The sequence below is a fragment of the Crinia signifera genome, chromosome 3 (assembly GCF_055691185.1).
Source record: "Crinia signifera chromosome 3, ASM5569118v1, whole genome shotgun sequence".
Lineage (NCBI taxonomy): Eukaryota > Metazoa > Chordata > Amphibia > Anura > Myobatrachidae > Crinia > Crinia signifera.
In genome coordinates, this window is record NC_139219.1 from 301,004,527 (window position 1) to 301,076,615 (window position 72,089).

The 72,089-nt window shown below is 45.6% G+C and overlaps 2 protein-coding genes across 3 annotated transcripts; one reads left to right on the top strand and one right to left on the bottom strand.

Annotated features, from left to right (window-relative positions):
* The first annotated feature begins 13,724 nt into the window (after positions 1–13,724).
* KLF11 (KLF transcription factor 11) lies at positions 13,725–26,930 on the top strand. Of its 2 annotated transcripts, none has more exons than XM_083178540.1 (4): positions 13,725–13,968; positions 17,447–17,707; positions 19,190–20,129; positions 22,524–26,930. In XM_083178540.1, the coding sequence occupies exons 1-4, from the start codon at positions 13,930–13,932 to the stop codon at positions 22,817–22,819; spliced, it is 1,536 nt and encodes a 511-aa protein (XP_083034666.1). In that variant the 5' UTR covers positions 13,725–13,929; the 3' UTR covers positions 22,820–26,930. The 2 variants fall into 2 exon arrangements, with proteins under 2 accessions (XP_083034666.1, XP_083034667.1); XM_083178541.1 differs by lacking the exon at positions 13,725–13,968 and adding an exon at positions 14,863–15,001.
* Positions 26,931–35,338: 8,408 nt separating this feature from the next.
* Positions 35,339–50,659, bottom strand: LOC146064720 (uncharacterized). Its single transcript, XM_083178542.1, has 3 exons — positions 49,899–50,659; positions 38,165–38,214; positions 35,339–36,868 (listed from the first exon to the last, which is right to left on the bottom strand). The coding sequence occupies exons 1-3, from the start codon at positions 50,367–50,369 to the stop codon at positions 36,727–36,729; spliced, it is 663 nt and encodes a 220-aa protein (XP_083034668.1). The 5' UTR covers positions 50,370–50,659; the 3' UTR covers positions 35,339–36,726.
* Between the last annotated feature and the right edge of the window lie 21,430 nt (positions 50,660–72,089).

Consider the following 72,089-nt stretch of genomic DNA (forward strand, 5'->3'; position numbering starts at 1 on the left):
TGCCCTACAAAATCTCCACTCTTTATATGTAGTAAAACAACAGTATACACCTGATAAATAACCCCCTTGACATATTAACAGGCTTGCAATGATACAAAAATAGATACTGTTTTCCTGTTTGAATCTTTTATTGAGAAGACTGAAATAATATTGATACAATTAAGTTTATTGACCGGTCTGGAGCATTTCCAGTCAAAACAAACAGGAATCACACAGTGTGCAAGGAAAGAGTGTCGAATAATATACAGTAAGAAATAAATAGGACATATACAGTATATTCAGTGTAGCAGATGGGCTGGGGGCATGGCCAACAGTTTACACAGTGCTGACCATGCCCCGTGGTGATGGAAAATGGCTTAGGCCACACCACTCTTTCACGGCTCCAACGCATAGGTGTCCGGATCTCCGGGACTTTCATGTTGGGAGGTTTCCCTCAGGGACTGTGGCGGGAGCAGAAAAGTGGCCCCAAAACCTGCATTATGACAGAGTGTATTATGCCGTGGGGATGGCGTATGTCAATGCAGGTTACAGGGCTTAGGGAAGGCTGTCTGTAGGGAACATGAATACAGGAATAATCTTAATATGTATTGCTAGCAGCTAGGTATAATATACACAGTGTGCGGAGCACGGCAACATGATGTCGCACAGAGTTGTTTCCTATTTTGAAAATACTCATTTTGCTCAGAGGGTTTAGGGCAATAGTCATCGGCAAACACAGGGGGGGTTTATGGTTGCTCAGAAACCCCTTCTCTTAGCAAGTGGCTCAAATTATGACAACAATAGCAATGCTATTGCAATGCTAGAGATGCCGCCACTTCATGCATTTGAAGTAAAATGGCATATTTGTGGCACATGCCCAGTGGTAGCAGCTTCTTATATCAAGTTTGCTGTGTGTGTGGTTATGTGTCCTCAATCAGTGCACAGGACCAGAGAGTAGCTGTCAGGAAGAAGAGACAGGAGCCTATGCCATATGGCACACTGGCGGAAACACAGAGAGCGGCTCCATCTGTAGCAACCAATTAGATTATATCTATTATCCTCTGGAAGGTGCTAAATAAATCAGAAGTAGAATCTGACTGGTTGCTAGGGGCAAAATCCCATCTTCAATAGAACTCCCATCTTAGTAAATTTGGTACTTGTGAATTATCCGGGCGCCCGATGTTGAAATTGTATTACAGTACATTAAGAATACGATGCGACGCGACACGATTTTCCTTGAAATTTCCTTGAAGACAAAATCACGTCGCATTGTATGCTATTGTATGGTATACAATGCGACGCGATTTTAACCCATCCCGCCCAATTGTAATCCCGCCCTCTTCCACATCTGGCAGAATTTCACTGTGAGGGAGTTTTGTCAGGAGATAACAACTGGTTTGCTGTGGTGCTGTGTATGAGACTTTTCCTGAGGTGATTTTTCAGGAATTTTCATTCAATTTCTTTGGATATTGGCCCATTTTGCCCCTTTCATCCTATTTGATAGTATGGCTTTGCCGGGCAGTATCTTCAGCCTCCCCAAGACGGAAGAGGATACTGTGAAGTTCATGCAGGACAATGGGCTTCTTCCAGCGACAGCTACCTGTCCAAACGGACACCCAATGCGCCTGTCCGTGAATGAGCGGAAATGGCGCTGCTATATAAAATGCTGGGGCAAAAAGCAAAGTCTGCGGGCCTCACTGTTTTACCCTGGATGCAGACTTCCATTCATGACAATCCTCAGGTTTATTTTCTGCTGGAGTGAGGAACAAACCATAGAGTTCTGTGACAAACATCTGAATATCTGCAATAAGACGGCTATCTTCTACAACGCCTTGATGCGGGAGGCGTGTCAATGCAACCTCATGTCCCAGCCTCAACACCGTATTGGTGGAGCAGGCAAAATTGTGGAGATAGATGAGTCGCTGTTTGCAAAGAGACAAGCGAATGTCGGCAGAGTTCTCCCACAGCAGTGGGTCTTTGGAAGAGTGTGTCATGAAACGGGAATGTTTCATGTTGCCTGTGGAAAAGATAGATGCGACAACCCTGATGACCGCAATTGCAGAGCATATCGAGGCTGGCACTACAATTGTAAGTGATTGCTGGCGTGCCTACAATACCGCAGAACTTGAGCGTGCTGGATAGAATCATTTGAGTGTGAATCATAAATATAACTTTGTTGACCCGGACACTGGAGCACATACACAAAACATCGAAAGACTATGGGGATGTGCAAAGTGGCGGAACAAACGCCAGCGGGGCACAGCCCGCCATCACCTTGACTCTTACATGCAAGAATTTGTCTGGCGAAAGTGCCTGGCGGGTGACAGCCCATTTACACGCATTCTACATGCTCTAAGTTTGTTGGTGAAGTAATTATGCCTATTAATGATTGTATGATATGTGTTCTTGTTGTTCTAATTTATTGCTGATATATGTTAATTTTGTTGTTTGCATTAATTACAGTTATTCCTTAAATTCTGTTGTCCTTAATGTGTCAGATATGAATGATATTGATGAATGATATTGGATGTTCACAACCAGGCCACTATCAACGCGAACCCGAAGCGTGGCGAGCGCAGCGAGCCCGCGAGGGGCGGCGGTACGCGTCCTCCGACCTTTTCATACCCCCACTATCCACGTTGGCGTGGAGTTGAGAATATAAAGTGTGGCGAGCGCAGCGAGCCACCGAGCCCGAAGCGTGGCAAGGGGACGCGGACACCTGTGAAGCCCGTGAGGGGACGCGGATAGCTGTGAAGGTTTCAGCATCGGCTCGCTGCGCTCGCCACGCTTCGGGCTTTATATTCTCAACTCCACGCCGACATGGATAGTGGGGGTATGAAAAGGTCGGAGGACGCGTACCGCTGCCCCTCGCGGGCTCGCTGCGCTCGCCACGCTTCGGGTTGGCGTCATTAGTGGGGTGGCGTTAACAATGGGGGTGGGAATTCACTTTTTGGGGGGTTTTGGGCATTTTTACATTGAAATAAATGTAAAATCGGGTCTCAGGGACCATTTTACATTGATTCCAATGTTAAAATCGGGTCCACTGCTAAAACCGGGTCCTTCTCTCGACGCGATTTTTCGGACCCGATCAAAATATCGGGCACCCGGATAATTCACAAGTACCGTAAATTTACCCCTTAGACTGGCGCAGATTGATCTGTGCTTGGATCTGTGAATACATCGCTATGTGCGATGTAGTCGGAATTTTGCAAGGGGTGCGTTTTCTTTCCGTCTGGGCGGCGAGTTATTGATCGCAGGCAACTGCTTTTCTCTAATTAGTGATCCATGACGAATTAGGCCCCTTGTCTGACCCTGCCCTTTTGCACTTGGATGAGCTCAATCCCGGCGCAATGCTAATTCAAATAGATACCCTCCACATACGAGCATACGTTCAGCTGTGAATCATCCCATCGTCTCTTTATGTATCGCAACAGTGTCTGGGCCATCCGACCCCCCTGCTCTCCATTCACATGCGATGTATTGCATGCAACCCCACACCCCGAAGCAGGTCCAACCTCCGGCTCACGTCCGATGTACACGGGCCGCGCATCATACCCGAGTGGGACATCAAACACATACGATTTTGGGACGATTTTGGGACGATTTCTTGGCCCGATTAGTTCGGGATAGGGTGATATCGGGCCAAAACGTACCAGTGTATGGGCATCTTTAAGAATATGCTGGCTCATGGCTTGTTTGTGTAAAGCGATGGCAAGGAGGTGTTCCTGGTGTCTGCGAGACATGTGAGCACTCGGCATCAAAACAAGTCTGACTCACCTCACTCCCAGGGATGACTGTCTAACCGAACTGCTGTGTTTATGCTGAATTCTTGGCTACAGTACAACTACAGCCTGCATAAGCAATGCAATTTACTAAGAATAAACTGTCTGCACCTTGCAGCTATTGTGTACTGGCTGCTATAAAAACAACAACTTGTATGGGCCCATTTAAGCCTTTCTAGTTAGAAAAAAGAAAGAAGAAGAAAAGAATGACAGGGTAGTAGAAATGGTGGCAATTACTCACACTGATGCTCTTGTTTTAGATTTGGCTTCTACTTTCGGTTTTACACACATCAGCACAATAACATGTCAGCAGAAAATAAAAGCAGTCATATATACATACAGGGCCACCCCAGGCAAATCCGCCGCCCGATGCCCCCCCCGCTTCGCCCGTGTCCAGGGGGGGGAACCCGCGTCACGGGTGGGATGGGGGAGGGTCAGCGTTGATTCACGGGCGGGATGGAGGGGGGGGGGGAGGGAAGCTCACTGTCTCACCTGCTCCCCGCTCCCTATGGTACCTCTCCTCGGTGGCTCACTACCGCCCTCCACTGGCCGGCGCCCTAGGCAAATGCCTAGACCTGCCTAGTGGTGGCGTCGGCCCTGTATACATAAAGTATACTGCAGAGAAGGCAGGGCCATCTTAACGCATGGGCTTAATGGGCAGCTGTCCAAGGGCCCACCAATTTTAGGGGCCTTCGAGAAGGGGCCGGTTGGGCTGTGAGCATCTGCTTCCTGACTATCTTGGGAGGCAGTAGAGAATGTCAGAGCGACCAGGCAGCATCTCTTCCTGCTTCCCAGCCTGCAACCAGACAGTGAATGGCTGTCACCATGTGTGTGATTGGTGGATGGCTGGCGCTATCTACCAATCAGAGTGCTGACAGCCATTCATTGTATGGAAGCTAGTAGCGAGATTTTACAAGACTGCAGGATGGCATGCTATTATTTGTTTTAAAAACAAAAATCCTGTAAATGGGTGGGTAGGGGCCCCAATGCATTGCTTTGCCCAGGGCCTACAATAGTGTTAAGTGTTAAGACAGCCATGAGAGAAGGTGGGCAAGTCCGGCGGTTTGTGCAGGATTTAACGGCCCTCAGGGGCTTCCCAGTGGAAGTTCCTGAAGGGAATAGTGCAACAGGTGGGAGTGTCTCCATTAACATGTCCCCACCCATTTCTCTGCAGAAGAGACTGAGATGGGGAAGGGTTGGTTGTGTTCCCGGGAGAGCTCTCCAAAATTCCTGAGCCCCCAGCAGCTACATTCCTAGCAGCAAGGAAAGTATGGTGCATGGCAAAGGAATCAATATAAATGAACTTGGAAATTGAAGCATGTCTGGAATGAGAATTTTGTGTAACGCTCCTCTCTTTGGGCCTTATTTTGGTTCATTCTTTCTGACAAAATCCTTCTTAGATGGACAAAACCATGTGCACTGCAGGTGGGGCAGATGTAACATGTGCAGAGAGAATTAGATTTGGGTGGGGTTTTACTTCAAAATGAGATCTATATTGCAGTGTAAAAATAAAGCAGTCAGTATTTTCCCTGCACAGAAACAAAATTACTCACCCAAATCTAATTCTCTCTGCACATATTACATCTGCCCCCCTGCAGTGCACATGGTTTTGTCCATCTAAGAAGGATTTTGTCAGAAAGAATGAACCAAAATAAGGCCCTATGTAACATTTACAACAAAAAAAAAAAAAAATAATAATTGTTGAATGTCTCCCAAAAACATCCATTTCCAGGGTACACCTAAAATTATTAAGAATTTTCTGAATGGATGTACAGGGAACTGCTGTATACAGTATATCCCATATTTGCTCCTGTTTTTGAGCTCCACAATGCGCAAAGCTCAAAATGCAATTTCATCCCAGAAGGATGCGGTCACAGACTGATGGCCTGCGGGAATGGTGATGCCATGTTGTATGTCATCACACGTAGCCGGGCTGCGAAGGCAGGTGGCTACCCTTACCGCTGCAGCCCTTTGCTGGGCGACCTCCAGCATGGAAGAGATATCATTTGCAATTTTGCTATTTTAGCAAAACTGCAACTTCTGCTGTATCGGACACTTTGGTTGCAAAAGCAGCACCCATAGGTTTCTGAACTGTGAAATTGATTAACCCTTTAGGTGCCAATGTTGCTGTGAGAGGTGTGCAAAATAACCACAAACATTTGACCAAAAAAAAAAAACTAAAGTGAATCGTATTCCTTAACTACGGCCCTGACAATTTTAGTGGATATGTTGCACATCTCTCACATCAATGTTGGCACTCAAAGCTCTGGAATGCATCGCCCAGGCCAAGAGCCGGCAGGGCAGTATACTCTGGGCACTAGGTGCACCAGAGTCTATGGCACATGGGCAAGTCTATGGAAAATGGGCAGTTGGAATGTTCCTGGCAATTTTCTTCTACTAATTCAACTTTTATATATTTTCAATTATCTCAAAATCTCTCCCAACCAACCTCTTCACTGCTCACAAGACCTACGTCTCTCATCCACGATCCTTATTTGCTCCCATTTACGGCTGCAGGACTTTCTTAGGGCGGGACCCACTCTGTGGAATCCCCTCCCATGCACAATAAGACCCTATTCTAGTCTCCAAACCCTCAAGCGTTCCCTGAAAACTCACCTCTTCAGGCAAGCTTACCAATATTTCACAACCAGCAACATAGCCTTCATAAGCCTTTCCCATCCAATTACACCCCCACTGTACAGTACAAACATATCCTCACAAACGTTCTTTTACTTCCGTTTCCCATCCTACTGACTCCAGGCCATTGGCCAACATAGCTGGGGGACCATCAGAGGCGTCACGGAGTGTGGTGACATCTGCTGTGCACTCTGCATTAACACCCCCGGCCTCAACTGCGCGAGAAGCAACACTGTCCAAAAATGGAGTGTCCTAATTGTAAGAGGGCATGGTCTCGTGGGGAACACATTTTCATCTTGGTTGTCTGCAGTGCTGGCTCTGTATGTGTGGCAGGAGTATTATACTGCAGCTTCTGCCACTGCGGAAGAGCCAGCATTTTGGTGTCACCCCACGAACCTGGCTAATGAACCAAATCATACATACAGTACCACCAAGAACCTTTGTAATATGGTGGACCATTATGCAATAGATAACACCTATCCTTGTCTATTGATGTTTATTTCCCTAAAGATCCTTTTAGAATGCGAGCAGGGCCCTCCTACCCCTAAGTCTGTCTGTTATTACATAGTTTTGTTTTATCACTATTGTTTCTAATTGTAAAGTGCAATGGAATTTTCTGGGTTACAGAACTGCTCAGAAATAAATAATAAATGCTTCAAATTTGCCAGGGAAATGGCTCAAAACACTAGGAACTTTCTTGGACAGCGCTGCTGCTAGTGATGCGGGACTCCAGGGAGGTCAGCGAATCGCTCGCACATCATTGGCTGCCCCCCTGGCTGTGCAGCCTAGCTGTGAAACCGGACGCAAGCCGGGCATGTTTCAGGTCGCAGTGACCCTTCTTCCAAGTGGTCTAGACATTCCTGCATTGTCCGGATTACTCCCAAAAACCGCTTGGTTGCCATCCTCCCGGTGGTCAGCCGCTACCCCATCACTACTTACACTGCAGTTTAAGTGCTTATACACTGGCACATGCCCACATGCGCAGATCTATGGAAATCACTGCTTAACTATTTTCAGAGAGCCGCAAGGCTTACTGAATTAGCCCCATTGGTTGCTGGTGCCATCCCCCCCCCCCCCCACACACACTGCATTCTAATATGTTAATGCGCATGCAGAAAGCATCAGAAAACGCACATTCGTTTTCATGCATTGTTATCCATTTTCCCAGCACATATGTGAACATGGCTGAATGTTCCCTTGGTTATTTAGGTGTTGGCCAATCCAGCAGCAGGCACACAGTTGGCAATTACCTTTACAGTCTACAGTCACACTAATAATAGCAGCACGTGTTATATTTTCCTGGAACATGGGCAAAGTCCTTGTATCTAAAGTCAAACAGAGCCAAGCCATAAAGAAATTAGTGCTTGAGCGATTAATATCAGCCTTTTCCTGCCATAGGGAACACCTTATCATCCCGATACCAACACCCAATACTATGAAACTCTGTGACTCTGTGTTTTATGACCTTCTTGTAAATGTATAGAGACTGTAAAACACGCGCTGCAGCGCAGAAATGTATTCAGACCAAAACTAAAACTCACGCTATTTCCAAGTCTTATTAAAGAGCAACCAAGTCAAAAACGTTATGATGCCAATCGTGCCATCATGTGGGCATGGCAACTTGTACGCACCTTTAGACTAAGCAGTCTTGTGCTTAGTCTAAAGGTGCGCACACACACTAGGCTGTGTTTGTTCGGAGACTGGCAAGCAGGTAACGCCACCAAGAACTCTTCTCATACAAACACTACAATCCATAGGTCTTCAGAACACAGCCCTTTCTTGGTTTTCTTCCTACTTATCTAATCGCTCTTTCATACCCCTTTTCCACTAGCAAATTCTACCCGGGTTTTTGCTCGTGGACGCGCACCGACACGGGTTTTTTGTCAGTGTGAACGTGTCCTTTTCACAAAACACGGGTAGAGAGACCAGGGAATTCTACCCTGGTATCTACCAGGGTAAAACACGGCAATGACACGGGTCTGTGCGCAGTGTAAACGCACATTACCCGTGTTTTAGATCCGGGTAACGCTCTGAGGCCGGTAATTGGTTCTTCAGGGGCACCAGAAGATGATGTCATCTGCTGAAGACGCGCTGGAAGACGCTGGGAGACGCTGACCACGAGGAGTCTTCCCAGCAGCAGCTCCTCCGGCGCTGGCCACAAGCAGCCATCGCAGCACATTGCCCACGCTGGGCACAAGCAGCCATCACAGCACATTGCCCACGCTGGGCACAAGTAGCCATTGCAGCACATTGCCTCCTACTCCAGCGCAGCAGTAGGTAGCAGAGTGTTATAAGCTGCATCAAGCTGTCCATGGCAGAATAGTACAGCAAAATACTGCAAAATGTCTGCAAGCCCAGCATAGACACAGCTACTCTCTCAGACTCCATTGCTGCAATGCTGTAAGAAGTCCCCACCCACCACCCCTCCCCGTTGTCCCCTTTGTGACTTCAAACTGGTTTGGACTGGAAAAAAGCTATGTCTTGTGGGCATTCTTGGGATTTTTCAAAGTTTACCCGGGTTTAGTGTAAAAGGCTCCGACACGGGTATAACACGGGTCTATGTGCAGTGTGAACAGTGTTTTTACCCGTGTCTTACACGGGTATGATCCGTGTTCAAAAACCCGTGTTTAACACGGGGTTCAGATGGAAAAGGGGTATTAGTGTTCGCTTCTATGATTCTACCTCCTCCTCACTACCTCTGTCCTTTGGAGTACCAGAAGGCTCAGTCTTAGGTCCTCTGCTTTTCTCAATCTATACCTCTTCACTTGGGAAACTAACAAACTCTTTTGGATTTCAGTATCACCTGTACGCTGATGACACTCAAATCTATCTATCCTCCCTTGGAATTGTCACCATCAGTATTGCTCCGTGTCTCTGATTGTCTTTCTGCCATTTCGTCTTGGATGTCCTCTCGCCACCTCAAACTCAACATTTCCAAAACAGAATTAATTATATTCCCACCAGCCAAGAGTAGTTACCAACCTGTGTATCTCTGTTGAGAACACAACAATTAATCCTACTCCACAAGCTCGCTGCCTAGGGGTCATCCTCGACTATGGGCAGTATTCAATGTGAAATTTTCTCCGTGCATGGCGAGAGATTTTTTCTCTCGCCATGCACTCTCCGTGTTCCGGAGCCTCCTGCTCCCCCTATTCAACGTGTTAAAGACTCGCCGCCACTCGCGGCGAGTCTTAACCCCTGCAGCGGACGAGCGTCCGCGGCAGGGAGCTGTCAGGGAGCCGGGGGACGTAGCAGCCAAGAGAGATTAAAGTCTCTCTTGGCTGCTGCAGGGGATATGGGGAGGGGAGCAGGGCTCCCCTGGACCCAGGCAGCACAGGCTGCCCCCCCTATAGCCAGCGGGGGACCCAGTATTCACTGTACCCGAACGTGCATCGGGTGCAGTGAATATATGAATATCTAATGAGCGGCTCGAGCGCTCCGGCCCCCTGCTGGCTGCACTGTGTAAAAAAAAAAAAAAAAAAAAATGTAAAAAAAATATTTTTTTTTTAAATTAAATATATATTCATGTGCTATAGGCACATGAATAAAAATAACATGGCCCTTCACAGAAAAAAAAAACCTGATTTTTTGACACCAAAATTAAAAAAAACACCCTTTTAGTTTAAAAGTTCACATTCCTGCTCTCCATCAAAAGATGGAGAATTTCTACACGGAGAGAGACGGCGAGAATCACTTAGAAAGACGGAGAATATTTCACATTGAATAGGGTGGCTCGCCTTTGGAGAAAAAAAACCTCTCTCCACCGCGTGAAAAGCACAAACTCTCCAGAAATCACAGCGAATTTTTCTCATTGAATACTGCCCAATGAACTGTCCTTCCACTCACAAAGCCATTACTCTGACTACACCGACTTATATCTCTTTGCTTATCTCAAAATATATCCCCACCCGACCTCACCGCTCTGCACAAGATCTGCGTCTCTCATCCACACTCATTACTCGCTCCCACTTACACTTGCAGGATTTTTGTTGGGCAGCACCCACCCTGTATAATGCCCTTCCATGCACACTACGACTCTCCTCCAGCCTCCAAACTTTCAAGCGTTCCCTGAAAACTCACCTCTTCAGGCTAGCTTATCATATTCAGGACCCCCGACACAACCTCCTCCTATATCTAATTGCATCTCATCAGGACTGTCCTGTAATCTGAGGGGACTGCCATGCTATGGAATCCTATCCTTATGTATCCCTCCTATTATCCCTATAGATTGTAAGCTTGTGAGCAGGGCCCTCCTACCTCAGGGTTGCCGACTTTCTTCTTCTCCTCTCCGGGAGAAGCCCGGAGAGGAGAGATTCAGTAGCCGCTCAGGGGGCGGGGCTTAAGCGTGACATCACTAAGCCCCGCCCCCATGCTGGTAAACCAGCTAATTCAGTGATCTCCGTGGAGGGGGCGGGGCTAAAATGACGCGATTGTGTCATTTTAGCTCCGCCCCCTCCTCTGAGACCCGAGGATTGCGGCATTTTAATGCCGCGATCCGGGGGGCAGCGGGGGTCCCCCCTGAATCCGGGAGGGTTGCCCACCCTTCCGGGGGGCCGGGAGGGAGCCCCGATTTTTGGGAGACTCCCGGAAATTCCGGGAGGGTCGGCAACCCTGTCCTACCTCCATGTCGGTTTGTATCTACCCAGTTTGTTTAATCACTGTTGTTTCCAATTGTAAAGCGCAAAGCAATATGCTGCGCTATATAAGAAACTATAAAGAAATAAACAAAATATCTGCCCAAAAACATAGTAAACATAGGCTTTTGCCCATGTTACTAGTGTGATTTCAAAGCTGGGAATTGGGCGTGCACCTTATGATAAATAGGTGCAAATCAGTGTAGGAATGTTGCTGGTTTTAATGTCCCTGTCCTATACGCCTTTCAGATCGCACCTAATTCCCAGGGTTCATGCCGGTTTGTTGCTGGTTTGACCCGGTAATAGGTGCATTCTGAAAGGGCTTACCGTGTTCAGCAACCCGGCATTATGAACCAGTAAAAAAGCAGGGTTCTTACTGGTTCGTTGCTGGGTTGCTGTACAATGTGAACGGATTAATCGGGTTGAGCGACTTGATTCCCATTCACACTGATGGAAGAGGCAGTGCTTGGAGCAGCGTCAGCTCCAAGCATTGCCTTCTTCCCCACCCCAATGGCGCTGAGCCCCGCATGACGTCAATGAGCCTGCAATATTGCTGGTTCACTGAAGGGGGCTAGAAAGAGCAAAATGCAGGGTTGCATTTTGTTCATAAGACTGCCCTTATTTCCCAAAACAACCCTCATAGTTCAAAATCTGTCACAGCGTTCTGCATACATACTAAGCATGAGTTAATGACCCCTCTGTCATCTGTATATGCAGCTCAATCATGACTATATGGTCAACGACTGTATGTCAGGGTTGCCTAACCTCCAGGAATGGCCGGGAGTCTCCCGAAAATCTAGTCCCCCTCCCGGCCCCCCTGGAAAGGTGTGCAAACCTCCTGGATACCGGTGGTCCCCCTTACATCTCCCCAGCGGCAGCATTAATTTCCCACGATTCAAGGCTTTTTGGGGGTGGGGCTAAAGATGCAAATTGCAACATTTAGTCCCGCTCCCTCCTCTTAGACCCACGAATTGCAGGATTTGCAGTACTGGGGGGCGGGGCTTGATGATGTCTACATCAGGCCCTGCCCTCCGAAGGGCTGCTGACAGTTTCCTCTCCGGGCTTCTCCCAGAGAGGAGACTTTAAAAGTAGGCAACCCTGCTGTATGTTCAGTTGGAGGGGTGGGTGACATCACTTAACGATATCTTTTACAATATTATTCGGGGCGGGGGGGACGACGACTATATATTTCAGGAGGAGTCCAGCGGGAAATCGGTTACACTATTGTTCGTAAACTATATCGTCTAGTGTGACTGGGGCTTAAACCATGCATTTTTCCCAGGTACATTCAATAGTGGGACATTAAAATCAGATCCCACACATACTGATGAAAACTGAACTATGAATTGCTGAATGCTGCTGTGCGAATTTGCAGATCAAGAGATTATCAAATTACTTTGCATGCAAACTGTATGCATTATACACATGCGACGGGAAACAGCGACAGAAATTGTGTACGCATCGTCATCGCAATCCCCTCGCAATATGACTGAAAGTCGCGGTTTTGGCTGGACATTTTCTGGGAGTGTCAGGAAATACTGCATGCATTTAGGAGAGGGTCTGTGACATCAGCGCCGGTCTCGATCAGCCTGTCTCTGTGGAAGGGCTGTGGAACTGTCAGGGTTGTGCACATTTGCACAGAGTGCAGAACCCATTCGATGGTGTGTGAATTGGGTATGGCTGTGCGACTGGATAGCATATCAGTGGTCGAAGTGGGGCGGTATACGGGGGTATGCCATACCGCCACTTTAATCTGAAGATAAAAAAAAAAAAAAATTTCCCCCTCAGGATGCTCTCTGATCACTCAGCAGCGCATATTGTGCTTTTGTAATACCCCTGTACAACGGGGCAGTCTGGCAGGGGACGTTGATGGACAGGGGGGTGTCCGAAGGTGCGCACTATATTCACTCTTTACTTTTCCATACCCCCACTTCAAAATTTCCATACCCCCACTTCAAAATTTCCACTTCGACCACTGTAGCATATAGCAATATTTTCACAATTGACGCGCAGATTTACACAGGGCGGGTAGTGGCTTACAACTAACTATGCACATGAGCAATCAGATCTGAATCAGACCCTATCTGTGGGTGATGCGTGAGATTAACAGCCGGAATGCTGGCAACATTTATCGCCACTACATAGCACCAAGTATGCATTTAATAAAGTGCAATTTCGTATATAGTTTTTTTTGCAAAGCCACCTTTGTGCAGTATTTGAGAAGTATTTGCATTGTAAAAGGTTATGAGCCCCCCTGTTGGAGGGGAGGAGGGGGTGTATGTACATAATGGCCGAGCTCAGCTATGCACTATTTCTGCATTTCGGTTTGCACAGCTTATGTACACAACAACACACACGTATCATGTGAGAACTACAACCACCTCACCTAGTATCTGGGCTTGTGTGAGTGTGTGTCTGTGTGCTCTGCTGTGGGAGTCCCCCGCCGGCTGACAGACAGGCATCCCGGCTCCTCCCCTCCCCGGGCCCCGCCCCCGCCGCGGCAGCCGCGCGACCTTTCCCCTACTTTCCAGCTCTCACACTACCCCAGCCCTGAGCGGCACGCCGCCTGCACGAGCTGATCACGCTCCCGGCTCGCCTGCCATTGGCTGGGCAGGGTCGGCGCCGCGCAGTGATTGGCTGTCACCGATCCCCGGCCTGTGCTGTGTGAGCGCTCTGTCCTCAGCTCGCCTTCCCCGCCCACTGTGTGTGTGTGCATGCACGCCGGGCCCGCCGGCCCTCCCTCTTCCCTCCTCCCATGCAGCAGCAGCATGACGCCGAGCGGTACAGCCCCGGTGCTTGTTATTGCTGCTGGTGGTGATCAGCGGCAGCAACCCTGGCTGAGGCAGGCGGCACCGGATACCTCCCCATCCTTTGTTACCTTATAGCAGCCGCTCATCATGTTGAACACTGCGGACAGGCAGCAGCTGCCCCCGGCTGTAAGTACAGCAGCCCTTACCGGCTGTCATCATCATCAATGGTGTGAGGGTACCTCTGACACAATGTATCACCATGGCTGGGCATTTAAAGGGTCAGTCTTGTCCTGGCATGCCTCAGCTATGGACCCCAGTATATACAGTGAGTGTGGATAGATAGATAGATCGATCTATTTAGTCATCCACGTTGCTGTGTCTTGCATTAATGATGAAGTTACAGTGGTCATTGTTCTAGCTGTGTGTGCTGGGGAGATGACTTGTATGGTAGCCTAGGCTTATATGTCTTATTGCCTTAACAACCACTTGTTTCTGAGCAGAGGGGATATGATGGAGAGAAGGCAGTGTAGCTGTCACTGTAGTAGCCAGCATGATCATTTTGTGTATCTATCTATCTATCTATCTATCTCTGTATTAGAATTGTCAGGTTTGTGATGGGGGGCAACGGCAACAATGTATCTACAGTATATAGAATTGTGTCTGTATTGGAATGATGGGGGTGTCTGAGCACTGGATACATCATACCCTTTTAGTCTCAGTCTTTAGTCATCATACCCTTTAGGCTCAGAAATGTCTGTGAGTGAGTGGGTTAATGATGGACAACTACCCTGCTTGTTTTTTTTAATTCTTTTGGATGGATTTGAACAGAACCCCAGCCCCTGCAACCTCTCTCCCCACCCACCCCATTTCCTGGTCCTCCTCCGCCCTGCCTACCTCACATGGCTATTTTAATGGGTGACGTATTAGAAAGCTATATTTGGCTTGCAGGGCCCCGCCCCCTTGTGAAGGCTGTGCTTGGAATTGGGGCAGGGGCTTAGTGTTTGTTGCCCACTTGTCTTGGGTGGGGCGAATCCGCTGAACTTCTTATTGTCCCCTGACTGCAGCTCTCCCACCCACCCCCCACCCTGAAACTGCAAAAACAACTGTATCAGCATTGGGAGTCTGGCTGGCAGGCAGCTGACCTGGCCTGGGATTGGCAGGGTGTGGTGTACTTGCACTTTCTCTCTGGCCAAAAGGCTCCCATTATAAGCAGTTGACTGTAAGCCTTTGGGGTTAGGGATGCCTCATGCAGTGCATTATGTTACTGGACTGCTTTGTTAGTATTCGACCTACTATAATTCACATTTTAATTAAGACCATGAGCTGGACTCTACCATTTGTATTTGCTTTTTCCTTATATAAACTGAATAACCCCCTGTGCTAAATCTCAAAGAGCCCTTTAATTGTAGTCCATAAGTTCATATGCTGCCTTTTAAATATTGTGTGTCTATATAGATAAGCTTGGTGTGCAAACAGCTGTTCGCCTTTCTAGTTGCATAAGACAGGTTATCTGTGAATAATACAGTCTGCCTCTAATGTGCTTTATCTGTTGCATAGTGACCTAGATTAAAGTCCACTTGCTTTTTAGAACGTGTATTGTGGTTTTATATATACACATGCACAATATATCTCTGTCCTTAATAAATAAGACTGAAATATGCCTCATCCATGCAAAACAGCTGACTTCAGGGCAAGTTAGGGCATGTTTATTACCCCCACCCCTCCTCCCCGACATGATGTAAGCATTTAAGGTCATCCGGCCTTTTAGATCTGTCTCAGTGGGGACAGCTCAGCACTTTAGAGCTGGGATCCTGATTAAAGCGCTTTACAGCTGCGTTCCTGATTAATCGCGCTATCTTTGCCCTATAGCCTTCTCTTGTGTAATATACTATCGATCGGGTGTATAAGGTTTAAAGGTGGCCGTTTTCTAGCATGGGACTCGAGTGATGGATACGATGACGTTATTCTAAACAATATGTACAAGGCAGAAAGTATTGTTCCCACGCGTCTTGAAAACCGTATGTGATTTACGAGTATATGTACTTATCCTTGGAGAGAGAAAGTACCAGTCAATTAGCTCCTAACTGGCATCTTATATATTGCGTTTGAAAAATGACAGCAGCTTGTTGACCGGTACTTGATCTCTACACAGCTTAGTATATAGACACGTTTTTCACCTATTCAATGCGGTTTAAGTCTGTTAACAAATGACATCACTATACTGTAGGTCTTTAACTGGTTATATGTTTCTTTTCTAGCTTAGATTATTCAGTTCATGGTGACATAAACAAATACACTGGTCCAGTGGTGTCAAACTTGTGGCCCTCCAGCTGTTGTGGAACTACACGTCCCAGCATGCCCTGCCACAGTTTTAGCAATCCATTATATAAAATCTGTGGCAGGGCATGCTGGGATGTGTAGTTTCACAACAGCTGGAGGGTCATGAGTTTGACACCACTGCACTAGTCTATTGTAGTCAATCACTGTATGATAAGGTGCTTCAGATGCCTTTTTCACTTAGGAAACTCGTGTTTGGCGTAGGTCATCTGAGGACACGCAGTGCTGCATGGATCCCAAGTAGTACACATTAGAGGAAGCAGTGGTTTTTTTTTTTGTTTCTTTTTTTTCTTTCTTTTTTACTTTCCATACAAAAAAAACTGCTGAATAATTTCCTGAATATAATTTGTTGCGGAGGAAAAAACCCCCGCTATTCCAGAATGACGTAATTTATTAGGTGACTTCACATCACGTTAAGAGGGTGTTGCTGGCATTAGTGTTGGTAATATTGGCTGGCCTCCTGCTCAAGAGGTGAGCAATTAAGAAACTGTCCTAAAATACCCCAATGGAACTAGGTGCGGAATGCATTAAAACCATCACGCAGACAGCTGGAGATTGTGAGCTATATATTAAATTTTAATAATGGCTTTTATGGGTGCTTTTATTTTTAATGTACTAATTAAATACTATTACAATTAGCTTGCACAAACAAGCTAATTTGTATGCAGATTTTAGCAGAGTCAGCAGCCAAAATGCTAGGTACTCTGTTTTACAGTATAGCATCCATACTTCAACAGAACAGCGCCCCTTAGTGGTCACACTAAGTGTTTGCATTTACAACTCATACGATACAGCCTTTGCGGCCCTTTTGCATACAAGGGCAACCATGCTGTTTTAAGCCCTAGCGTGGCGCAAACAGCATTGCCGCGGGGCACTTAATTTGGAAGATGCCGGTACTTGCGGCTAAACACCCACGAGTACCGGCATTCTCCAGGTTAGCAGCGCACTGATCACAATAGCTCAAGTACTGTTTGTATACATTTCAATCCAACAGAGTAATTAAGGCTTCGTGTTCATTCTAGCACCCGCCATATTTGAAAACCCATGCAGTTGCTCTTCCCTGCCTGGGGTGTCGCTGTCTGCTGTGGTGTTTCTAGCACAGGTCTGGTTTGCATATCAGTGCTGATATACAGACCACACTGCTAGAACCTCTACAGCAGACAGCGACACCCCAGGCAGGGAAGAGGAACTGCATGGGTTTCAAATATAGCGGGTGCTAGAATGAACACTAAGGTTTTTGGTGGATGGACTCGGTTATAGAAAGTAAAGTTTTACTTAAAAATTGTGTTTTTTATATTATTAATCGCATGAATATTTCACTCCGTAGGTTGACTTCATGGATATATGCGAATCCATCCTGGAAAGAAAGAGACATGACAGTGAGCGGTCTTCTTGCAGCACATTGGAACAGAATGACTTTGAGGCAGTGGAAGCCCTGGTCTGTATGAGCTCCTGGGGTCAGAGGTGCCAGAAGTGGGATGGTCTTAAGATGAGGCCGCTCACTCCAGCCTCCGACTCTTCTGATTACATATTACAGTGCGATCCTTGCCCCGTCATGTCCAAAGACTTCCACTCTCTGTCCACCCTGGTAAGTGTGATCACGGCGACTGTACTGTACCTGACTAGAGTAATACACATACCGGTATTACACAGTAGGGGGCAGGGCTAAGAGGACGCAATTCAGTGAGAATAGCTATCCAGACAGCCCACTTCACTCACCAAGAGGGCGGCTGGGTCTGGGGTGCTGCAAAAACCTTGAGACTTGCCTCCCTTCCGTGGGAGGGTTACCCAATTTCCGTGGGCCTCCCGGGCCATTCCGGGAGAGTAGGAAAGTATGACTGTCTGTATTGGTTTATTGCTAGTTCCCACTTAAACACAACAGATTATGCTGTCGCAATAGTAAAAAATGTAAATAACGAATTGAGGGAATGCACTTTGGATGAGGCTGGCCAAATCATCTGGCTTTAAGAAGGAGAGTATCATTATTGTGGGGCCATACTTTGATTGGCTGAGACCAACCTTATGATCTGGCTATATATAACATAATGGCAATGCACTTAAAGCATTGGTTTAGGGCAGGGTCATCTGCAATGTGTAAAAAAACGTTCAGGGGCCATAAGCATATTGCACTTGGAAATCCCAGGCACCGTCTGGCAGCTTCGCCCGTCCTGTCCCATCCCATGCTGCTGCTGAGCTCCGGCTGCTGTGGCTGAAGACTCCTTTCGCGAGATCTACTGACCTCTCACGTGAAATCCCCCTTCCTTGAAGCCCGGGGAAGCCATCAGACGGGGGGCCTGCCATTGAAACTGCCATTTACGGCCCACGAGCCGGAGGTTCCCCACCGCTGGTTTGGGTAAAAACTGGAAAGGTACATATCGTGGAACACCAGACCTGCTCTATGCACCAATTACGGTCACTCTGTAGCTTGTAGTGCGTGTCTATGTCCCGTCTAAATTGCAGAGCTGGACTATCTGCTACAGATCATACAGAATACAAATTATAATTAAAAAACGGAGTAAAAAGGCTATAAGGATTGGAGCTTACAGTAGATTGGTCAAGCAATGGAGAGAGTTCCATAAGAGAGGGAGCAGCACAGGAGAAGTCCAGGAGATGGAAGGGAGAGATGACTCTCTCTTGTGACAAGGCCAGTGATGTATGAAGAGGAGGGGTTGATGAGGTGGTCAATGGTATAGACTAGTGGAGGGGATGTCAGTGAGTCTTATAGTTGTTATTGAAGGTTCCCTTTATGCTGTAGAACGTTTTCACTAATGTATTGTTTACTTGACAAGGAACAAAGGGTGGCTTGTAGCCAGCTGGCACACCGTGCCATTGTTATGGAACATCTTCACTATAGTTACTTCCCTGTAGAGTTGAGGCCCAAGAGCCTTACATCACAACTGGGATGTATGAAGCCTCTGTTCCAATCTTTTACCTAATGTGCAGAAACTTTAACGTGAAATGTGATTCTTGCTGCCATCTGTTGATTAGCTCCTGAAAAGACTCAAGAGCTGCATTGATACAAAATTAATAATGTTGACTAATGCCCGCCATTTTTTTTTTGTTTCTTTAGTGCATGACTCCTCCACACAGTCCTGAGTTTGCAGAGCCTTGCACAACACTTCCCCCTGCCTCTCAAGTGACCTATTCCAAACCTGTGACCATCATGTCCAGCACTTCTCAATGTTCCATGTCATCTTCTGGGTTGTCCAAGCCATTTGCTTCAAGAGCCTACAACGCGTCTTCCCTGGGGTCGGAAGTCTCCGAGAGGCCTTGCAGAGCCATGGTAACAAGTGTTATACGCCACACAGCGGACACGTCTGCTTTTCATCACTTTGCCCCATCTCCCGTGAGAGTGAGGACACCAGCTGTTGATGATCCGACACCTGGGAAGTGTGAGGACAAACATTCCAAGCTCACCAAAGAGACAAATGACATTGAGGGCCTGTCCAGAAGCTCCTCACCACTGCACCTTCCTCAGACTGATAGCTGCCCAAGCGTAATCGCTGGCAGCCAGCAAGTAGACAATGCACGGGCAAGAAAGCCAGTGAAATGTGAAAATGAAAACTCAAACGATGCCAACCAGTTGGCATCTGTCCCTGTTTCCAGTCCCCCCGTCCTTTGTCAAATGATTCCAGTAACTGCGCAAGCTGGAGTCCTCTCTGCTTTCATTCAGCCTTCTCAGAATACCATGAAGCCAATCCTGCCCCAAACCACGGTGCTCTCACAGCCAGTCCTGATGGGAACGCCAATGTCTCAGGGAACCGTTATGTTTGTCCTTCCTCAGTCGCCCGTCACACAACCACCTCAGCCGTGTCCACAGACTCTAATGACAGTCGGGAACACAAAGTTACTGCCTCTTGCTCCAGCGCCTGTGTTTATTACTTCAGGGCAAAGTGGACCTCCGCAAATGGACTTTTCCAGAAGACGCAACTATGTCTGCAATTTCACGGGCTGTAAAAAGACGTATTTTAAAAGTTCCCACCTCAAAGCACACCTTAGGACTCACACAGGTGAGTTGACAAGTGGGGGCACGGTTGCAGGGTAAAAGCCAGACACAAGCATTTCTTTTGCTTTGTATAAGTTTACAGTGGGAACATATGTAGCTGCAATGTGTACTAAATGATGCAAAATGTAAATTTTTATATTTCCTATTGTGGTGAATAATAACCTCCAGTGATGTCCTTATTGAATGTTGTAAATCAGACCACTAGAATTTTTTTTTTTTTTTTTTAAGTGGCTCCTACCTGGGCACAGGAGGGGGACTGCCGCTGGCTGTGCTGATGGGTCTCCGCTGTCCAGGGTTCCAGCATCTGTACTGCACTTGACAGGCGCTGGTGCATGTGCAGTACTGGGGAGGGTACTGCACATGTGCAAAGCCTGTCTTTATGGGCTGCATTGGCTGCAGCCCATAGAAGCCAGCTATGGCTGCATGGTAAGGCAGGGAGTGGTTTCTTATGGAAAGCCAGCTCTCAGCTTATCAAAGCCCGGACTGGTAGTTAGGAGGGAGGAAACACTTTGCGGTACTTGTTTCCTAGCACGGCCACAATCTTATGGATCGTGTACCTTTAAGTTAAGGTACACGATCCATAAGATGGACCCGATTTCCTTTGAAATCAGGTCCATTTTGCCGGCTAGGACACAATATCGGGGGCATCGCGTCGGTCGGGACCATTAACATTGGTCCCGACGCGACCGACGCAATGCCCCCGATATTTCCATAGACTTCAATGTTAAAAAATATTTTAACATTGAAATCGTGTCGGGAAAGGTAAAATATCGGGGGCATCGCGTCGGTCGGGACCATTAACATTGGTCCCGACGCGATGCCCCCGATTTTTCCATAGGCTTCAATGTTAAAATATTTTTTAACATTGAAATCGTGAAAAAATGTGAAAAATTTGAAATGGGCCAATATGACCCATTTCACATTATAGATGTCCCCGTCGTCACCCCACGATAGACGCCAACCCGAAGCGTGGCGAGCGCAGCGAGCCCGCGAGGGGCGGCGGTGCGCGTCCTCCGACCTTTTCATTCCCCTACTATCCACGTCGGCGTGGAGTTGAGAATAGAATAGTGTGGCGAGCGTAGCGAGCGGACGCGTATAACGTCACAGGTATACGCGTCCCCTCGCGGGGCTCGCCACGCTTCGGGCTCGGTGGCTCGCTGCGCTCGCCACACTATTCTATTCTCAACTCCACGCCGACGTGGATAGTAGGGGAATGAAAAGGTCTGAGGACGCGCACCGCCACCCCTCGCGGGCTCGCTGCGCTCGCCACGCTTCGGGTTGGCGTCTATCGTGGGGTGGGGTGTACGCCGTTAAATTTGGGGGGGTTGGGAATATTTTACATTGAATCCAATGTAAAATCGGGTCCCAGGGACCCGATTTACATTTTATTCAATGAAAAAATCGGGTCGAAAATCGGTCGGTCGCGTCGATCGCATCGCATGCGACCAAATCGCATGCGATGCGATCGACCTGATTTTTCCGACACGACCACCCCGATGTAAATCGGTGTGGCCGTGCTAGGAAACAAGTACCCACTTTGCAATGGGACTGCCTTACTGTGGGTGATTGAAAGGTAGGACTTCCAATAGAAAGTTACAAAGGAGCCAGTGCAGTCTCACAGATTTCATTCTGGTTCTGTCCCACCAGTGACCCCGCCATGGTAGTTGCAGACCTGTGGGTTGGGAAAGTACAGATACAGGAGATACATGTTGAATCCTGACCATTTTCTGCTTCCGTACATTTTAGAAATGTAGTTTAAAGGCAAGCCTCCTGCCTATTCTTCTATGATGTCATATTTGAGTCTGGCGTTTTGTGGGCTGTAAACGCCGTGACTAGTTTAACATTGACAAGTGCAACACTTTCATACCACAAGGTGGCGCTAGAATAGTTCTCTTTGATCATTAACATGTCAACTGGGGTAGCTTCTAAATCACTTTGGGTGGTGAACAAAGGCATTAATAGCACATGGTCTGATCATTTGGATTTAGCTACAGGTATGCACGGCCAAATTCTTTTGCAGTTTCAGGCAGATGAGCCTCTAGGCCAGGCACGTCCAAACTATGGTCCTCTAGCTGTTGTGAAACTACCAGTCCCATCATGCCTTGCCACAGTTTTGCTATTAGAGAATGCTAAAAGTATGGCAAGGCATGCTGGGATGTGTAGTTTCAAAACAGCTGGAGGGCCACAGTTTGGACATGCCTGCTCTAGGCCATAATGTCCTGTGTATGGCTGTCACTCATGGTAGACTGAGAAAATACATTGCAACCTTCTATTTAAAATGGCTGGTTTTGTAGGTATGAGAAAGAACCGTATGGTTTCATAGACCGTTCATCATATATGTGAGGTAAAATGTCTTGCTGGTTTACAGTCCTTTAACTGTATTGTTCTTCTGTTACAGGAGAGAAGCCTTTCAGTTGTTTCTGGGAAGGCTGTGACAAAAAATTTGCTAGATCAGACGAACTGTCCCGGCATCGCCGAACTCACACTGGTGAAAAGAAGTTTGCCTGCCCGGTATGTGACCGTAGGTTCATGCGCAGCGATCACCTCACCAAGCACGCTCGGCGGCACATGACCACGAAAAAAGTGCCCTCCTGGCAAACGGAGGTTGGAAAATTAAACCGAATAGCTATGTCTGATCAGCCAAACGCTGGACCTTCTATAAGTATGCTGGTTTCCATGACAACGTCGGTGTAAGAGTGACTGGACAAAGCATCAAACTTCGACTCTCAATTACTCACTGAAGAGCACTCAGTGACTTTTTTTTTTTTTTTTTCTTCTACGTTGTCAGGCACCTATCAGTTTTTTTTACACTGAAGCGTACACTTTATAAGTAATGCAAATTTATATGAACCTTATTTACCAGCCTTTTACACAGGAAAATAAATCTTATAATTGTGGCAATAAGTTTTTTTTTTTAATGTTTGTATGTATTTTCAAAGCAGACTGCAATTTTTACTCTGCTTTTTTCTTTTTCTTTTTTTAACGGACTAATATTTATTCACTTTTTTTTTTTTTTTTTTTCCCTCCTTGGATTATATAATTCTGTTTGACAATACGGAACTACCCTATAGGACCCTTGCGGGCAAAGAGCACGGAGTGGTTTATTGGCAATGTGTTTGACTCTGGTGTGGCTCCCAGTTTTTAAGTTTTTGGATCGAAGTCACGCTATTTTTTTGAAACCTTCCTATCTCATGTATGGACAATCTTTTTAAGTCACGTTGCCTTTGCTGTCAGTCTGTGTTTACAACTGTACACTGTAGTCAGTGCCTGGATTTAGATGTAATTAAACAGTGTACCGGTGATGCTTCTAGCATCCGCTCGATTAGTGACAAATTATGAAACGAGTGTGGCAACATAGGGACTAGATAGTTAAATTGTAGTGGTAGCAGCCATTTTGTGATTTTTTTAACTAGTCTTCGAAAGTGTTTTCTGAGGACGTCCCTGAGGGGTTGGGATCGTTTAGTCTACCATAACTAAGTCGATATGGGTCTAGGTCGGCATGACATTAGGTCGACATGGGGTTTTTCACAGTTTTTTACCCGAATGTCGACACAGTCAACATGGACACAGTTTGAAGTGCAACGCATCCCCTCACTGTGCTTGGCACACTATTTTATTATCCCACCATGCCCTAGTGGATTGTAGGGCATGAAATACCGCCTGTCGGCTCAAGAAACAGTGAAAAACCCCAAGTCAACCTTTTGACATGTCGACCTAGTGGTGTCGACCCAATGCTTGTCGACCTAGTTACTGTAGACCTAATGACCGTATCTCTCCCTGAGGTAGTTTTACCTCAGCAATGAAGCTAGGTTCCACTAAGTCAGTGGACTGCGTATTTATTAAACAAATAGGCTGCATTATTGTGGGTATGGAACCACCCCCACACATAAAAATGGCTGCCTTCACTGCTTATAGGCTACTTGTATGTGTAGATTACGTGTCGCACCTGACGTGCCAATTGAATACATTTTATTTTTTCTCCTCTACATTGAGACATGACTAAATCCTATAAACCAGTCACAACATTTTACCATTGTTATAGAACTGGAATACACACACCCAACTACGTCAAAGCATTGTTGATAAACCCTGCCCGTACACTTATCAAAGGGAATTTGATATATTGTCTTTTTTTATTGCACTATACTTTTTATATGTCTTGTTTTTACCTTTTTTTTTTATGTGTTTTTTTTTTTTTTCATTTGTATGTTTGCAAATGCATTTAATGGGAAATTTTGATAGTGACGATTGGTCATGAGGTTGGGGAAGGATGGGTTAAATATCAAATTCACATGATTTTATAGGGATTTTAAGATATGTTTAACCAGTTAAAGCTTGGTAATCAATGCCTTTTTGTAATTGGTCTGTAAACTTGCATGAGGTTTGCAGACTAGTGAAATTTATTATAGTCTAATGTAATGGTGATAAAAGACGAGACAAAAGTGTAAATATGTGCTGTGAACTTCAGGATACAAAGTTTATACAAATTACCGAAACTTAAATCCACATGTGTGTGTGTATATATATGTACAGCATTTAAAACCAAGTTTTCTCCTGTTAACCATATTACAACTGCTTGGGCTCCGCAGTATTCTGGTGTCGCAGTCTGTAAAGTGAATGGAACTTTTTACCTTTCTTTCCACAATACTGTGCAATGGGTTCACTCAGTATTATTACCTCACACTGATCTTTTACCTTACAACCATTGTTCATTAAAGTTTGTTATTTGTAGTATTGTATGCAGCCTTTTGTGGCACAAACCTCTCTCTGTTTTTAGTTCTGGAGTTTTCAATCATGGCTGTACACTATTAAATTACTATTACCCATGCTGGCATAGGGTTAATGGAAATTTTTGACCAATGGCTTTAGACTTGGGTACAGCATGAAGAATTACTGAATTACCATACACAATAATGGTATTTTTAGTCAATTTATTAAAATTACATCCAGTCAGGGGATGTTACAGAACACAATGGCGGCCATCTTGTGATCTGTACCAATATTTAAGTTCAGCTTTTCGGTGTATTTGAGAATCTGACTTTGGTTCAGCCTACAAAATGGCTGCTGCCATGTTGTGAAGGTTATATGTGCATGCTAAATCCCAATCCTATTTCAAGTAGTGTAGTATATAACATGCACATGACCACAATGTGTCTGTTTAGATCTCTTTGTGTCACATATCATCACATTTAGGCGGGAAAAAATGGTGTCTCGCCATGTTTGTTTTTAATGGGTTTAATGTTGCACTGGGGCAAATTTTTGCAGTGGTGTGATTTACAGCTTTCCTGGTTATCCCATTTTACTGGTGTTAATCTTAATACATGGCTTTGAAAAATGTATAAAAGCTGTACTTCAAAATATATTGCAATTGCTTACATGTCTTTTGACAGGTCGCCATTCATTTTCTTTTGCACAGAATAGCCACCAGTGAGTAGCCACGTATACTGCACATGGAAAGCAATGTATGCACTGTGCGACCAGGGTCAAAAATGACACCCATACAAATATATTGTGGGAGGAAAACCCTAAACAAATTCTCACTGCTTTTTCTACTAAACAAGACATTAAGGAAATGTAAACCTTTTTATACTGATCATTTTTCTGCAATGCGAAGGAAGGGGGAAATGTAATAGGATGAGAGAATTAGAAAGTGAGAGATTTGGTAAGAAATCTCCAGTTTTTTTTAAAAGCGGCAATCATTTACACTGCAAACCAATTTGATTTTTGAAGTGTAAATGATTGCCGCTTTAAAAAAATCTGGAGATTTCGTACCAAATATCTCACTTTCTGATTCTCTCATCCTATTACATTTCACCCGAAGTGTTGTGTATATGCTCAATGAACCTAATATTAAATCCCCAGAAAAAAAACATTCCATTTTCCTGTCCAATTCTAGTGAATTAATGAATTGCTGACTGACTTTTTTGGTAACTTGGATGTTGCACAGAAGCAGTACAGAGTTTATTGTGCTTGATGACCTAAATCTTAACTTCAGGTTTTAGACTTTTGGCTACATGCATTGGAAGCGGCCATTTTGTGTGCTATGTCTTTTACTCTGGTAGCCCAGAGTTTGACCAGCTCTACCATTACAGTCCAGGTTTTAAGGATATCCATGCTTGAGCACAGATAATTTAATTAGTACCTTGGTTCATATAACCAAACATGGATATACTAAAACTTTTATACTATCTTCGGCGGAATGGCATCTGAGTGTCTCTCAGGGTATTCGGACATGGAAGCTGCATCTGAGCACCCAGATAAAGAGACCTTTTTCTAGAGCACTACCCAGTTTGACCTCCAAATGCCATCAGCGGGTGAATCCATGTTGTGGTGGTTCGTGCACTGTGGCTGACATGGTCAGACCAGATCTGCACATGCGTCTCCTGCACAGATCAAATGATACTGGAAATATCCGTAAATCTTTGAATCAGCCCAAAATGGCGGCTTTATCTTCTAGGTTTTAGGTGATAGGTCTGCATTCAAGCTTCAATTTCAGCCACTCAAAGTCACGGGGACATTTACGTTTTCTTTCTTCTCTATTTGAAAAAAAGGAGTATATCATTTTGGTGAAGTATCCCTGTCATTTTGTATTGGCAGGCCTATTTGTAGCATGCTCAGAATTACAATGTTTGTAAGCTTTTTTGATCCCTTTTTTTTTTTTTTTTTGTATCCCGAGTCGGGGTATTTCCTTTTTTGTTATTAAGTTAAATATTTCATAACTATGTTTTTAACAAATTTTTTGAATTGGTTGTTTCATGGAATTGTAACTCACTTTTTGACAATCCTATAAAATTTCCTCCATAAAGATGTGTCCTGTGTTTCTGTTTTCGTATTCGATATGTGTTTATTTAGAATTGGATGTATGGGGCCAATCCAATTCACTGCAAAGGGGGCAAGTTTCTTACAACGGGGAGAACCTGGGACTTGTGGATTTTTGTACGCTGACGTCTGGGGCTGCGAGTAAAAATTCATGGGTCAGCCAGTACTGTGACATCATTGAATTGACCCCTTTGTAAATGTGGTAAGTGCAGTAGCAGATCAGAAGGGGGCGATGTCCTCCAAACCTTTCAAGGACATTGCTTGCTTGATGGGGTTTCCTGGGCAGACAGGCTGGTAGACTTGACATGGGTCATAAGATTGAGAAGGGTTTTGTAGAAGGTAACGGGTGCTTCAAAATCAGTCTCTCGCTTTTATCCATACTGCATCCAATGTTTTGGAATTTTCTGAGTCCAAGAGATTTTTTTCCTTCAAATCCTCATTCATAGGGGTGGGTGCCCCCATACACTTATCCCAGGTATTGAAGCATCGCATGCGATACCTTGGCAAATGCCGGTGGCTGGTCTACATACGATACATCGTAAGCAGTCCTTTAACATAGAATGTATTATATGGTACCAGAACCGACAAATCTAATGTGCAGCACTTGCGATCTCCAAATCCTATGTGTATGGGACTGCGCATCGGATTGGAATCTGAGGTTAGGCACATAAGATTTGGCACTTTACACCCCATTTTTCAGCCCGATATGTTGGAATTTGGTAAAAAGGGCCCAAATTGTATAAGTTTATTTATTGACCGTTTCTTATATAGCGCACAGATTCCGTTGCGCTTAGAATTGTAGACAGTGATAGGACAAACTGGGTAACAACGGACAGACGTTGGAGACGTTGCTTTTTCACAGTATACATAACAGGTGTTCTATTATAGGCGCCCACTCTAATTACATCAAGTCTGTTATATTGGCCATTCACCAATGTAATTAAGAATCATCTCTTCTTGATGTTAAAAGGTCGACTTGAATTTTTCAAGGTTTTTTTTTTGCAGCCGACGTGCCGACAGGCGGTTCTTCATACTCGGCCATTGACTAGGGCGTGGAGGGAGAATAGAATAGTGTACCGAGCGCAGCGAGGCACCGTGCCTGAAGAGCACAGCGAGGGGATGCGGTACACTTAGTCTGTGTCAATGTCGACTATGTCTACATTCGGGACAACAAACAAAAAAAAGAGAAAAACTCATGTCGACCTTTTTGAATGTTGACCTTGCCTCTGTCGACCTAATGCTTGTGTCGATCTTCCAACCCTGTTGACCTTAGCCATGTCGATCCAATATCATACCCTTCCTGATGATACAGAAATCTCCTGTGTGAGTGAAGTACATATCGTCTCTATATGTACTGGTGCATACACACTGGGGGTTATTCTGATTCACTAGCAAACGCGAATTCACTCTCTGGTGGAAAAAGCCATGTGCACTGCAGGTGGGCAGATATAACATGTGCAGAGAGAGTTAGATATGGGTGTTATATTGTTTCTGTTTGAAGTAAAAACCCCACCCAAATCCTAACCCATATGTACATCTGCCTACGCCCCCCTCCCCCGCAGTGCACATGGTTTTTGTACGTTAGAGAGTGAATTTGCCTTTGAGAGTGAACCAGAATAAGCCCCACTGGGGTGGACAGCTTTCCATAGCAGGACGCTATGGAAAGCTGTCCACACCATCGCTCATCTGCTGGTACTACCACTCAAACGGTTACAGTGAGCTGCTCTCAGCTCAAAATCACCCAGTGTGTATGGGCCTTAAATTGGCTTCAATCAATGCTATATTCCCCTTAAAATCTCTGTCTTCTCTCTGTAGCAGTGTCAGTAGTTGCAGAGAGAGGAAACGCCTCTAGCGTGATACAGTATTTAATGTTAACCAATCAGTCAAATAGAATCACTCACAGCAAAGCATAATGTGTGCGATTGCCAATGTCCGGCATTTAACCCTTTCGGTTGGCCAAAGGTTCATAGTTATGATTAATAGCATTTAAGGTATCCATAATTACTTCCAGCATACGCTGGAACTGTACGCTCCACACCAATAACTGGAATTCTAATGGAAGAGAGGCATAGTGGATATCTGATCGTACTGGTGGTATATTCGTGTATCAATTCCTCGTACTACGGAGCAGGGGTTTATCGTCACATTAAATCCAATGGTAAAATAAAGTCATTATACAGTACCATTAATATATGAAACCAGTAGCCTTTTGTGGATTCATTTTTTAAATTTCCACAGTGTTTCTTCTAAGCTACAAAATATACAAGTTAGTGGTGAATATGGTACTTTTCCTAGAACGGCCACAATCGGGGGTAATCGTGTACCTTAACTTAAGGTACACGATTACCCCCGATGGACCCGATTTCCTTTAATATCAGGTAAATTTTGCCGGCAAAGGCAAAATCGGGTCCATCGCGTTGGTCGGGTGCATTAACATGGCACGCGATGGACCCGATTTTGCCATAGGGTTCAATGTTAAAATATTTTTAACATTGTAATTGGGGAAAAAAATGGGAAATGGGCCATTTCTCATTGTATAAGCCCCCCCATAGTGAACGTCCCCCCACGATTGACCCCAACCCGAAGCGTGGCGAGCGGCGGCGGTACGCGGCCTCCGACCTTTTCATACCCCTACTATCCATGTCGGCGTGGCGTTGAGAATATAAAGTGTGGCGAGCCCGAAGCGTGGCGAGCCTTGCGAGGGGACGCGTATACCTGTGAAGTTATACGTGTCCCCTCGTGGGGCTCGCTGCGCTCGCCACACTTTATATTCTCAACTCCACGCCGACGTGGATAGTAGGGGTATGAAAAGGTCGGAGGACGTGTACCGCCGCCCCTCGCGGGCTCGACACACTTCGGGTTGGCGTCAATCGTGGGGTGCCGTTGAGGGGGGTTAAAATTGGGGTCTGGGGAGATTTTTACATTGAATCCAATGTAAAATAGGGTCCCAGGGACCCTATTCACATTTCAATCAATGTAAAAATCGGGGCCATCGCGTCTATCGCATGCGATGCGATCGATGCGACCGACCCGATCAAAATCGGTGTGGCCGTTCTAGGAAACAAGTACCGTGAATATTGACACATGGGGTGAAATGTAATAGGGTGAGATTCTTAGACATGATTTAAATCACAATAAATTGCAATTTTTTTGTTTAAATCGCAAATGTAATAGGGTGTGAATTTTTAGACCAAGATAGAATTTGCATGCAATTTAGTGCGATTTTTAGACGTGCATTTTTTTCAACATGGTGGTCCCCCCCCCATTCCCAAAGCATAACCAGCTCCGGGCTCAAAGAACCAGTCCTGGTTTTAGAAATTCAGGGGATAAAAACATATATGGCGGTACACCTGTAAAATGCAGGTGTCCTAAGGTGAGCTCAGGGAGGACAGAAAACTCCCCTGGAGCAGAAGGGCTAGAAGGATTTCAGGATTTCTAAAACCAGCACCAGACTCAAGGGTCCTGGTTCCCAAAAGATGGGGGACAAAATGAGTAGGGGTTCCCCTGTATTTTGGCAACCAGCACTGGGCCCAGACAGCCAACAGGGTAATGGCACAGCCGGGGGAAACTTTTTATGCAAGTTCCCCGGACCAAAGCATTCATCCCTGTGGCTGGTAAAATCATGATTGACCCCACGAATGTGTTTTTTTATTTTTTTACTTTTACACGTTTTTGGGGACAGAACCATGCAAAGTTCTCCCTGAACTTTGAGTTGCGATTGTTGTAACGGTTACCAAAAATCGCACCCTATTACATTTGCGAGTGGTATACTTTATAATGGGAAAACATCTGGATGCGAATTGAAGTGTGAGAAAAAAATTGACAGGTCGAAATGTGCGATTGTTTCCACAATTCAAATCCTATTCCATGTGGAATTCTCGGAAAACATGACTTTTATTTTTACAAAAAAATTGTTTACTGTTCGCAATCAATTACATCTCGCCCACGTTGTTCAGTTTTACTAAGATGGGTGTTCTATTGAAGATGGGATGTAATTCTCAGCATCCAATCAGATTCTACTACAAATGTATTTAGCACTTTTTCTAGAAGATAATAGATGGAATGTAATTGGTTGCTATGGGCTACCTTCTATCTGCACTTTAGTAAATTTACCCCTTAACGTTAATTCCTTCAGGTACAGTGAATATAGTGTAATAAATACATTTAATCTCATCCTGTTTGCTCTGTGTCATGTACGCACCATCTTTCGCTAATAACCTGAAACCCCCAAAAGTTCTTTATATTAATTTGTAGGCAGTTGAAAATAACAAAGCAATTTTGTTGGATTTATGCTGTAGGTCAGTGGTTCCCTACCTCGGTCCTCAAGTATCCCCAACAGTGCACGTTTTCTAGGTCTCCACACAGAATCACAAGTGATATAATCAGCTCAACCTGTGTTGAGGACATGTCCTCAGTGCAGGAGGCCGGCGGCCATTTTCCTGTAGCCGCGGCCGTGTTCTGGAAGCCGCGGCCAGCGTAGGAGGGCTGTCAGTAGTAGCCTCACCGGACTGGGGTGTGGGCAGGAAGGGCATGTACTGCGCTCTCCCCAGCCCCCCCTCCCCCCAGCAGCAGCAGATGGAGAGACAGCAACAATGGTGAGTTGCTGGTGGGAAATTCTGGCACTGTGTGGTATATGTGTATCTGGCACTGTGGGGGCATATGTGTCTCTGGCACTGTGGGGGCATATGTGTATTTGGCACTGTGGTGGAATATCTGGCACTGTGGGGGCAAATCTGGCACTGTGGACATCACATTGTGCGGTGTAATGGGCATCATGGTATGGGGCGTAATGGGCATTACGGTGTGGGGAGCATTGGGTAATTGCCATCACAGTATGGGGTGTAATGGGCATCAAGGTGTGCGGCATAATGTGTAATTAGCATCACAATGTGCAATCTGCAGGTACACAATACAATCATGGTACAGGCCACGCCCCCTTATGATAGGCCACACGCCTAATTTTTCAGCGTGCCTCCGACGCACACAAGCATTCCGTCTTCCAGAAAGTTGAGGGGGGGGGTATGGCCCAGTGCTCTGGACTTGCCCCCTAGGCTAAAAGTAGCCAGCCAGCCCCTGGTGAGCGGCCCAATATGGAAGCTTCCTCCATTTTATTGCCCCTAGGCTGTGCTAGTGTCTTCAAAGCTGAGCAGAGAGCTGTTTGGCTGTATTGTCAGGATACTGCAGCAGCCCTAGGTACTGACTCCCGGTTATTTTAAAACTTGCGCTACAGCAGCTGCCTGCCGGGTCAGCAAGCCAATCGGAGCTCGCTTGTGGTCCGACAGCCAATCAGGAGTGGTGTCTCCTGACTGGCTGCCGGACCACATACGAGCTCCGATTGGCTTACGGACCCGACAGGCAGCTGCAGCAGTGCAAGATTTAAAATAGCCGGGTGTCGGGACCTAGGGCTGCTGCAGTGTCCTGACAATACAGCCGGGCAGCTCTCTGCCCGGCTGTAAATTCTTTCCGGCGGCGGGCAGGAGCCCGGGTGCCCCCCCCCTAAATCCGCCAGTGGGACCCTCCCAGCCATTCCAGGAGGATAGGAAACCCTGCAATACATATGCACAGTATTTCTTCAATAAACAAAAATCTAAATATCACATAACAAGATCTGTGAGTTTTATTATACATTATTGTACATACTCACATGAATACATTGTAATAAACAGCAGCAAACTGACAAATTAAATAAACAACACACAGAACAAATGTAAACATTTTATATACATATAATATATATAGAAGTGGATGGAATCAAACAGAAAAACAAACCAACGTTTCGGGGTCTTTGTCACCCCTTTGTCAAGGTACAAGTGCAATCCAGTATATAATATATAATATCATAGCTTAAACTGCATTTATCTTAATAGCATTTACTATTTCTATTTAAGGAAAATGCATATATAAAACCGGCAGTTTGCCAAGAAGCAGCTACTTTTGTGGACCTTTGGTCTGCCGACCTTCCCATTGTCAACCTAACGCTTGTGTCGACCTTCCAAACCTGTCCACCTATTTCATTTGTCGACTTAAGCCTGTCAACCTGCAATGGTAAACCCAATGTATGTCGACCTAATGGTTCAACCCAATGACCCATAACCAGGACTTGGCAAATTTATACGTAGTCCTTGTCAACCGAAATATTGTGGGGTGTCGGAGGCTATTTGTACACTGCCCCTAATCCTTACCCAGCTCTTACAACAACCTAACCCTAACCATCTACTGACCCTATTAGGATCCCATTGTTGGTCTTCTACTGTTGTCATCTATCTATCTATAAATTGTAGCGGCTCTGCACTCACTACATTAACTGATATTAATAAATAGTGGAGATTTGGTTCATGAATTGATCAATGCATTTAAGCCTGCAGCCCCCTACAAGGGACCCCACTTTTCTGCAGGTCCTAACACTATTGCTCAAAATGGCTACAATACACATAGCTATCACATCAATGTTTGAATCCAGGCATGCTATCTGGTCTAAAGCTCACAGCAGACAATGCTTTTAAAGGTGAGCAGTTACCAACACAACTGTCTCTAATCATCTAGGGCAGCGGTTCTCAAACTGTGGGTGCTGACCCCAAAGTGGGTCCCGACCTTCTCAGCATGGGGTCGCGACTACATGTTGCTGACCATCAGGCTGATGACTTTTCTAATCTCAGTGATTCAAGGAGTCTGAAAAATATATTGAATTGTCTGTTATTTTAGACTCCTCCCATCACTCTGAGCCTCCACAGTGCTGCCATGTATGTGCTGTCTGCTGACCACACATGTGATGTGAGGACCTTCTGCAGTAATTTTCTGGGGTCCTGTCATTATTTTTATTGTCTGATGGGGTCTCAGAGCAAAATAGATTGAGGACCCCTGATCTAGGGAAATGGTTAACATAAGCTATGCAATATAGGTTAAAACAGGGTGCTTGAGAGAATGTGACCATAATAAGACTAATTAAAAAATGTATCTAATAAACAATATACACTAAACATCGGCACTCACCTTTCCTAGTTTTGGGGTGCCCCATGGCTTGTGACCACATTGTTTAAACAGAAATTGTAAGCACTCACTACATTAACTGATATTAATAAATAGTGGAGATTTAGTTCATGAATTGATCAATGCTCGAAGGGGGCTGCAGGCTTAAATGCATTGATCAATTCATGAAATAAATCTCCACTATTTATTAATATCAGTTAATGTAGTGAGTGCAGAGCCCCTACAATTTCTGTTTAAACAATGTGGTCACAAGCCATAGGGCACCCCAAAACTAGGAAAGGTGAGTGCCGATGTTTAGTGTATATATATATATATATATATATATATATATATATATATATATATATATATAAACGATTCTCCAGGTAGTTCCTTGAAGCTAAATGAAGACAGGAGGCGGCACTCTCCAAAATAAGTGAATAAACTGTATTTCAAATCATCAAACAGGCATGTCAGCAAAAAGGGATGTCGAGACTAGTTTCAGGGCATAAAGCCCCTTCATCAGGACAACTGACGTGGAAGCAATACAATCAATAATGTGTGTATATACATATATATATACACATACATACATACATACATATACATATACACAAACACTGTACAAAACTACTGCAGGTCCCATGCAGTTTGGGCATCTTTGTCATTTACTTTATATTAGTTATTTTCGGAAATGACAATTATTGATGATTAATACAGGGGTATAATGACTAGGAAGCATAGAAATGTCACAAATCAAAATCTTTTTTACATGTGATCTGTTACATCCATTCTGCAGTGGTTATGAAACAAGTACGAATAACCAATGTTTCTGCTTGATTCACAGGGTTTACTCCTTGACCCATCTAACCTTATTAAATGGGGGGGGGGGGGGTGTAGATCATTAGGTCGACAGTGTCTGGTTCGACAGTCAATAGGTTGACAACTATTGTTCAACACTGGAAAATGGCGACCTGTGTTTTCATGTTTTGGTGTCGACATAGACCTCCAAATAGTGTAGTGCTTCGCTCACGGTGCTTCGCTCACGGTGCTTCGCCGTGCGTGGCGCGCTATTATATTCTCCCTCGTTCATGGTGAAGTCAGTTTACAAAAATAAAACCTGAAAAAGTCATATTGACCTTTTCATGTTAACCATGGACATTTCAACCTTTTACTTGTGTCGACCTTTTGTCCATGTCGGCCTAGTTCATGATGACCATTTTCAAGTCTCCACCTATTGCATGTTGGTGAATAGTGGTCGACCTAGATACTGTCGACCTACCGGCCGGGTGCCATTAAATGGTTCTAAGTGAAAGATAAAGTACAAATGGGTCGATTCAGACCGGTTTGCTCAGATCCAAATTCGGACCCGTATACGATGGTGGTGGTGGTGGTGTGTGTGTGGTGGTGTGTGTGGTGGGGGGGGGGTTGCACATGTACATGCTCAATTAGGCACATATGCAAACACTGGGAGCTGAGCCAGTTGCTCCAGGAGGGGCAGAATGGGAACGGGCAGGGGGTGGCAGCATGGGAATGTCCAGAATTGTATGGGGTTCCTCTGGTTCCATGGTGATGCCTGCGTGGGGTGGGCGGCTGACGTCCTTTTTGGTGGCCTGAATATAAGTCAGTTTAGACTGACTTATACTGAAGTATTTCTCGGTACTTGTGTAGTTTCACGGCGCCACTGCCCGCAGATCGCATCGTATGCATTTGATGTTTATTCCGCGTCACCTTGCGGAAGCTCGCCACGCTTATGGCTCATTTTACGGGTCCACTCGCCTCGCTGCGCTCGCCACACTTATAAGATATAAAATCAACGCCATGCCGATGTGGATAGTGGGGGTATGAACAGGTCAGGGTGACGCGTATCGCGCGCGCTCGCCACGCTTCAGGCTGACATGGATAGTGGGGGTGTGTGCTAAATCGCATTGTATGCAAATCTATGCAAATCGTATGCAAATGCGATCCGCAGGCAGTGGCGCCGTGACACTACACAAGTACCGATTTCTCTTTCATTTGTCCGCATGCAAGGTGATGTGTTAGGGAACATATCCCCTTGCATACTAGCGATGGGAGTCCGGAGCCAGGGGGAACGGACGATCGGCCGGGAGGCGCTTACCTGTTCGCTAGGCTGCGAACTTATGCAGCATAGTAAACAGGTCTGAATCAGGCCCCTAGAATGTAATTGTAACATTTGAATTATTCTTAAGATTTGTATAAAAACTAGCTGTACCATAATAAGTATTGCTAAAGCCATGTAAACATGGCAAATATCCACCTGATCATAACAACAATGGCATCCTCTATGTCCTAGTCCAGTAGCATCTGAACAGGAACAATGATGCAATGATTGCCATGAGCACGAAGCTGTAGCTATCAGATGCCCAGGTTAGACATCATTCCTAGCGGACCTGGTAATTAATAGACTGGAACTAACAAGACCTCAGGCAGGGAATTCTAGACTAGAACAACCCTTGTCATTCCTTATTTAAATAACACAAAAATATTCCTCATTGACTTTATTTCCCAAGCAAGCACAGAAGCATGCAGAGTGGTCAGGAGATAACCCCAGGTTCGGAGATACTGCTAGTGTTCTGTGTAATAGTTTCTGAAAAATATTAATATATCAACATAAGCTTTAGTGCACATTAAAGCAGTGGCCACCGATATAATCACAGCGGGTGTATCTTGCCTTTGTCTGAATAACTTCAATGACCACTAAGTAAAGAAGAAAAAAAAAAGCAGGTGTAGATATTGGCCTTCAGGAGGATGGAGTTCGATCAGGGCTTCCCTCCATGGTCTCTTGGTTGTCCATCTTATATGTTTAAACAATATACGGGGGTGTTGGGTTGTACTTGTGAAAACTCTTGTTCAATACTGTCCATCAGGGCTTTTTCTGTGTCATCATACATGACAGGGGATGAGGTGTCCGTGTCAGCAGGACATGCGTGTAGACGTCTGCAAGTCCAAGACACAGAAAAATATTAACTACTTTAGGGGTACAGCTATTAAATATATTCAAAGTGTGTCCCTATTATCTGCTTTAATTGCTGTGAACCCTAGATTAAGGTGAAGGATCACTCAGCTTCTATAGCCTACATTGGGGTAGATGTAGTAATCCTGGAGAAGAGATAAACTGGAGATAAAGTGAAAGGAGATAATGCACCAGCCAATGAACTGTGTTTGAAAATTACAGTTGGGAGCTGCTTGGCTGGTGCGTTATCTCCTTTCACTTTATTTCCAGTTTATCACTTCTCCAGGCTTAATACATCTGACCCATTGAGCAGACCTTTCTACAGTATATGCATATTGTGGACCAGGGTTGGACAAACCGGTCCTTGAGTTCTACCAACGGTCCCTATTTTCCAAAATACCTAGCTGGTGCACAACTGTAGTCATTACTAACTGCCACAATCCTCAGACCACCTAGCTGGTGCATAGCTGTAGTGATCGCTAACTGTCACATTCCCCAGATCACCTAGCTGGTACACAGCTGTAGTCATTACTAACTGTCACATTCCCCAGATCACCTAGCTGGTGCACAGCTGTAGTCATTACTAACTGTCACATTCCCCAGATCACCTAGCTGGTGCATAGCTGTAGTAGTTACTAACTGTCACATTCCCCAGATCACCTAGCTGGTGCACAGCTGTAGTCATTACTAACTGTCACATTCCCCAGATCCCCTAGTGGGTGCACAGCTGTAGTCATTACTAACTGTCACATTCCCCAGATCCCCTAGCTGGTGCACAGCTGTAGTCATCACTAACAGTCACATTTTCAAACATGCTGCACTCAGTCCTACTATAGAGCCACTGGTTGCCTGAAATACATGAACTGTTGGTAGATCTTGAGGACAAAACATCTGAATCAAATAAACGGTGCCCATCCATAAGTTCATGCGCCAAACACATAGGGCCTAATTTTAGTATTTTTTCCTTCTGTGCACGTGTTTAAGCCACGCTGCGCATGTTTCCAGTGTCTGTGCACGCAGAGTCGCATCTTTGATTGACATGCACAGTCCCAGAAATGTAATTGGCTTCCTGAGCAGTGACTGGGAGATAAGAGAAAACTGTCTGTGCTTGATTTCATCCTGCGAGTCTCAGATCTTGCACATGTAGTGGCACAACGGAATACTGAGGATGGGCTTGTAGTGGTCACAGAAGCAATACCGGCAAAGGATGCCTCCACGAGCACTGCAGCATCAGACCCATAGTAAGAATTATATAAGAGCCCAATATTCTCTATACTTACTTCAGAAGGTTGTTGTTCTCAATGTCTTGTCCACTTTTTCTTGCACGATCCTGGAATTAAAAAAAGTTGGTTAACTTGTTGGCTCATGCCAAAAATGTACCATAACATTATGAATTAAGAAGAACGACCCTTAGAAACAGAGCATGTTAGCTCCTCACTCCGACAAAATGCTACAGTAGTGATGGTAACTCCACTTAAGCTGTCAAAGTTTATTTCATGATCACTGTTTGATTCAGAGAAAAGCTGTGTCCACCGTTTCCTCCAGGTAGTTCTTACCTCAGGTCTCTGGAAGCCAAATGAGCAGAACAGACCCAATGCCCTTATTCTGGTTCACTCGCAAAGGCAAATTCCTTCAAAAACCATGTGCACTCAGTAGCGCACGCAGGGGGGGTTTCTGAGTACCCAGAAACCCCCCCAGGAGTCTAAGGGCACTAGCCTGAAAGCTGAGGTTCCCCTCTTTCCACGGATAAAAGAATTTTGAAAATCGGCCCTTGGGAACCAGAGATATCTGACTTCAAAGCAGTGGTCCCCATCAAAGCCTGTTAATTGCTCTTCCCAGTCAGATATTTCAGGTTCTGTCTGACATAGAGTTTTTCTGAGGGTATATTCCAAAAGCTAGGACTTTTCCCCTTTGATGGACACTAGAAGCTTGTCTCTACTTTTCCCAGAACCAGAGATATCAGCCTTCCAGCAGCTGGTTACTGCTCCAGCTTCACACACCTGGTATGTAGTTTTTTATACTCGTTGGCAGATTGCTCTGCCTCCTGAACTCTCATCCCCTAGTCCCCAGTACCATTTGGTAGGTGGGATTCTCTAGTTTTTAATTCCATTAACCCCTTCACGACATATGACGTATATATACGTCATATGTCGGTTGCGGGGGAATCAAGCCAGCTCACGGAGTGAGCTGGCTTGAAAGAGAGCAGGTAATGGCTGTATATTACAGCCAGGTCCCTGCTCTCACGGCCACGAGCGGCGAGTTCGCCGATCGTGGCCGTTTAACCCTTTAAGCACCGCGGGCAAAGCGCCCGCAGTGCTTAAATAGCTGATCGGAGGGGGGGCGCCCCCCTCCGGCGCCGATCGGGGCCCCCCGCAGCGAGATCGGAGGGTGCCGATCGGTTGCCATGGTAGCCAGGGGTCTAATGTAGACCCCTGTGCTGGCCGTGTATGCATACCTATTACATCCTGCCTCAGGCAGGATGTAATAGGAAGTGCATAAAATCACTACGTTCAGCCATAGAGCTCTATGGCTGAACCTAGTACAGGCGATCGCGCCCCCTAGTGGTCAAGTACACTAGGGGGCCTTGTAGTAAAAGTAAAAAAAAAAAAAAAAATAAAGTCTAAAAAAAAAAAAAAAAAAAAAAAATATTAAAAGTTCAAATCACCCCCCTTTCCCCATTTCCCAAATAAAAATAAATAAAAAATAAAAAAATAAACATATTTGGTATCGCCGCGTTCCTAAAAGTCCGATCTAATAAAATATAACATTAGTTATCCCGCACGGTTAAAGGCGTAAACGGAAAATAATCCCCAACGCCAAAACTACGTTTTTTGGTCGCATCGCGTACCCAAAAAAAAAAAAATAAAAGAGATCAGAAAGTCGCCCATATCCCACAATGGTATTAATTAAAAAGTACACTTCATCCCGCAAAAAATGAGCCCTCACCCAGGTCCGTAGGTGGAAAAATAAAAAAGTTATAAGCCGCAGAACATGGCGACGCAACGCAAATTAGAAAAACCGTAAAAGTTGCGATTTTTTTTTTTAGTGGTAAAACATAACGAAAACTATATACGTTTGGTATCACCAGAATCGTAACGACCCATAGAATAAAGATAACCCATCATTTTAAACGAACTATGAACTCCAAAAAAAACGTAACCAGCGCAAAATTGTGCAATGGCGTTTTTTTTTTTTTTACCCCACATTGAATTATTTCCTGATTCCCCAGAATATTATACGGTATAGTAAATGGTACCATTACAAAGTACAACTTGTCCCGCAAAAAAAAAAGCCCTCATGTGTCTATATAGCCGGAAAATTTAAAAAGTTACGCTTATTTGAACGCAAGGAGGAAAAAAAAAAAAAAATTACCTTAAAAGGCAATGTCGTGAAGGGGTTAAAATTTAAGAAATCTATTTCTGGGAACTGGAGATATATGCAGTCAAGCAAGCTGTCCTCCCACCAGAAAATTATGAATAATAAGCCCACTCCACTATACACCCCTCCTCTGCATATTAAACATCCTCTACCACCCTGGAAGTTATGTATCAGAGCCCTTTCATTCAGCCCAATGCCCCCTTCTCCCACCATCTGTGCAGTAAAGGGGTAATTAGTGGAAATTACTGATCCAGGCCCTACATGCTGAGCGGTTGATAATACCCCCTACCACCCGGAGGACTCAAAGCTTCCCCCACCCCTACCGCTGGAGGATCGGTTGGTGCCCCAATACATTGCTATGCCCAGGGGCATACACTGCTGTTGACGCCCCTGTATGTATGTGTGTATATATATATATATATATATATATATATATATATATATGTATGTATGTGTGTGTATATATATATATATATATATATATATATATAAGTTGGGGGCGGACCGGCACTCCGGTTGTTTCTCTGCACCTTGAAAACGGGGTATATCCCCGAAACGTTGGTTATTTTGCACCTATGTTGATTGGATAAATTGATTTTTCTCACCAAGTCTACGAGTGCCGCCATTATTCCTTCCATATATATATATATATATATATATATATATATATATATATATGTGTGTGTGTGTGTGTGAATATATATATATATTTATTATTATTTATATACATTTGGTCGGAATGGGATCATTCGTCAGACTGCATTTAGGTCTACAGTCATTAGGTCGACCCCACTAGGTCAACTGGCAGGAAGGTCGACCTGACTTAAGGTCGACATGGGCCAAGGTCGACATGACTTAAGGTCGAATTTGCATAAAGGTCGACATGAGGAAGGTCGACTGGTCATAAGGTCGACATGGGTTTTTCACTGTTTTTTGATCTGAATGTCGACACAGTCGACATGGACACAGTTGGCAATGAGAATCGGACCCTCGCATCGCTCGCTTCGCTCGCAATGCTTCGGGCACGGTGCCTCGCTGCGCTCGGCACACTATTTTATTCTCCCACCACGCCCTAGTGGATGGTAGGGCATGAAATACCGCCTGTCGGCACATGTCGGATCAAAAAACAGTGAAAAACCCATGTCGACCTTATGACCAGTCGACCTTCCTCATGTCGACCTTTATGCAAATTCGACCTTAAGTCATGTCGACCTTGGCCCATGTCGACCTTAAGTCAGGTCGACCTTCCTGCCAGTCGACCTAGTGGGGTCGACCTAATGACTGTAGACCTAAATGCAGTCTGACGAATGACCGCATCCCATTTGGTCTATCTATAATACTTTAACTGACCCGGCATATACTGGGTCACCTAAGTGTCCATCTCCGTGCTTTGCTCCGCCCCTCTGGAAACCCCCTTCTGAAAATCCTGCGTTTGGCACTGCAGGGAGAGAATTAGATTTGGGTGGGGTTTTACTTCAAAGTAAGATCTATATTGCAGTGTAAAAATAAAGCAGCCAGTATTTACCCTGCACAGAAACAAAATAACTCACCCAAATCTAATTCTCTCTGCACATGTTACATCTGCCCCACCTGCAGTGCACATGGTTTTGTCCATTTGAGAAGGAATTTGCATTTTGCAAGTGATCCAGAATAAGGGCCCAAATCATTAAACATCTTAAATACTGTAGCCATGCTTCATCTCCTCCAGTGCTGGTTACTAGACCTGCTGCATTTGCTGCAGTGTAAGAATAAAGCAGACAGTATTTACGCTGCACAGAAAGAAAATAACTGCCCCAAATCTAACTCTCTCTGCACATGTTACATCTGCCCCACCTGCAGTGCATATGGTTTTGTCCATTAAAGAAGGAGTTTGCTTTTGCAAACCAACCTGATATCCCCCTTCATCTGCTTCCTGCCCTGACACATACTGTGTCCCCCGTACCAAATCCCATCTATATCATACTTGTCTACTTTTGAAAACTAGTTTCCGATAGATTATAGTTGGTAGTAGAAATGTACACAGCGCCCCATTATGTGGCGTGTCATGCTCCTCCCAAAGGGTGTGTCTGGTTTCATATATGGAAAGATTGTGAAAAGAGTTTGTGAACATGGCACCTAGAAGTGTGGGTGTGTACTGCTACATCAGAGAGGAATCTTGTAAAATGACTTATATACAAATGTAGATGATCCCCAAAGCAGTTAGTAAGAGCTACTATACTTGGTAAAGTGCTGGGAAATGGTGCTGATGATTCAGTGTAAACGTATCTATCTCTCATTCCTTTTTTCCCCAAAATATGTAACAGTGTAATGTGGGCCAGGTGACATGAGGGAGATTGCTAGACTAATGAGGGAGAGAGGGAGATTGCTGCTATTTCAGGGAGTCTCCTGTAGAATGCAGGAGGGTAGGCAACTATGATTTATATTCCACTTCACTAGGCAAGCGATTCCCAGACTGTACAGGGACACTAAGAAAAGTGTCCTTAGTGTCCTCAAAAAATGCTGTTGTACATACTGCCCACTTAACCACGGACATGAGGACAAGTGGAACAGGGCAAACTAAGGACTACATGACTGACAGCCCACTGGGTAGATATATTGCCTTACACAGTAGCAACAGCAGCGGCACCTGTAGCAGCATCTCACAAAAGCCAACTCATTCCTAGGCAGGCTACGTTGCCAAAAATGTGCGGGCATTACATTAGGGCAAATTGCTGCATGCCCCATGTTTCGCTCACAAAATTTATTTGGAGGTGCAGAATTTTTTGAAAAATGACAGGGGAGTATAGGAGATGCTGCCAGTGTCCCCAAAAATTTCATCGCACTTTCGACATTCAGCGACTGCGTGTAGAAGACTGAAGCGCCAGTGTGCATGTCCTATTTATACAACATAAAGGTGGGTGAAAGGGCCCAAGGACAATTTCATCTTGTACCTTTTTCTTTGCATTATGTACTCTTTGGGGCCTTTTTAAAATTGCCATCCTGTCTGCCGCTGCAGTGCCACTCTTAGATGTGCCACGGGTACCTCGGCGCAACCTTTCAGACTAAAAACAATATTGTGAGGGGTTCAGATTAGACTGGGAATGAGTGGAAATGAATGATATTGAGGTTAACATTGCTGTAGGAACAAACAAAAAAGATTTCGGGTTTTGGATCTGTATATTTTTGAAAAAATTCTAAAGACAGCTAAAATTCTGTGATTTTAGCTGTTTTTAGAATTTTTCTCAAAAATATACCGAATTTTTGCTGTTTTTAGATTTTTTTTTTTTTTAAATATACAGATCCAAAACCCGAAAGGGTGGTTTTGGCATAACCAATCCAGATCCAAAACACGAAGGGGGATCCAGATCCAAAACAAGAAAAGTCTCCGGTGCACATAGTGGTTAGCATGTCTGTGGTCTTTATGTTACCACTAGGTGATGCTGTAATGCTGTAAGTGAGCATATGATAGCTTCGATCCTCTAGTCTACTACAGTCGCTGCAGCCTAGGTCTAGGCATTGGAAGAAAGCCAATTCTACATGAAGCATGACAGACTATATACTACATGGCACTGTTAATGAATACCACAATCGTCTAAGGTCATTATTCTGACCATTGCAGACACAGTTATACAAATGGCCCTCCTAGGAGAGACTAAAGTTAGCATCAGATATAACACCACAACTTGCATTTGCCGCTGCTAATGGGCCCCTGATTGGAGCAACAGTTCAATTGCTCCAATAGACACACATTCGTTTTGATGCTCAGCAGAGGTTGGGTGCCTGAACATTGCATTGCTCCCTTTGTGTCTTTTAACAGGTAAGTTACAATGCAGTGTCTATATAAGATAGCAAGCTGCTTATTGGAGTAATTCCTACCAAAGTACTCTGTAAGGGATCTATCTATCTACTGGAAAAACGCACACATTGCACCCATTAAAGACATGCCAATGGCAAATACCATAACCATAAGTCTAATGGGGCATACACACATTGTGATGTGTGCGAAGTGTTTTTTGCTAAGCTATTTAGGGTAGGCGATTTGCCGGTGTCTAGATTGCCCATCGAGAGCCCATACACATGCAGCGATGTGTGCTAAGCAATTTTACTTAAGCCAGTGGTTCCCAAACTGTGTGCTGTGGCTCCCTGGGGTGCCTTGGAACACTTGCAGGGGTGCCTCAGGTTGGTGGTCCAGAGCCAATTCAAATTGTTTATGGTCAATGTAATAGGCAAAATCAGCGCTTGTGGCTTTGAATTATAAAACATGTGGATAAACAGAAGTGAATCATGTTCCTCCCCACATAACTGGGCCTAAGGATAAAATTTAATTACAACTTATTTAATTTAATTATTATTATTTTGGTACTTGTTTCCTAGAACGGCCACAATCGGGGGTAATCGTGTACCTTAACTTAAGGTACACGATTACCCCCGATGGACCCAATTTCCTTTGAAATCAGGTCCATTTTACCGGCAAAGGCAAAATCGGGTCCATCGCGTCGGTCGGGTGCATTAACATGGCACGCTACGCGACCGACGCGATACACCCGATTTTGCCATAGAGTTCAATGTTAAAATATTTTTTACATTGTAATCGGGGAAAAAAATACCTGTGAAGTTATACGCGTCCCCTCGCTGCGCTCGCCACGCTTTGGGCTCAGTGGCTCGCTGCGCTCGCCACACTTTATATTCTCAAATCCACGCCGACGTGGATAGTAGGGGTATGAAAAGGTCGAAGGACGCGTACCGCCGCCCCTCGCGGGCTCACTACGCTCGCCACGCTTCGGGTTGGCGTCAATCGTGGGGTGCCGTTGAGGGGGTTAAAATTGGGGTCTGTGGAGACTTTTACATTGAATCCAATGTAAAATAGGGTCCCAGGGACCCTATTCACATGTCAATCAATGTAAAAATCGGGATCATCGCGTCGGTCGCATCGCATGCGATTTGGTCGACCCGATCAACATCGGTGTGGCCGTTCTAGGAAACAAGTACCATTATTTTTTATTCTTGGTAACAAAGAATTTTGGCCTAGGGGTGCCCTGAAAAATACTCTGATACTCTAGGGTGCCGTGATTCAAAAAAGTTTGGGAACCACTGACTTAAGCAAAGAAAAGGCCAGGTAGTGGTTAAGGCATACTTGCCTACTTTTGAAAACTAGTTTCAGGGAGAGTATAGTTGGTAGTAGAATTTTTTGCACAGCGCCCCTTTGAGGGGGCGTGTCATGCTCCACCCAAAGGGCCTGTCTAGTTCCATATATGGAGAGATTGTGAAAAGAGATTGTGAACGTGGCACCTAGAAGCGTGGGTGTGTACTGCTACATCTGAGAGGAATCTTTTACAATGACTTGTATCCAAATGTAGATGGGCTCCAAAGCAGTTAGTAAGAGCTACTATACTTGGGAAATGGTGCAGATGATTCAATGTAAATGTATCTATCTCTGTCCTTTCCCCCAAAAAATGTAACAGTGTAATGTACGGATGGTGGCAGTACGGATGGTGTAATGGTTAGCCTTACTGCCTCACAGCACTGAGTTCATGGGTTCGATTCCCACCATGGCTCTAACTGTGCGGAGTTTGTATATTCTCCCCGTACTTGCATGGGTTTTCTCCCACAATCCAAAAATATAGAGGTAGGTTAATTGGCTCCCATTAAATTAACCCTAGAATGTCTGTTTGTGTAGACATGTGGTAGGGAATATAGATTGTAAGCTCCATTGGGGCAGGGACTGATGTGAATGTTCAAATATTCTCTGTAAGGCGCTGAGGATTATGTATACGCTATATAAGAAACTGTTAATAAATAAATAATAAATGAAGGCTTGGTTAAATGACGGAGATTGCTGCCCTAATGGTGGCTCCGGCCCTGACTATGATGTAACAGTGTAATGTGGGCTAGGTGACATGAGGGAGATTGCTGCTATGTCAGGGAGTCTCCTGCAGAATGCAGGAGGGGAGGTAACTATGATGTAACAGTGTAATGTGGGCTAGGTGACATGAGGGAGATTGCTAGACTAATGAGGGAGAGAGGGAGATTGCTGCTATGTCAGGGAGTCTCCTGCAGAATGCAGGAGGGGAGGTCACTATGATGTAACAGTGTAATGTGGGCTAGGTGACATGAGGGAGATTGCTAGACTAATGAGGGAGAGAGGGAGATTGCTGCTATTTCAGGGAGTCTCCTGCAGAATGCACGAGGGGAGGTAACTATGATGTAACAGTGTAATGTGGGCTAGGTGACATGAGGGAGATTGCTAGACTAATGAGGGAGAGAGGGAGATTGCTGCTATTTCAGGGAGTCTCCTGCAGAATGCACGAGGGGAGGTAACTATGATGTAACAGTGTAATGTGGGCTAGGTGACATGAGGGAGATTGCTAGACTAATGAGGGAGAGCGGGATATTGCTGCTATTGCAGGGTGTCTCCTGCAGAATGTAGGAGGCTAGGCAGTTATGGGTTAAGGATGATGTAGATCGCGATCACAATCGCTCATTCTGTACACACAGAGCGACTTGCTGTCACTTGCTAAGTGACATGACTAGATCTTTACTGCATGCACTGACTTAACTAGCTGGCAATAGCGCGTCCGTGCTTAAGCAGTCTAGTCAGGTCGCTTAGAAAAGAGCTCCAAATTGCTGTGTGTATATGCGGGATACGGTCATTTGGTCTACAGCATGATGGTCGACAAGCATTAGGTTGACATGGTTCTCGGTCGACATGGTTCTAGGTTGACATGGTTCTAGGTCGACATGGCCTTAGGTCGACACAAGCATTAGATCGACATGGTCTAAGTCAACAGTTAATATGTCGACATGGGGGTTTTGACTGTTTTTTGAGCCAACATGTGCCGACAGGCGGAATTTCATGCCCTTCCATCCAGTAGGGCGTGGTGGGAGAAAACTTAAAATAGTGTGCCGAGCGCAGCGAGCCATGTGAGGGGATGCAGTGTTACGTTTCCGTGTCCATGTCGACACGACATGTGCCGACAGGCGGGATTTCATGCCCTACCATCCACTAGGGCATGGTGGGAGAATAAAATACTGTGCTGAGCGTAGCGAGGCACCGTGCCCGAAGCTGTGATCGCAGCGGTGCACTTCAACCAATGTTCATGTCGACTGTGTCGACATTCGGGTAAAAAAAACAGTGAACAACTACATGTCGACCTAGACCCACGTCGACCTATCCCCATGTCGACCTAATGGTGTCGACCAACTAGCTGTAGACTAAATTATCCCATTCCGTGTATGCCCCTTTACCCTAAGCCTAGCGCTAACTTGGCGGCTACAGCTAATATTCCATCAGTTGCGACTAATGTTGTAGATTGCTGTTATATGTTGCAAAACTATATTTGTGATGGTATGTCCTTTTTCCTAGCCCTAAGGTTGCCATTTATTGTCGACATGTCAACACTTTGCAGATGTTGACATTTTAGCTGTCTGTATTTCAACAATTATAACATTGGTCTGTGGACATTATGAATGTTGACAACAGTCAACAGGTGTCCTAATAGTACCTACTCTAAGTCAATTTGATATAACCATCTGTTCTGAAGCAGGGTTATCCTTATAACCTGGACTGTTAGGTTGTATTGAGGGCAGAGTTTGGGACCCACTGCTGAAGCTCATTGTAGAGTTAATACATTATTAAATACAAAATATTGGTGATAAAGACATAGGGTGAAATATAATAGGATGAGAGATTTAATAAGAAATCTCCAGGGTTTTTTAAAGCGGCAATCATTCACACTGCAAAATGAAAATGGTTTTGCAGTGTAAATGATTGACGCTTTAAAAAAAACCGGGAGATTTCTTACCAAATCTCTGACTTTCTGAATCTCTCATCCTATTACATTTCCCCCGTTAACTATTGCATTTTTCAGATCCTGACTTTAGAGTCTGATTCTGAGTCACACACAACCTCGTGCAGCTGCACCTACAGATTGTAGGTGTAGTGCGCATTTTGATGGCTGCATACACATTTTTGCAAACTTATGCAAGGTCCTGAGTGGTACGCATCCCAGCCATTTCTCCTAGGCCACTAAATGATCATTTGGCTTGCAACAATGCAAACATATGTAATGCATACCTCCCAACTTCTGCTGAGACCGATGCGGGGCGCAGCTGCTTTCGGGGGGGGGGGGGGGGGGGGGGGGGGGGGGGGCGGGCGTGGCCTAATTTCGGGGGCGTGGCCTATACTCGTGGCTCCCCGCGAGGCCACGCCCCCATTTTGCTGCTATGGGGGCATGACCCAGAGGCTCTGTGAGCCTCTAGCCATGCCCCCAGCCCCCTGGCTGCGGGAATAGACGCTGTGCGCATGCGCACAGCGTTTATTCCCCGCTGCTTAGCAGCCGACAGGGGGGACTCCCAACAGCCCCCCCTCACCGCGGGACACTGCCGCCCGCGGGTGGGACAGCGGGACAGGCCCTGATAATCGTGACTGTCCCGTTGAAATCGGGACTGTTGGGAGGTATGTGTAATGAGACCACTGTGTGTGTGTGTGTGTGTGTGCGTGAGTGTGTGTGTACAGATTCATGTCAGATGCTCTCACATACAGAACAATGGGGCAGTGCATTTGTAAGGATGCATACCGCGCACTATGGGGTAGATGTATGAAGCAGGGTTAAGAGAGGAGAAGTGAGCCCGGGGAGAAGGGCTCCATGGCAACCAATCAGCTGCTCTGTATAATTGTATATTATGCAAATTATAGATGTTACTTCAGTGCTGATTGGTTGCCATGGGCAACTTCTCCTCTGGCTCACTTCTCCAGTACACGGTCGTGAGGTCGACGCAACTAAGGCCGATATGAATTGGGTTGAACACTGAAGGTCGACATGGCTTAGGTCGACACTTGAAGTAGGTTCACATGGATGAAAGGTCGACAATGGCTAGGTCGACAGTCAAAAGGTCAACATGGGGTTTTTCACTTTTTTTGGAGCCGACATGTGCCGACAGGCGGTATTTCATGCCCTACCATCCACTAGGGTGTGGAGGGAAAATAGAATAATGTGCCGAACGTAGCGAGGCACCGTGCCCAAAGCATGGCGAGCGCAGCGAGCCATACGAGGGGGCGCGGTGCACCAATACGGCGTCCATATCGACCATGTCAGCATTCGGGACAAAAAAAGTGAAAAACCAATGGTGACCGTCGACCTAGCATTGTCGACCTAATGCTTGTGTCGGCCTTAGGCATGTTGACTTCTTTCAGGTGTCGACCTATAGCCATGTCGACCTTCAGTGGTCAACCCAATACATGTCGAAAAATGAAGAGGTGATGTTATCCATGGCAACCAATCAGATGCTGTTTCTTTATTGCATCTTAGAAACTGATAAACAGAATCAGATTGGTTGCTATGGGCAATATCACCTCTTTTAGAAGCCTTAGTAAATGTATCCTTAAGTGCATATTAGCATTCTGTCCTCAGGAGGCTTCTGTTCACATTACGGCCTGATTCAGATGTGGTTGGAGTTGCTATCGCTGCTGCTTCCTTGGATCTACAACACATTCAAAAATGTCCTTTCTTAGCGAAATATAATTTTTTTTTAGAATTGTGCTCCCTATACTAACAAATCACAGGCTACTAAGCGCGCGCCGCAGCTGGGCACGTCTGCTCTGTCCTTCTCTAAGTGTAGTGGCATTGCCTTCTGCTGGCACCCTGACTCGATACTTACTCTTTTGCCGTCAGACATTGTTTGCTGCCTGTTCTGAATGTCTCCCCCTACAGGAGATGGCGTTTCCAGCTCTGGGGCCTTTTGTAGCATCCCGAGGGCCGCCGAATCCTGGCTTTCATTTTGCTGGACTGGTGACAATGATCCAGGGTTAGAGTTAGTGCGAGGTGACTTTCTCATCGTCTGCCTTTCACACATGGACTCCTGCCAAGACCAGCAACCCTCAGACACGGCCAGGACATCATCTAGTAACTCCAGATCCGTGTCAATGGGGGTGAATCTCCCTGCCTCACTGGCCAAAGTAGGACCGCTGCTCCTTGCAGGGATTCCTGTATTGTTCTCTCTTTCCTCCTGCTCACAGGCGACTCTTCCCTCTACAATACAATTTCCTCTGGATAAATCGGTAGCGTCCAGCGGTTGGTGACTACAAGCCTTGGTAGCCCGTCTCCTGCTCGTACTGCTGCCGCTTCCCATAACAGCAGCACACAGCGGCACTTTAAAATTATTTTGTTTTTAAATCCTTCGCTTCTTTCCAATTTCCATGTAGGTTTTCCAACTCCATAAACATGGTTTGTAATCCAGCGAATGCCTCCCAATAACAAGGTCTCACATATTGAAGGGCTCTTAGTAAATTGCTGCCGCTTGTGTGCCTATAAATGCATTTGTCAGTCTGCTTGTGATGCATGAGCACCGCTCTCTCTCTCTCCCTCTCCTCCAGCTTCTCTCCGACAAACACCAGCTCCCCACAGTTAAATATTAAAGTCAGCCTGAAAGAAAAGCACTTTGCACTGGAGCCAGAAGCTGCAGTAAAAAGTTAACTCAGACAGAGGGGTGTCGGCCAGCAGGCGGGGCAGGGAAGCAAGCCTAAAATAATACAGCATGGAAAATGTGAAAGCTAGAAAGCTTTAGGAAGCTAAACTTAACAAGGGGAACGAGGAAAGGGTGGGATGTTTGGATTTGCGCCGCTTGGCAGAAGTAAAAATGAGGCATTAGCGTGAAACATGAAAATTTTTATAAAAACCTGCTTATTTAGCTTTACAATGATTTTATGTGGCCCTGATGAACCTTTGCCTAATGTGGTAACATATCAGAGACAGACAGGTGGTTGTCTGAGCTAAAATTTCTGGAATCTACCTCAGATTTTTGCACCTTGCATTCAGGAAAAGGCATACTTTTACCCTCCCAGAATGGCCGGGAGGCTCCCAGAAATAGGGTTCCCCTCCCGGCAACTAAATTGCTAAATTCTTAAAATCACATATTTGTAGTAACGGGTATGCATATCCTATACTTGTAACGGGAAATGTGATCTGCCTGAATTTAGTCAAATTAAATTGTACAAAAAAAAAATCCTGGAGGAAACCCGTGACAATAACACCATCTTCAGATAGCATTATCCAGGCTTCCCTATTCTACCTAAGACTTCTCTGCCTCCTGGCAATGAAGGCATAGTCTGAATCCAGCCATTGTCATCAGCGATGTGCATCTGTGTAAAAAAGTTTTAAAGAAATAAAATAAAAGTAACTTTACCTGCACCCAAAAATTGGTAATTGGTGATCTGGCAGGGCAGCCATGCGACCACTTTCCCCGACGCACCCTTCTGGTACTCCCATCTCCATACATGCTATATGCCCCATTCGAGTCACCACCCAGCATTGTTCCTGCTACCGTGCGTCACTACATAGCAGTCTTCATGTGTACTCTCTGTGAAAACGTATGGAGGAGTTTTTAGGGATTTTTGCACCATGTTCAGTAGCAAATACATCGCTCAGCTACATTAACATCAGAGTTGCGTGAGAACCTGACATAAGCCTCATGTGCTGCAGTCACCAGCGTAATGAAAATGGTGATAAAAACATTCCCTTTACCACCTCACAATGACTATTTTATTGTCTTTGTCCAATGTAACAATTGGTACAATTAGTATTTCCCTTCTGTAGTTTTACAACCTTCCCTCACACGCCCTTCTACCAGTCACAAAGCACCACTGCAGTGTAGGGGTCCGTTAGTCTTGTTGCGGTATTCAGCCTAATAAAACTACTGGTAATGTGTGCAACTAACCTCTTACCATTCCATTGCTCGAGTCTGAGGGGCAGATGTACTATGCACTGGAGAGAGATGAAGGACCCACCAATCAGCTCCAAACTATAATTTTACAGGCTGTGTTAGAAAAATGAATCCTTAGAGTGCCAACGAGAGATCCTCAAAATATACCTTAAAAATGCCAGCGTCGCTCACAGCCACTGTTCTTTTTTTGGGTGCAATATTAAACTAAACTACAAAGAGAAGGTATGGCTCCAGAAATCGGGGGCTACGGCGGTAGAACTCAGCCCAGAGAGGGCCCAACTTGGGCCCCAGGCCTCACTGACTCTCCCAGACCTCACTGACTCTCCCCCCACGACCACCTCCAACAGACATGCTGGCTCTGGGCCCTGGGAGTAGCAACGGCAAGATGGCGCCACTGTTGGCTGCCTAGGATCTGTGCCCGTGTCTCCCCTGTCATGTTCTATATCTGTAGTGTTTTTTACTTGCTACCTATCTGGCTGTTGCAATCCAAGTGGCGCCGCTGAATGGCTGTCTGGGTGCTGCGCACAGGGCCGCCAGCATTGGGGCACCCTGGGTACAGCTGACCTGGGCCTTGGGCTCTGGAGGGGCCCGAGCAGCTGCCCACAGTGGTGCCAACCCCTCCCGGCACCCGCAAACTGCCTCCCCCTCCCGGCGCCGGCGGCCTCCCAGCCAGGCAAGGCATTGTGCAGCCTGCAGAGCGCCGAGCCTAGGACACAGAGGGGCTCAGTGCTTTGCAGGCTGCACTGGGCAGTGTGCGCACCAGACCTGACCGACTGGGGAGGCTGAAGGAGCCGGAGGGCGATGCCGCGTGATGGTAACTAATGGTAATTACTAGCAGGCGCGTGTGGGTGGCCAGTGGGGTGCAGTGCTTTGCCACTGGGGGCCTGGACTGTAGGTCAGTCCCGGGCCCCATCAGTTCTAGTGGCGGCCCTGGCTACGCAGCTCAGTAAATATATGTTACCCGTGTCCCTCATCAGAACACATCTAGTGCATATCTGTACGTGTGATATATATCTGTACTGTCACTGTTTACTTGTTCCCACCTTGGCTGTTGCACAGCAATCCAAATCTAATTCCTAGTATACACAACAATACCTGGCCAATAAAGCTGATTCTGATTAATTGAAGGCTGTATTTATTTATACTAAACGAACAGTCGCTGTGAGCGGCGCTGCCATTTTTTGTGGATATTTTGAGGATCTCTCACTGCAACATTGGCACTCAAAAAGGGTTAAGAGCTGATTGGTTGGTAGTTTCTCTCTTACTCCGCTTTACCACTCTCCAAACACCTCCCCCTGTGAATGTGAATTGATGGGGAAAAAAACTTTCTAGGTAAAAGGCATTAATTGCACTACAGGTAAAGTATGGAAGTTTTTGATGCAGTTTTGAAACTGTCATTTAAACAGCCTGTAATGTGGCAGTTAGGAGCTGACTCGACTCTATATTACTTTACAAGGCTTTGTATCTCTATCCCTATATGGGTAATCAAATATAAATTGACAGATTTATTAAACTGTGGTTTCATAAAACAATAACAATGAACATTACTCTTGAGTGCTCCCTTCTTGCGGGTTTACTTACTAAGATGGGAGTTTTACTGAAGATGGGATGTTGCTCACTGAATAATAACTGGAAAATAAATCTGGTGGTATAAAAGGCAACATTGGCAGCTATCTGATACAGTTTTGGAATCAACGGAAAGAAATAGTATTTCATATAATTGGGGGTTATTCAGGCCTGATCGCACAACTGCAAATTTACGGGCCGGGTGGTTATCAAAAGACTGGGCATGCGCACAGATTATAGCGTGCATACGCGAGACCGTCCTGCATACGCGAGACCGTTACTTTTTTGATCGCTGGGCATAAAGGGGTGGTTACCGGACGGTTTCTGGGAGTGTCAGGGAAAATGTAGCTGTGCCCAGGCGTGTTAGGGGAATGCATGTGACATCAGCTCCGGCCCAGAACAGCCTGCTTTTATCATAGATCATAACTACAGGTGCGTACACACGGTACAATCCAGCATGAGATTTTGACTATATAGTTAAAATCACATCGGGATCGCATTTAGATCGCATGCAGATCGCACAGGTTTGGTGCAGCGGTGACAATCTCCCGATTCAACGTGCGAAGCACAGGACCGCGCATTGGATCGGAATAGTAAGTATATAACATACGATTTTACCCTTTTCTCACGATTTATCGGCCAAATGCTTCGAAATCGGGTAGAAAATTTAGAACAATTTAAACATGCTTGCGATAGGCATATTGATATCCTTACAAAAAAAAAGGATCAAATATGGTTTGAGGTAACATGTTTAAAAAGGGGGCGGACTAGATGGACCAAGTGGTTCTTATCTGCCGTCAAATTCTATGTTTCTTTTTTACCTTAAGGGTCAGTTATGCAGTTGTGCTTCTGATTGGCTACATGTGTTATGATTGGCAGCTCCTTTGGTCCTGAACCACCAATCTGATGCACCCCTGCAAGAGCCTCTTGGCACCCTAGGGAACCACTTGGGAGTTTGGTATAGGAATGGCCATTGACCATCAATGATTTAAAATCATTGATGGTAAGTGGCCAATGTCGAATACTTTTGCCATTGATGTGGGAGTACCAGACAGTTTCCCTACATCGATGGCAAAGGAGAAACGATGTTTCCTATTTTTTTTCTCAAGGTGCTTGGATCACGGAGCATAGCCCTGCCCTTGAAACCCAGAAATCCCGTCCACAAGTACTGATTGGCCCACGGGCCATTCAGTCACGTATAATGGCTGACCAGCGATAGCTAAAACTATCGTTGGCTATCCATCAAATAGTTTGCTACTATCAATGGCTGGGTGCAGAATGGCAACCATCAATGGCGTATGCACCGATGGCCATCCCTAGTTTGGTAACTACTAGCTTACATGCTGCATTTATTATGTGACTGATTACATATGTTTTATACTTTGCATTATAATATGCTGAACATATGTCACTGACCCTGAGCAGGAGCCAACACTGCAGATGGTGACACATTCGCTTGGCAGACAAAGCACTTTGTACAGAGAGTGAGGCTGACTTGCTTGGGATGAAAGATACACATAAGGAAATGACAGAGCTCTTCTATGCTTAGAATCATGGAGCCTGGGCAGAACAGGAATGTTAGGACCAATGATAAAACCTTGGTACTTGTTTCCTAGCACAGCGCCCACAATATTCAGTCGTATGGCATCGTATGCATTGTATCGCATCGCATGCCATATGCCCGCATGCGATGTGATTTTAAATTGTATAAGCACCCTAATGGTTTTTTTCAATGGTAAATGGCCCCCCTATACAATTTTTAATTGTACAAGCACCCTGATGGGTGCTTACAATGTTAAATGCACCCCCACACCAACCCCACTATCAATGCCAACCCGAAGCGTGGCGAGGGGAGGTGGTACGGGTACTCCAACCTTTTCATACCCCCACTATGCACGCGAGCGGACGTGTATTACTTTACATGTATTCCACATGTGCTCGCCACGCTTCGGGCTCGGTGGCTCGCCACACTATATAAAATCAACTCCACGCCGACGTAGATAGTGGGGGTATGAAAAGGTCGGAGGACGCGTACCGCCGCCCCTCGCAGGGTCGCTGCGCTCGCCACGCTTTGGGTTGCCGTTGATAGTGGGGGTGGCGTGGGGGTGCTTTTAACATTGTAAGCACCCATTACACCATGTTTTAACATTAAAAACACCCATTAGGGTGCTTATACAATTTTAAATCGTATACCATTGTATATGGCATACAATGGCATACAATGCGATGGTATACGATTTAAAATTGTATAACATCGGCTGCCATCGCGTAACATCGCGTCGCATCCCATCGTATGGCTTATGGAATGCGATGCGATGGGTGCTGTGCTAGGAAACAAGTACCAAAACCGGTACCTATGTAGTATCTGGACGCCCGATTAAAAAATCGGGTCCATCGCATCGCATCGCATGCGATTTGGTCGGATGCGATGCGATAATCGGGCGTCCAGATACTACATAAGTACCCCAAAACCTTTTATCTCATCTTCCAGTATGGTGCTACTACTTTAGATACTACCATTATCATATTATTTTTACATTTTATTTTACTAGTTTTATTTTAATTTGTATGATAAATTTGTATTTTATTGTTATGCTAATACTTATGGGATATGTGTGTGTGTGTGTGACTTTATTTTTTTTAATAATGAGTCCCCCCTTAGCGATGGAAAACTGTAATATATATAATACACAGCAACCTAAATTTTGGGATCCAGTTGCATGGGTACCATGTCAACATTAATGTCGATGCTGTAATGTCAACATGCATGGTACAACGTGTCAACAGGCTCCACACAGGACACTATGCAACATTCTCGTTAGTTAGGACGTATTGGTGCGCATGTGTAGGTCCACTGTATGAACGGGCGAGGCAATTTCCAATGTCACCGGACAGCTCGCATGGAGCAGTGCGGGATGGGGGGCGTGTGGCTGCGGGCTCGGGTGTTGTCATGGACGCCCCCATGAAAATGGTAAGCATTCCCAAGGGAATGCAGGCATGCCGATGTGTGCCGGGGCGGTTGGCTGACGTCACATGACGTCAGCCGTCCCCCATAGTTGCCTTCCCTCCTGCATTCCGCAGTAGACTCCCTGAAATAGCAGCAATCTCCCTCTCTCTCTCATTAGTCTAGCAATCTCCCTCATTTCACCTAGCCCACATTACATTGTTACAGTTTTAGGGGGAAAAAGGACTGAGAGATAGATACATTTACATTGAATCATCAGCACCATTTCCCAGCACATTACCAAGTATAATAGCTCTTACTAACTGCTTTGGGGCTCATCTACATTTGTATAGAAGTCATTTTACGAGATTCCTCTCAGATGTAGCAGTACACACCCACGCTTCTAGGTGCCACGTTCCCAATCTCTTTTCACAATCTCTCCATATATGGAACTAGACACGCCCTGTGGGTGGAGCATGACATACCCCCTCAATGAGGCACTTTGTATTACCAACTATAATCTCCCTCAAACTAGTTTTCAAAACTAGGCAAGTATGCTGCCCGCCCTGTCTTGCTGTGCCTTTAAAAATAGTAGCATTATAAGACACACGACGATCATAGTGACACGTTTCTAGAACACGTATAGCCTTTCTGGCAGCTGTGTCCTCCTGCACTTGCTGTCGGTAGGTACACGGATGACCTAGGTCATGTATGTTAGATCTTTTCATTGAACGATAGTTGCTCAGTATCCTTGCGGTAGTTGATTGAAATTCCCATTGTGTAGAGTTAAATTGGTGCATTCCATCCCAAGAACTGGGGCATCCCGGAGATCAGGAAACAAAAACCCTCATTCAGCCGTCTCTTAACAAGAAAATAGGAGTACATTCCCTCGCTGCTCCATCTTTGCAGGATGTCAGGCCTCACATCGTAGCTGAGCTGTTGTTTACACAGTCATCTTAACCTCAAATCTCAGTGTGCAGAGAGCTGCCAGAGGGCTCTGTATTCTGTGGCCTATATTAAGCAATTCTAGGAGACTTATTGGGATGCATTTATGAAACTCTGTGACAAAGGGCAGTATTCAATGACAATAATCGCGATGTGCAGCGAATCGCCGTGTTCCGGAGGGCTGGAGTATTCGCTGCCAGCCCTCTCTGTCGCCCTATTCAACGCCGCAGGGGCCCGCTTCCCCTGACGGCAAATTTTGACCCCTGCGGCAAACGCCATAGGGAGCCGGGGGATGGTGGCAGACAGGGGGATGAAAGTCTCCCTGCCTGCGCCGGAATGTGTGGGGGAGAAGGAGGGCTCCCGGGGACACAGACAGTAGAAGCTGCCCCCCCCGGAGAGCTGGCAGGGGACACGGGTAGGGAGCCTCTGCACTGCTCCCACTCGTGAATATGTAATGAGCGGGAGCAATGTGAAGTGAATATATGAATATGTAATGAGCGGCTCCCCGCCACATAAAATATATATTCGTGTGCTGTAAGCACATGAATAACAATAGCATGCCCCTTCACATAATAAAATTCCTGATGTTTTTTTACACCAAATAAAAAAAAAAAACCTTTATTTTAAAAGTTCACATTCCAGTTCTCCTTAAAAAGATGGCGACTGCTACACGGTGAAGCACAGCGAAAATAACCTTGAAATTAATTCGCCATCTGATCATTGAATACACTCACGGCGAATCACGGCGCTTCACATTGAAAAACCACGGCGATTTGCGGCGACTAACAGACGGAAAATTGTCCGTTGTTCGCCATAGGCGAATAGTGAACGTTGAATAGGGTGATTCACTTCTTCAGTAAAAAGATTCGTCTTAGAGCACGAAAATAGCACACATACGCCGTAGAACTAGGCGAATCAGCCTCATTGAATACTGCCCAAAGAGGTCGGGGTGCTGTCCAAACCAGCCAACCAGATGCTTGCTATTATTAGGTAATATTCCCCATTCTACCACATATATAAGCTGATCAGATACCATTCTCACCTCTTCCATTGCACCATCTCCATTGTCCTCTCAGAAACACTACTGACGTACGTCACAGCACCAATATCTGCAGCCAAAAAAAAAAAAAAAAACATTCATTGAATAAAGTTATTTGCAGATCTTGGTAGAGTGATACAGTGGAGAGAGATAATGTACCAAATGACCAACTTCTAACATTTTTCAAACAAAGCCTATAAAAGGACAGTTGGGAGCTGATTGGATGGAACTTTGGCCATCATAGTATATTATGCGCATGGGAAGCTCCCCCTGTGCAAACAGCCGCAGCGACTTGGATAGTCTCCGATCTGTTTGCAAGGATAAGGGCGTGCCTGGGGGCGGATAGTGGTGGGGACGGGGGCCGCCAGTAGGATCATCCAGCATTTTATGGGCATCCCCATGGGTATGTGGGCGGGACAATATGTCCTGTGACATCATCCGCTCACCCCATCTTTGACCCGGCCCTTGCAAATAAAATTTAGTTCCCACTGACTTCTTTTTTTTTTTTTTTTTCAATCAATTTTTATTGAAAAAGATTACAGAACATCTTCAAAATGTTACAATACAATATACTTTCCGAGGAACAGCAATAAAGGATAATTACACAAATTGTATGTAATATTTCAGAAACAAAATTATAATGAGGTTATAATTATCAGTCAGGCATTGATATATCAAGGTAATCTCCTCTTGCTAAATATAGAAAGATGTATAATTTTTTGAGAAGAAAGAAGAAAGAATAACGTATAACAGTGAAAGCGGGTACAAAAAGATAAGTTGGAAATAAGAAGAAAGAGAAAGGAGGGGGGGGGGGGGGGGGAGGGAGAGGGTTTATCCAGAGACTTCTACACTATGGGGACCCGGTCATGGGAAATAAGGCGGGAGTGTTCTGGGGATTCTTTGTAAGTAAGCCAGCTTAGCCACGTAGTGGTAAAGCTCTGGGTGGAGTCCTTTAAGAAGGAAGTCAGGTCCTCCATAGACATATACAGGTCTATTCTTCTAAACCAGTGCGATAGGGGAGGGGGGGTTGGTGATCTCCAGTGGCAAGGTATTACCGCCCTGGCTGCATTCATCAAGTGCCTAAGCAAAGATTTCTTGAATCGGGAGATAGGCATATCCATGAGATTTAATAGCCAGAATTCGGGGCTGAAGGGCAGGGAAGAATTGGTGATTTTTTCAGAGATATTATGAACCTGACGCCAGTATCCTCGGATCTCAGTACACGACCACCAAATGTGTAAAGGTGTACCTGGTGATTGACCACATCTCCAGCAGAGATCTGGTAGGGAGTTGTTTAGTTTATGTAATATAGATGGGCATCTATACCAACGGGACAGTATCTTATACTGGGTCTCCAGTGTTTGGACTGACGATGAGGAAGCAAGGGTATATTTAAATATCTGCATCCATTGCTTCTCCGATAGTTCTCTTCCCAATTCCTTATGCCAAGCCTTAGTGTAGCCAGGTACCGGGTCAGGTAGATTACTTAGGCATACTTGATAAAACGTAGAAATCAGATGTTTTGGAGGCTCTTGGGAGAGGAGAAGTAATTCAAAGGGAGTTGGTTCCCAACTTTTATTCCTCTTGGGAAGCGAGGCTACGTAATGTCTGATTTGCAGATAAAACCAGAAAAGGCTAGGCGGGAAGCCAGCTCCGCGGAGGTCTTCAAAGGTGCGTAAGCCAGAGCGGTCCACTAGTTGACCCAGATAAGATACATCTATAGAGAAGAGACTAGGGAGATTCCGTAGGTTAAAGCCAGGGGTGAATTCAGGATTATTAATTAACGGGGTAAGGAGCGTCGTGCCAGAGTCAAAATAATGGAGATGTCTATACCTGCTCCAACACAACAATGTCGGGGACAAGGTTGGATGTTGAATCCGGGGGATCTTCCGGAGCCAGGGAATGACCCGGGGAGATACACCGGCTGCATGCCCCTCAATGGCAGGCCATTGTTTAGTTTGCACGGGCCTAGACATTTCCACAATCCTGGTGATGTGAACCGAGTGGTAGTAGCTTAGGAAGTGTGGGAGTTGCAAACCTCCCCTATCACGATTTTGGACTAGGACCTTTTGCGATATCCTAGGTCTACGGTTCTGCCAAACAAATTTACTTACAATACTTTGTAATTCCTTAAAGAAGGAGGAGGGTATTCCGATCGGAAGGGTTTGAAGTAAGTATAAAATCTTGGGTAGGAAGGTCATTTTTATCGTGTTAATTCTACCTAACCAGGATAGCTTAAGTTTGGACCACTTCAAGATGGTGGTTTTTAACCCGGCAAGTAAAGGTACAAAGTTAAGTCGGAAAAGGTTAGTGCCGTCTCCAGGTAACAGGACCCCTAAATATTTGATGTGTGTTGGGTGCCAGTGGAAAGGATACGCCCTTTTAAGTGCTTCTACTTGATCGTTTGGAGCAGAGATATTCAAGGCGACAGATTTGGCAAAATTAATTTTAAAATTAGATAGGTGAGCAAATTTCTCAAATTCCAGCATCAAAGAAGGCAGAGATGTAACAGGGTTAGAGATAGTTGCCAATAAATCATCTGCATATAAAGCTAGTTTATGTTCATTTCTGCCAACTTCAATACCATTAATATTTTTGTTCATTCGTATCGCACGCGCCAAAGCCTCCATACATAGTACAAAGATTAGAGGCGACAGGGGGCAGCCCTGTCGTGTGCCATTCTGCATATGAAACGTATTGGAAAGAGCCCCATTAACTCGAATACGGGCAGATGGGGTGCTATACAGTGCTAGAATACGGTGTAAACAACTCGGGCCTAGACCTATATGTTCAAGGAGGGCTTCCATAAAGGTCCAATTTATCCTATCAAAGGCCTTCTCTGCATCAGTGGACAAGAGGACCACGTGGGCTCCATCCAGTCTAGCAAAGTGGATCAAGTCAATCACTTTAGTTGTGTTGTCTTTCGCTTCTCTGCCAGTGACAAAGCCCACCTGGTCCCCATGAACCAACCCAGGGAGAAGGGATCCTAGTCTTAGGGCGAGAAGTTTGGCAAATAATTTCAGGTCCGTGTTCAATAGGGAGATAGGCCTATAGCTTGAGCATTGTGCCGGATCTTTCCCATCTTTCAGAATTATAGAGATATGAGCCTCAAGACTCTGAGGGGAGAAGGCCTTCTCTTTGGAGATAGCATTACATGCCTTTAAAAAGAGGGGCATAAGTGTCGAACGAAAAGCCTTATAATAGGTTATCGTGAACCCGTCAGGGCCTGGGCTCTTTCCCGAGGGGGTATTCGAAAGGGCCTGCTCTAGCTCCTCTATAGTGAAGGGCCGTTCAAGGGCTGCTATATCGGCTTCTGAGAGTAGTGGGAACTGGACCGATTTTAAATAGTCATTGATTTCTTGTTTGAGTGCGAGTTTATCTGATGTAGTGGAATCTCCCTTCAAATTATAAAGTTGGGTGTAATATGTCTCGAAGGCACGTGCAATTTGGGTAAAGGTATGCACTTTTTTCCCGTCAGTGTCTATAATATTCCGGACGTAGTTTTCTGCCCTTTGGGCTTTTAGAGCTCTTGCCAACATTGCACTTGGTTTATTCCCCCAGAGGTAAAATTTGTGTCTACATTTACGTAACTCAAGTTTGGTCCTGTCATGCATTAATTGGTTAAGTGACGTTCTAGCCTCCGTTAACTCTTTTAACGTGTCTGGTGAGAGTGTGGATTTATGGGATGTTTCTAAGGCTTTAATTTGGTCAAGTAATTTCCTCTTTCCCGCCTCCTTCTCCTTTTTCATTAAGGACCCCATTTGAATGCACTTCCCTCTAAGTACGCACTTATGCGCTTCCCAAACCGTTATTGGAGAAGTTGAGTCATCATTATGGGCTTTATATTCCGCTATTGCAGAAGCTAATTCTTTCTTAAATCTAGGGTCGGATAGGAGGAGTTCGTTAAATCGCCATGTCCATGGGCGTGGGGAGGTGGAGGGGGTCGTCACTGATATATAGACGGGGGCATGGTCAGACCATGTAATCTGCCCAATGTCGCCATGTGTAAAATGTTGCAGAAACTGATGGTCTACTAAAAAGTAATCTAGTCGGGAGTATACAGAGTGCGGGGGCGAGAAAAAGGTGTAATCTTTCACTGAAGGGTTAAGGATACGCCACACGTCTACTAGCTGATGGTCATGTAAAAGTTGCCTGACTTTGCGATGATCACGGATACGGGGGGATCTTGGGGTTGGATTGCAATCCAGTAGTGGATCTAACGACCAGTTAAAGTCCCCACCTACCACGAGGCAACCTTCTCTGAGTGGCTCTGTAAGGCGTAAAATCCTACTAAAAAATTGTCTTTGTTTAGTATTAGGAAAGTAGACATTCACAAACGTGTATCTCTGCGAGGAAATTGTGCATTTTAATATTTGACAGCGCCCTTCTACAAGGGTATGGTGCGAAATATCTAAAGGATGCAATCTGCGAGAGAGTAATAAGGCGACACCCAGAGTCTTCCCCGACGAGTTGTTACTAGAATATACTAAGGGGTAATGATGGCTGTTCAATCTAGGAGCAGCTCCCTGTTTAAAATGGGTTTCTTGTATGAAGGCCACGTCAATCTTTTTGGACCTTAGTTCCCTGGTCAGGTTGGACCTTTTCTCAGGGATGTTTAGACCCTTTACATTTAGGGAGCAGAGATTAAGTGTTGTTGTATTTGGTGATGACATGTCTAAACTGTCTTGGGCACTCCTGTACATATTGTTTCCACGACAAGATTTGTCCTATACCGGTAAGAAGGTCTCTGGACAAAAGAGGTGGGGGAGAGAGGGGGGAGGAACAGAGAGGAAGGATACAGAGAGAAAGAAGACATATTGAGAAACAGAAAACTATAAACTGTCAACATAAGAAGTATGAAACCACTGTTGGACTTTGCGATGCTACAACGGAGCATCGCAGTCCAAAGGAAGTGTGGTTCACCCTAACTGGGGTCGGTGTCTACAGTCCCCACCGGGCATATGGTGAGGATGGGGTGAGCACAAAACTAGTAAATTGTCAAGTCAATAGTTCTATAACATTTATTAACCGTGTAATACGTTAAACGAGTGCTGTCCCAATCCAGTGGTCATAGTTGTTCTCATAATGGAAGGTCCCCTCCCACTAATTATGGCCTGTCAACTACCCCATCTAGGTCTATAGTGACCTACCACAAGGGATATGGTTTAAACTAGGGGAAAGATTGTGGGTAGCCCTAGTGGAATGGAGGGCAGAGGCCTTTAGAGATAAGGGAAGTAATCAACACACTATATTATATTATTGAAATGGGGGGGGGGGGGGGGGGGGAGTAGTGGTTGGCCTTACAATCAGGACCACAGGGGGCAAACTTTGAAACATCTTAACCTCGAGAGATTAACATAAGGCCTCTCTTTGAACATTCACGCCAGTCGAGGGGTTGTAAAAAGCTGAGAACTAATCTAGACCACATAGCAATAACAAAACAGAAGAAAGGGCTAAGGTATTAATTCTCACAAACCCTTCTTTGTACCAACTGGTAGTCAGTTCCGTGTGGGGGAGTCCATATCAGGTCACTGCATCAGGTTGATCCTGTCGAGAGGATGAGGCAGAACCGGCAGTTTTACCTACCGTCTGCCAACGGGAGTTGCTGGTCGGAGGGCACGGAGGGTCCAGACGGTTAGTCAGGTGTACCCAGTCGGCAAGGTGTGGTCTAGGAATGTCCAGAGCCCTGCAGAACGGGTCCAGGTCCTCCGGAGTCTGTAGTGTCACCTGTTTGCCTTCGTGTGACGCTTGAATACTTAATGGAAAACCCCATCGGAATCTGATGTTCTTCTGTTTGAGCAGGTCAGTAAGAGGCTTGAGTAGGCGTCTTTGTTGGAGGGTGCTCCAGGAAAGGTCTGGGAAAATTTGAATCTTGTCGCCGTTGAATTCAATAGCTTCTAGCTTACGGGCTTTATTTAGGATGTCTTCACGTTCCCTATGGTAGTGGAGCCGGCAGATGATATCTCTAGGCTTTTCAGACTGCAGGCCTCTGGGTCTCAAAGCACGGTGGGCACGATCAAAAAGGATGGTGTGATCGGGTGCGGCCTCAGTTATTTCATTAAAGATTTTCGTGAGGGCATCAATCACACCAGCTCCTTGTATGTCTTCAGACAGACCTCTGACCCGTAAATTGTTCCTCCTTCCCCTGTTGTCCATGTCGTCTAGACGGCGCTGTAGGAGCTTTAATTCTTGTGCATGGACAGAAGCTGTTTCATAGAGTTTGTCTTGGTATTTGGCCACGTCTCCTGTCAGGTCCTCTAGTTCAGCGACACGTTGAGTCGTTTGGTTTAGGTCAGATTGAATGGACGAGATTTCCACTTTTATTGTTTCACGTAGCGTCTGTTCTAGGTCAAGGAAATCTTTTTTGGATGGAAGGTCTGCTTTGGTAGGCAGCGTGCGCAGATGTGCTAAAACCTCTGACAGCGTGGCCTCTGAGTTCTGCGAGATGGAGGGGCCAGGAGAGAAAGCCATTTGTAAGGGGTCTGTCGGCGATTGAGAGCGGTCTAGTGTTGCTTGAGTATCATCTACATTGGTTTCTGAGGCGTGTGTGAGGTATTGAAAGATAGTAGGGTTAGGCTGACTGTTGCCCGAACGCTTAGGCACCGGCGTTTGCAGGCCTTTCTTGGTCTTCCCCATAAGTTAACTGGACCGAGACAGATGGCGAGTGGTTCCGCCGTTTCGGTATTTTAGTGACACATCACAAGGTTGCAAATTAAGGTATGCCCGGTGAGCGACCAGCGATCACACCTCCCCATACATGTGGGTGGTTAGGGGGTCATGGCCTGCGGTCTGATGTTATTATTATCTCATTATTATTTAGATGCCTCGTCCAGTATGTGCTGTTACATCGGCCTCTGGTAGTGTGGCTTCTTGAGAGTGAGACTTTGGAGTCAGAGGACTGTTAATAGGTAGCGTCACTCCCAGCAGGGGTTGTATATAGCAGTCCTGTGAGGCTAGTCTGGTATGTAAGCTGGTTTAGGCATAAGATTTAAATATATGCTATGAGGGTGTTGTATTTTTTTTTTTTTTTTTTTTTTTACACCACTAGATGGCCTCCTGGGACCATAGAAGGGATAGATAGAAGTATGGGCTCTGAAAAAGAATAGCTCAGGCAATGGAGGTCTGTTGAACTGTTCAGAGGAATAGCAATCTGGGGGGCAGTCTCCCCTCTTCCTAATCCTCCAGCTAAATAACCCCCTGTAGAGCGTTTTGATCCCTCTAGTAGGGACTCTCTATTAGGGGCTGTCTGATGTATACAGCTTTGGTCTGTGTTTTGCCGGAGGGGAGAAAAAATATATAACGGTATCTCCGTTTCAGTTATAGGGGGGGGGGTCGGGCACTCGGGGGTCCCAGTTGGCGGCCTCTAAAGCACCGGGTGACAGCCCGTCTCTCCCTGTACCTCCTTGCAGCGGCTAGTGCGTCCCCTCGCGTCTCGCGGCTCTCCCTCACTCAGCCGCCTGACACGCTGGGGATCGCGGCGTACAGCGGGTGTGACGGCGGGTGTCCGGGTCTATCGCCAGGAGTGGACACGCTCACCTCCTCTTGACGTCCAGGCAGGTGATCCGGTATCCACGTCGGCGTCCCCCCAGGCCCCACGCCGCGTCCACGTCACTCTAGTCCCCGGTCTCCGGTCGTCTGCTAGGCCACAACCTGCAGGCGCACTGAAAAGTGCACCCCGGCTCCGCAGCCAGCGGCAGACACGTTCGGGGCAATGCTGGAGGGGTGTGCAAGTCAGGTAGGGGGTAGGAATAGGGCACAGGACCCAGAATATGGCCTATTTCTTTTATAGGGTGCAGGGGCTGTGAATGTGTGCGTGCATCCAGTATGCCCGCCAGGCCACGCCCCCTTCCCACTGACTTCTATTTGCGAAGCCAGGAGAAATCATTCAATGGTCGCATGGTAACGAGGGGGATTGGTGGCAGAGGGGGCGTATATTTGGCTGGGCAGTGTCTCGCTTGGTAAGCTGCGACCGTCGCTCACCTTTTTTATCTCCATCCAAGGCTTAGTAAATAGACCCCTTTTTTACTCATAAGACTGGGGTTCACCAGGCTTGAGGTCGTCACTGATGTCATCATCATGACATCACCACAATTCCATGTAGATCAATGTTTTCATCAATGTTAGGGCTATTTCACACGCTCCGGCTCCTGCCGGGCGGCGAAACCCTGCACGGCGAAAAGCCGTGTTGCACACCGTAGTTAATAATGGACATAATTGTGTCCATTCACACGGGACGGCCATGGCCCGACCACCCGGTTGCAGCCGGATCCCACCACTGGAAGGGACGGCTGCCGGGCTGTGGCCATCCCCACCATTCTAACCTCCTCAGTGCGGCAGGGCTTCTTGGCCGTGCGGGGTTTCGCCGCCCGGCAGGAGCCGGAGTGTGTGAAATAGCCCGTAGGATCTACAGTCTTTAGGTCGACACTAAATTGTCAACATACATTAGGTTGACAGGTACAAAAGGTCGGCCGATGAAAAAAAGGTTAACAGTGCTTAAGGTCAACATGACAGTTTTCGACACACAAATAAGTCGTCATGTGCTTTTTTGGGCCAAATCTTGCATATTTCATTCTAAACACAATACAATAAATATAAAATAACATTATATCAGCAGGACACACAGGGTTTCACTTTTGTATTGATGGAGGGCATACTCCATCAATACAAAAGTGAAACCCTGTGTGTCCTGCTGATATAATGTTATTTTATTTTTATTGTATTGTGTTTAGAATTATTTTGTAACTTTGTAGGTATGTATATTTTAGCCTGGGACCCAGCTCAATTATAACACACAAATGCCATTGATGTTTGGAATTGTATTTACATTTTTGGTCTCTCTCAATGTAAGCAGATGCGTGTGGAAAATACATTCACATCTTTATCTCTTGCTCTGATAAGCTAATATTACAGCCTACAGTAATGTGCTATATACAAATAGGAAACCTATAATGTAGGGATTACATTCTGTAGTCATATCCAGTGCTTAAAGTGTCCTGGTGAGGTGGGGGAACTCACTTTCCCCACCTATCCCCCCATCCCCATATGTCACAGCCAGGGTGGGTGCTAGAGTGGTCGGCGCCCCCCTGCAAGCTTTAAATTTATGGCTTATCCCACATACCCATGAAAAAAATAATGCGGGCCACATAATACCACCCCTAATTCAAATTATGCCGCACAGTTCAAAACAACCAAACACCTAAAACAAATGGATCAGTGTGCGCAAAGGCGTGCAGCAAAATTTTAGGGCATGGCTTAGTGGGACAGGACTTTTTTGCACACCGTAATGCCCATTACACTTTATGCCACATACCTTAATGCCCATTACACAATATGCCACACAAGGTAATGCTTATTACATATTATGCGACATAAGTGCCACTTACCTACATGTTTATTGCTAGGGTTTTCTTGCTCGATGCCATGGGTTGCATGCTCAGTGCCAGGGGTTTCTTGTTCGATGTCAGGGGTTACATGCACGGTGCCGGGGGTACTGCTTTAGATTCATTTAGTACATAAGAAAGCATGCGATGGATGGCCGTGGTGTTGAGACTACTGATCATCAGTCTGGAGTGTGTCAGGTCAACAAACCATTTTTTATTTCAGGCCAGAAACTAGTGTTTACTTGGATTGCAACAGCCCGTTAAACAGTGTCAAACATTGGGAGACTGATTGCGGTGATAACATTGGGATTTTTCCAGTCTGTATTTGTAGTTCATTAGTATTTCTGAGAAACGTTCTGAGCAAACACAGTGGAGGAAACCTTTTTCCAGCAATACTATAAATCAATGTTCCCAAATGTAAATGCCATCCTTACGGCTGAGCCCGCAGCCTGGCTGCCCTAAGCATGGCAATATATTATTATTATTTATTTATTATTAATATTATTAGTATCAGTAAAGATACGTGCATACATAATCACTTCCCTTATACACACAAAGCATACTTTAAAGTACAGGTTGAGTATCCCTTATCCAAAAATCCATTATCCAAATTATTCCGAAAACCATACATTCCAGAAAGTGACTTTTTTTTTTTTGCTCAAAGCACTACTGGGTACATCTGTAACAGCACTACTGGGTACATCTGTAACAGCACTACTGAGGATATCTGTAACTGGCACTACTGGGGACATCTGTAACTGGCCCTACTAAGGACATCTGTAACTGGCACTACTGGGTACATCTGTAACTGGCACTACTGGGTACATCTGTAACAGCACTACTGAGGACATCTGTAACTGGAACTACTGGGTACATCTGTAACAGCACTACTGAGGACATCTGTAACTGGAACTACTGGGTACATCTGTAACAGCACTACTGAGGACATCTGTAACTGGAACTACTGGGTACATCTGTAACTGGAACTACTGGGGACATCTGTAACTGGAACTACTGGGGACATCTGTAACTGGAACTACTGGGGACATCTGTAACAGCACTACTGGGGACATGATCTGTAACTGGCACTACTGAGGACATATGTAACAGCACTACCGGGGACATCTGTAACTGGCACTACTGAGGACATCCGTAACTGGCACTACTGAGGACATCTGTAACTGGCACTACTGTGGACATCTGTAACAGCACTACTGGGGACATCTGTAACTGGCACTACTGGGGACATCTGTAACTGGCACTACTGAGGACATGATATGTAACCGGCACTACTGATGACATGATATGCAACTGGCACTACTGGGGACTTCCATAACTGGCACTACTGGGAACATGATATGTAACTTGCACTACTGGGGACATGATATGTAACTGGCACTACTGAGGACATGATATGCAACTGGCACTAAATGTGTGCAAGGACATGATTGCTTGGCATTCAAATTCAGTATCTGAGATAGGACACAAACTTTGTTTCATGTTTTTGAAACCTTGTTTTATGCACAAATAAAATATATTTGTGTGTATTTCCTGTGTTTGATGTGTTTGTACAACATAAATGCAAAATACCTCAAGATACATCATTTAAATATAAAAAAAATATTCTGATAATCAGTTATCCAAAATTCTTCCGGTGCCAAGCATTTTGGATAAGGGATACTCAACCTGTATTAATATCAGTAGAGATGCTTGCATTCAGAATCAGTTCCCTTATACACACAAAGCATACTCTTAACATAGGCGAATCTAGGGGGTGCATTTTGTAGCTGAGGGATGGGGCTTTCCAACGAGCCCAGTCCCGTGTCTCTAGCCCCCTGGGAACCGGAGATACTGCCAGGCAAAGCTGGAACGTTTTCCCTATAGGATAACATGGGACCCGCTAATTCCGACCCCCACCTAGTTCAACGGCTGCCAGTTCCCCCTTCGGCATCACTGAAGCTGGAGGTTGATCTCAGTCGAACCCAAATCGCTGGGCCTTCAATCTGATACCAGGCTGGATCCATATGGGTTAATTGGTTCCAGTGATATTGAGGTTAAACCGTTTTTTTTTTTTTCGTTTCTTAAATATAATTTCATGACTGTTTATGTTCTTTGAGGGCAGATTTCTCTGGAACCAACCAGCCCAGTTTCACGGGACCAAAATCATTCGAAGCCAACTCAAAAGTTCTTCAATATGATACTGGTCTCATGTAAATGAGTCAGTTGGTTCCGAAGATATAGCTGGTTGGTTAAAGGGTGGTAGGGAGAGGGGAGTGGTTGTCTCTCCACATCACACCAGAAAATGCAGGGACTAGGCTGGTGTATAAGGGGTCAGCCTGGGAATGTCCCTGCATGATCCTGGGACCATATTCCCGGGTAAATCCCTGCATTTTCTGTTGTGAAAGGGGTATTATTTCAAACAGCCGTGACCTGCAGTGCTCTGAATACAGCCGGGCAGCCCCCCGCTCTCTGCCGAGCTGTCATTGACTGTCACCCCTGCAGCTTCCGCTCCAATTCTTCTCCCCGCTTTCACCTCAGCCCGCCCCGCCTTTAATCATTGTGATGCTGGCGCCCGGCATGCTCCCCCGATGTCACGCTCTACAACAGCACGCACAATATTTCAAATGTCCACTCGGCTAGAGGGGACACCAGGAGGGGAGTGGGAGCGTGCTCTGCGCTGCGCTCTGCTCCTCTCCCCATAGAAGCAGCTGCACTGCTCTCCATCTCTCCCTGCAGCAGCGAAGGCTGATATAAAAATTCACAGTAAGTGGCACTTTTGGGGGCATTGCTTAAGGGACGCTACAAGTGGCGGTATGTGGGGGCATTACGCATAATGTGTGGCTTAATGTGTAAGGGGCATTACGGTGTGCATCATCATGTGTAAGGGGCATTATGTGTGCAGCATCATGTGTAAGGGGCATTATGTGTGCAGCATCATGTGTAATGGGTACTATGGTGCGCGGAATCATGTGTAATTGGTACTATGGTGTGCGGCATCATGTGAAATGGGTACTATTGGGTGCGACATCATGTGTAATGGGTACTATGGTGCCACCAAGCAAGAACCCCCTAGCAATGAGCATGTAGCACTTATGTGGCAAATATGTAATGGGCATTACGGTTTGTTATATAGTATGTAATGGGCATCATGATGTGTGGCACAATGTGTAATGGGCATTGAGGTGTGTGGCCTTATGTGTAATTGGCATTACGGCGTGTGGCTTTCTGTGTAATGGGTATTACGGAGTTTGCTAAAATGTGTAATGGGCATTACTGTGTATGGTCTAAAGTGTAATACCACACCCCTTTTTGTGATGCCACGCCTCCTTCCCATGAGGCCACACCCCCTTTTTGCAACGCGGCTACACCGTGGAAAGTTTCCCCTGCTATTATGTCTAGATCTGGGACCGCCCATTACCATAATTCTAGATTCGCCTATGACTCTTAAGTATTACAGTCAAATAATATTAATAATAATAATAATATATTTTTATAACTACTTTATTGCATTGAGAGTAATGCTTCACATCAGCCCATTGTGATGCTCTAACACAATACTGTATGTGACACGCACCAACCGCAATCATGTCTAATACAATGTAGTACTTTGTCTAACTGTGACCTCACAAGGTCTGTGCTGGCTGTGGGAAGGTCAGTGTTATTGAGCTAGTTAATATTAAACCAAGCATTGAGTCAGGAGGTGGCAGTGATGCAGACGGCTGGAAACTGGTTGGATTTCCATGATTAGAATCGAACAGTTCAGTATTACCCTCTAACTATTATACCTGTTTCCTATCTGAACCCGACTCATATCCTTCCTTATATAGCAAAGTGACCCCCACTCGGACATGTGCAGTTATAAAAGGCAGACATAAGCCCCACACACACTAGATGACCCTGGCCGCCACAGATATAGTTAACAACTGTATATTAAGTGTACGGACTGAGTGTACACACAGAACTATATCAGTACATGATATTGTTCAGTAATGTCACCGGGACCTACTGAAAATATGAGTCGTTTGCTATATGTTCGAATTGACCTGCATGTTCAACAGACATTGGTCGTTAACAGGAATGCTGGGGCCCGGGACTGACCTACAGTCCGGGCCCACAGCGGCACAGTGCCATACCTCTGGGGGAAAAAACCCCGGGCACGCCCGCCCGCCTCCGCCTGCCAGCACCCTGCCTGCCACTGCCAGCACTCTGCCTCCCCCTACTCCATCCCCATTACTTACCATCATGTCGCAGCCGCG

Excerpts from the sequence above, each read along its gene's own strand:
- KLF11 (XM_083178540.1), top strand. The coding sequence starts at position 13,930 with ATGTTGAACACTGCGGACAGGCAGCAGCTGCCCCCGGCT. Across the intron at positions 13,969-17,446 it reads GGCAGCAGCTGCCCCCGGCT|GTTGACTTCATGGATATATG; the intron begins GTAAGTACAGCA and ends TTCACTCCGTAG. Across the intron at positions 20,130-22,523 it reads ACACCTTAGGACTCACACAG|GAGAGAAGCCTTTCAGTTGT; the intron begins GTGAGTTGACAA and ends CTTCTGTTACAG.
- LOC146064720 (XM_083178542.1), bottom strand. The coding sequence starts at position 50,369 with ATGGGAAGCGGCAGCAGTACGAGCAGGAGACGGGCTACCAAGGCTTGT. Across the intron at positions 38,215-49,898 it reads CAATGTCTGACGGCAAAAGA|GATCGTGCAAGAAAAAGTGG; the intron begins GTAAGTATCGAG and ends TTTTAATTCCAG. Across the intron at positions 36,869-38,164 it reads GAGAACAACAACCTTCTGAA|ACGTCTACACGCATGTCCTG; the intron begins GTAAGTATAGAG and ends TTGGACTTGCAG.